This window comes from Bubalus kerabau, chromosome 1 (genome assembly GCF_029407905.1).
Source record: "Bubalus kerabau isolate K-KA32 ecotype Philippines breed swamp buffalo chromosome 1, PCC_UOA_SB_1v2, whole genome shotgun sequence".
In the NCBI taxonomy this organism is placed as follows: Eukaryota; Metazoa; Chordata; class Mammalia; order Artiodactyla; family Bovidae; genus Bubalus; species Bubalus kerabau.
In genome coordinates this window covers 211508507-211578788 of record NC_073624.1, presented here as the reverse complement: position 1 = coordinate 211578788, position 70282 = coordinate 211508507, and the positions used below count along the sequence as shown (strand labels likewise).

The 70282-nt window shown below is 45.2% G+C and overlaps 2 protein-coding genes, 1 long non-coding RNA gene, 2 other non-coding genes and 1 pseudogene across 16 annotated transcripts in view; 2 read left to right on the top strand and 4 right to left on the bottom strand.

Moving 5' to 3' along the window:
• Positions 1-16236: 16236 nt before the first annotated feature.
• LOC129642188 (nucleophosmin-like) lies at positions 16237-17382 on the top strand (annotated as a pseudogene).
• A 6494-nt stretch (positions 17383-23876) lies between these two features.
• TRNAE-CUC (transfer RNA glutamic acid (anticodon CUC)) lies at positions 23877-23948 on the bottom strand. Its single transcript has one exon. It is a non-coding gene; the product is annotated as a tRNA-Glu (tRNA).
• Positions 23949-24228: 280 nt separating this feature from the next.
• Positions 24229-24334, bottom strand: TRNAL-CAA (transfer RNA leucine (anticodon CAA)). The gene is made up of 2 exons: positions 24297-24334; positions 24229-24274 (listed from the first exon to the last, which is right to left on the bottom strand). It is a non-coding gene; the product is annotated as a tRNA-Leu (tRNA).
• A 21144-nt stretch (positions 24335-45478) lies between these two features.
• On the top strand, positions 45479-53834 carry ZNF692 (zinc finger protein 692). 8 transcript variants are annotated; one of them, XM_055552451.1, is made up of 12 exons: positions 45496-45632; positions 46343-46530; positions 46814-46845; positions 47125-47388; positions 47931-47979; positions 48080-48202; positions 48485-48706; positions 48794-48871; positions 48968-49046; positions 50462-50576; positions 53107-53206; positions 53349-53834. In XM_055552451.1, exons 2-12 carry the CDS (start codon positions 46355-46357, stop codon positions 53644-53646), a joined length of 1536 nt encoding a protein of 511 aa, XP_055408426.1. In that variant the 5' UTR covers positions 45496-45632; positions 46343-46354; the 3' UTR covers positions 53647-53834. The 8 variants fall into 8 exon arrangements, with proteins under 8 accessions (XP_055408388.1, XP_055408383.1, XP_055408426.1 ...); XM_055552440.1 differs by lacking the exon at positions 45496-45632 and adding an exon at positions 45705-45725 and having other exon boundaries at positions 48488-48706; XM_055552431.1 differs by lacking the exon at positions 45496-45632 and adding an exon at positions 45705-45725.
• Positions 53835-54329: 495 nt separating this feature from the next.
• Positions 54330-63087, bottom strand: ZNF672 (zinc finger protein 672). 5 transcript variants are annotated; one of them, XM_055552507.1, is made up of 4 exons: positions 62920-63087; positions 59196-59333; positions 58361-58467; positions 54330-56877 (listed from the first exon to the last, which is right to left on the bottom strand). In XM_055552507.1, the coding sequence occupies exon 4, from the start codon at positions 56648-56650 to the stop codon at positions 55253-55255; it is 1398 nt and encodes a 465-aa protein (XP_055408482.1). In that variant the 5' UTR covers positions 56651-56877; positions 58361-58467; positions 59196-59333; positions 62920-63087; the 3' UTR covers positions 54330-55252. The 5 variants fall into 5 exon arrangements, with proteins under 5 accessions (XP_055408482.1, XP_055408476.1, XP_055408470.1 ...); XM_055552501.1 differs by lacking the exon at positions 62920-63087 and adding an exon at positions 62383-62905 and having other exon boundaries at positions 59176-59333; XM_055552495.1 differs by lacking the exon at positions 62920-63087 and adding an exon at positions 62383-62905.
• Positions 63088-69660: 6573 nt separating this feature from the next.
• Positions 69661-70282, bottom strand: part of LOC129631416 (uncharacterized) — a 2417-nt gene continuing 1795 nt past the window's right edge. Inside the window, exon 2 of the long non-coding RNA XR_008704031.1 lies at positions 69661-70230. This is a non-coding gene — a long non-coding RNA (uncharacterized LOC129631416). The remainder of the gene's footprint in view (positions 70231-70282) is intronic.

Here is a 70282-nt window from a genome sequence, read left to right as displayed (position 1 = left end):
TTATCCTTCAATAAAAAATAAATTAACTAAATTACTTTGTCCAAGAGATAATAAGCTAACTGAAAAGTTGAATAATCACCTAGTAAACTAATTGTGGGAAAGGCTACCACTCTAGTATCCTGGCCTGGAGAATTCCATGGACTGTATAGTCCATGGGGTCAGAAAGAGTCAGACACGACTGAGCAACTTTCACTTTCACTTTTCACTTTTCATGCTAATTGTCCATATGTTTATATTTTACATTAGTTGTAAATAGAATACTCTCACATATTATGAGAGAAAGAGTTTGGGAAGAGAGAGAAAGACTCTCCTTTGCCTGGATTCCTCCATGGACTGGGCGATAAACTCCAAAGCTCTGGGTTCATACAGCAGAATTTAGTAGGCGCATCCCATCCGTGTGCACTCATCTGTGTATCCTATGACCTACATCCACTCAGAGATTAAAGGAAGGCACATGCTCCCAGGTATAATGATGAGACAACCACATACATCTCGGCATTAGTTTCATAAACACACCCACATACCATGAAACAGACGGGTGGCTGCATAAATCTGCCATCTCTCCATTCAACATAAAAAGCACAATAATTGCCTCTAGCAATAAAGACTCACATCCACAACCAAGCGCATGATGGTAATATAATGTTACTCCTGCTCACCCCAGAGAAATAATTACCTACCACTCCCTCTTCACCACCCACACCTAGCCAAACAGAGCTGCTAATCAAGAACCAGAGATACTCAAGTGCCTGGGCTCCAAGGACGGGGTCATGTGATGGGGAAGGGGAACACTGCAAGAAGAACACCCTGTGTTCTGGGAATGCCAAGTGGCAGCCTGGCCAGAGAAGGATGGGCCAAACTGGAGCAAATGTAATGCTATCTCCTTCTGCAGGGGAATCTCATGTGTGGAAGGTGACTGAGAAATGGGAAGGTCCCCACAACTCAGCCCCCTCTGTCTTGAAGGCTCTGGAAATAAAAGCTCCTCTGTGGTCTCAAATTGAATTAATATTTAGAGCTCCCCATTCAACAGGAATTTACTGAGCACTTACTAGGTGTCAAGAACTGGGATACAACAGTGACCAAAATGGCATTCCTTGACCTTGTGGAGTTTCCATTTTCTATATAGGGAGATGATAAATATACAGGCTATGAGAAGATGACAAGTACTTTAGAGAAAAAAAAGCAGGAGGCAGGTGAAGAGTGGAGCAGGTGTGTGGTCATAGAAAGTGTGACTGGGAAGATAGCATTTGAGCAAAGACTGCAGAAGGTAAGGACTGTTGGGAAACTAATGCAGGGAAGACCATTTCGGGCAGAGAGAACAGTTCATTCACAGGCTTAGGCTGGAGCCAGCCTGAGCTATTCAGTGACCTGCAGGAGGCCTGTGTGCTTGAGACTAAAGGCAAAAGAGGAGGAGAATATAGACCAAGTTGAAGAGTAACAGGGGCAGAGCTTTGTGGGCTTTGGAGGGCTCTAAGCCCTTAGCTTTTTCTCTGATCAAAATGAAGATGCATGGGGTTAGGGAGGCAAGCACAGTGGGCCCTTTTCTGACTTATATTTGAAAATATCCCTCTGGTAGCCCTGAGGTTTAAAATCAGTACTGACTCCATCAGGCTAGGTGTTCTGAAGCACAGGAAGGTAGACAAGCTTGGGGTGAGCCTGGGGAGAAAACTGACCACTGGAGCAACAGGCAGGAAGGTGGAGGAAGGTGGGAAAAATGGCCCTGGGCTCATCTCAGGCTTGGATGAATCAGCACTGAAGGTCACTGATTCAGGATGGGACCACCACCAGAGGCACCAGGAAGGATATTTGTTGCATGGGCACCTGAGTACCACAGACAACATCTCCACCACCACGCCTCTCCACTATGCACAGATCCACCACACATACCTCCACCATCCACACCTCCTCCACCATCCACCACCATGCACCTCCATCACTCCACATCTCTACTACATACACCTCCACCACACACTCCAGGTAGCCACCCAGCATGGCTACTTCACGTAAAATTGGAATCACCCCTCCTGTTCCCTCCTTGCTTTGTAAATTCCATAGGACCCCTGATATTTGCCTGCCTTATTCACCACCTTACTCACAGGGCCTGTCCTCCACAGGTAAGCAGGCATTCTTGAGAGTGACAAAACGAAGGAATGTGAATGGTGGTGCTATTGTTCAATACAGCTATCTACGGTATGCAAACAGGAGCTACTCAAAGGCAGGAGTTTTTTTCCTCGTTCTTTTCAGTGATTTAATAAACTCTGTTATGTGCCTGCCCTTTGAACCCATGTGTCCAAATTTGGAAAGTACCTGGCATCCATATTGCCATTTTCCCCCTCTTTCCCTCCCTTTGTCTCCCCTTCCTTCCTTTCTCATTTCCTCACTTCCTCCCTCCCTCTGTCCCCTTTCTCCTTCCCTCTCTCCTCTCTAATGCTCTTCCTTCCTCTCTCTAGCCCTCCCTCCCTATGCCCTTCTCCTTCACCTCCCAGTCCCTCTATCTCCCCCTCTGAGCCTTCACCTCTGTGCACAGAGAACCTCATAGGACACAGGCACAGCCTTGCTGCCTGAGCACCTAAGGGTCAGGAATGCCGCTCCACATGGGAGAGATGGTATTTTAGAATCAATGGAGCCAAGTAGAAAACCTGTGCCAAATATATAAGCTGGTTTGTAGACTATGATAGTTCACTGGCAGTTTTCAATAGAAGTTCAAAGTGTGTAGGGACATCGATCTTCTCGTGTCAAGGCAAAATGGGGTTCAGAAACAATAGACTGTACATGTGTGATGAGCAAGACACACAGCGAACCCAAACAGAGCCAAGCTCAGAGCCAAGCAAGACAATGGGCATGTGCTCCAGCCATCTCCTCCAACCCCTCCCTCCTCCGGCATTATGGGGAAGATGACACTAACCCCAGACGCACAGATGGGGTGAAAGTGCAAGAGAGATGGGTTTCCAGGAGGAAGAGAGCAGCATGAAGACTCACAGGCAAGGGCAGAATACAGCTTGGGCCACAGCTACCACTCAACTTCTGGACCTTCCACTGAGCCCCCTCATTCCCCCAAGGGGCTCCTAACAGCTGCTGGTCAAACTAGAACTTTTCCTCCGTGTTCAGTTCTTGGGAGAAGGAAAACCAGGCTTCAAGATGGAGAGATAAGCCATGCATGGGAGCCCAACCCACTCCCAGCAAGATTTGCTGGGAAATGAGCACAGAAGCTAGGTGGAGAGACTTGGTAGGAGGTAGAAACGAAGGGCTTGCCCCACCCACTCAGCCTTAGGTGGCCTGCTCTTGCTGGGTCACTGATTGGCACACTCCTGCAGATGCACCTATTGCATCAAAAGGATTTCTTCCCAGGTGTCTGCTGAGAGAAGGGAAACAAGCCTTAGCATTTAGTTTTGGCCAACAGCCCTTAAATCCCACCCTTTTCTCCCTTCACTCCAGTAGGGCCTGTCAGTGGAGACCTGAAAAAGCAGGGGGAAGTGAGACCAGGAAGCCCAGTGGCATGATAACACAATGGGTATATCCTTGTCCAAGACTCTGATTCCATCCATTCTCTCAGATGCTGACAGCTCGGCTCAGGCCCTGACCTTGTGCACATGCCCTACCTCAAGCAGACTCTCAGGTGGGTGGCCCCTCACCTTCTCTCATGGCACAGCCTTTTAGGATGAACTTGGCAGACCCTGTAAGTAACCCCTCCTCTAACCAGCCTGCCACCCCCAAAGAGGATGTGTTCACCTCCCCCTGACCTGAGGCCTGGTCCTCTTCTGTCTGGACCAACACGCCTTCCTGGCCATGTCTTTCCTGAGGCTGACACTCATGAGCTGGTACAAGGGCTGGGATGGGATGGGACTGATCCCTCATCTGTGACAAAAGGAGGGACCCCTCTCCCCGCAGCCCATCATTTCATCTCACAAGGCTGAGATGATCCTGGGGTGTCCTCAAGAACAGTCTGTCTACCTTTTTCCTGGGTGCTGATACAGACAGAGGAGGACATGTCTCAGAGGCATGCATGACCTGCGGTTATCCAGTCAGTCTGCACAAGGGTCCGAGGCAGGTGGATCTGGAGCTGTATAGAGTCAGGGTTTGTGCTTAGTGCCACGCTCTCCTCCTGACTCCATGTTCTTTCTCCTCTCCACCTCCCGTGCTTGTCCTACCCATTCAAAGGTCTCCGTGCAGTTTTTGAAAGTGAAAGTCACTCAGTTGTGTCAGACTCTGTGACCCCATGGACTATACAGTCCATGGAATTCTTCAGGCCAGAATACTGGAGTGGGTAGCCTTTCCCTTCTTCAGGGGATCTTCCCAACCCAGAGATTGAACCCAGGTCTCCCACATTGCAGGCAGATTTTGATGTTCAGTATTACGCTTGCAGAGGAGAGTGGGAAGGTAGGTGCAAGGCCCATATAGCCCAGCCACCATGTCTGTTTCACTCTGAACTCCACCAAGAGGGGGGCATAAAGGTATGGCTCCGTGATTGTCTACTACTGTGTGGGATGCAGAATGTGTGAGCTTTCCCATCGGGTGGTTCTCACACCCCAGGGCAAGGGGTGGAGGAGGGACTGAGCGGGTACAGAAAGAGGAAGGCAAAGTGCAGGGGGTGAAGGATAGGACTGCAGGCAGGACTCCCTTACCCAATGTCTCCCTGGCTCAATGTCTTGCTCCTTCTAGCTCCTGAATCCTCCCTGACCTGATCTCATAACCTCCCAGCCTCCACAAGCCCTGCTCATAGTGAGCAGGTTAAATCCTCAGGAGACTATGAACAGTTCATCTTCAGCCCACACTTTGAGGGGCCTTTTCCCTGAGCAGAAGATGGCAAGTAGGAAAGTATCCCCCCAGCACAGTCCCCTCAAGAACAGAGTCCCCCAGCACAGGTCCCCTAGTACAGGCTCCCCCAGGCTAGGGCCCCCAGGGTACTCTCTCAGCATAGACTCTTCTAGCACAGACGTCCCCCCAGAAGAAGCCCCTCTCCAGGACAGACTCCCAGCTCTGAGTAAACTGGAGAACAAGTCCAGGATGCTTGACAAGGTTAAGAGAATCCCTACAAGCAGACCTCACCCCCCAACAAAGGCTCAAGTGCCTAGGAAGCTGGCAGTCCTAGCCTTCATAGTCAGGCCCCAGCTCTGGGGAACATGGGTACCAAGACACACCTTACAAGCCTGATCCCCGCCTTTTTGAAGGGAAGTCCACCTCTCAGGCCTGGGGTTCTGTGGCAGCCCTGCCTTGGCGCTGATTACTCTCGAAAGCTAATTTGCTTGCTCGTCTCGCTTGGCTGGGTTCCTGCGTGTGGTGTCTGTGTGCACACCTGTTCAGTCAATGCAGTATGAGGGCTTGAGTCAAATGTTGGTCGCATTTCTTCCAGGCTATAGACCTGCAAGGATCTCCCCGAGGAAACACAGCTCAGTGGATACTCAGAAGCCAGGCAGTGCTGGAATCATCCTCAGCTTAGACACATGCAAGCCAACACAATCAGGCCTCAGTTAAGCCCCTGACTCCTTCCTGTGAGCCTTGGCTTCCTCACGGGGAAACAAAAGTAACAAGGACCTACCTCCAGGTGTGTGGGTGGCAAGTCAGTGAAAGAACCTCAAAGCTAGATTAGCAAGAGTGATGTTAAACCCACACCCTGGGCCCTGGCAACACGGAGGCACCCTGCCAAAGAGGATGAGGGTTCCCCAACAATCCAATAGTGGATATTATTTTTTTGTTGGTTTATAAGCAAGAATTGAATTTAATCAATTAATATATGTACATGTTTTTTTCAATTAATTAATTTATTTTTATTGGAGGATAATTACTCTACAATATTGTGATGGGTTTTGCCATACATCAACATGAATCGGCCACAGGTATACTTATGTCCCCCCCATCCTGAACCCCACTCCCATCTCCCTCTGTACCTATCCCTCTGGGTTGACTCAGAGCACTTTGGGTGCCCTACTTCATGCATCGAACTTGCACTGGTCATCTGTTTTACATATGATAATGTACATATTTCAATGCTATTCTCTCAAATATCCCATCCTTACCTTCTCTCACTGAGTCAAAAATTCTGTTCTTTACATCTGTGTCTCCTTTCCTGAGATTCCTTAAAACATGTGTATACCTATGGCAGATTCATGTTTATGTATGGCAAAACCAATACAATATTATAAATTAATTAACCTCCAATTAAAATAAATAAATTTATATTAAAAAAAACTGGGAATAGAACAGCTATCAGTTCACTTCAGTTCAGTCACTCAGTCGTGTCCAACTCTTTGCGACCCCATGAATCGCAGCACGCCAGGCCTCCCTGTCCATCACCAACTCCCGGAGTTCACTCAGGCTCTGGTCCATCGAGTCAGTGATGCCATCCAGCCATCTCATCCTCTGTCGTCCCCTTTTCCTCCTGTCACCAATCCCTCCCAGATCAGAGTCTTTTCCAATGAGTCAACTTTTCGCATGAGGTGGCCAAAGTACTGGAGTTTCAGCATCAGCATCATTCCCTCCAAAGAAATCCCAGGACTGATCTCCTTTAGAATGGACTGGTTGGATCTCCTTGCAGTCCAAGGGACTCTCAAGAGTCTTTTCCAACACCACAGTTCAAAAGCATCAGTTCTTCGCTGCTCAGCTTTCTTCACAGTCCAACTCTAACATCCATACATGACCACTGGAAAAACCATAGCCTTGACTAGATGGACCTTTGTTGGCAAAGTAATGTCTCTGCTTTTGAATATGCTATCTAGGTTGGTCATAACTTTTCTTCCAAGGAGTAAGCGTCTTTTAATTTCATGGTTGAAGTCACCATCTGCAGTGATTTTGGAGCCCCCCCAAATAAAGTCTGACACTGTTCCCACTGTTTCCCTGTCTATTTCCCATGAAGTGATGGGACCAGATGTCATGATCTTCGTTTTCTGAAGGTTGAGCTTCAAGCCAACTTTTTCACTCTCCACTTTCACTTTCATCAAGAGGCTTTTTAGTTCCTCTTCACTTTCTGCCATAAGGGTGGTATCATCTGCATATCTGAGGTTATTGATATTTCTCCTGGCAATCTTGATTCCAGCTTGTGCTTCTTCCAGCCCAGAATTTCTCATGATGTACTCTGCATATAAGTTAAATAAGCAGGGTGACAGTATACAGCCTTGACATACTCCTTTTCCTATTTGGAACCAATCTGTTGTTCCATGTCCAGTTCTAACTATTGCTTCCTGACCTGCATATAGGTTTCTCAAGAGGCAGGTCAGGTGGTCTGGTATTCCCATCTCTTTCAGAATTTTCCACAGTTTATTGTGATCCACACAGTCAAAGGCTTTGGCATAGTCAATAAAGCAGAAATAGATGTTTTTCTAGAACTCTCTTGCTTTTTCCATTATCCAGCTGATGTTGGCAATTTGATCTCTGGTTCCTCTGCCTTTTCTAAACCCAGCTTAAACATCAGGAAATTCACGGTTCACGTATTGCTGAAGCCTGGCTTGGAGAATGTTGAACATTACTTTACTAGCGTGTGAGATGAGTGCAATTGTGCAGTAGTTGGAGCATTCTTTGGCATTGTCTTTCTTTAGGATTGGAATGAAAACTGACCTTTTCCAGTCCTGTGGCCACTGCTGAGTTTTCCAAATTTGCTGGCATATTGAGTGCAGCACTTTCACAGCATCATCTTTCAGGATTTGAAATAGCTCAACTGGAATTCCATCACCTCCACCGGCAAAGAGTCGGACATGACTGAGCGACTTTCACTTCACTTCACTTCAGGGCTTCTAAGGCCTTCATCAGGTACAAGAAGTGACGCACGTGGACTGTGGGACAGGGAGGTTCTCAGTAGATGTCAGCCTGAATTCCCATCAGCCCCGCCCCTGACTTCTCCTTCACCCTTTCCCTCTGGGTTCTAGCCCCTTCCCAGATCTCCTCCTGCTCTGTACTCTCCTCTCTTTCTCCAGAATGCTTTTCATCACTTGACATACTACACAGTCGTTTTATTTTCCTCTCTCATCTTCTGTGGCCTCTCTCCTCCTTTTTTCTAGCTTAGGAAAAAAAAATTAATTTTAGCACATAGGTACTTCATGATTTAAAATTTGTTTACATTTTTACTAGTGTATAATTTATATATGTCACAGTGCAGATATCTTAGTTGATGAAGTTGTGTGTATTTATTTATACAGTTGAATGAAAACCATCCAGGTGATGATTTAATGCATTTCCTTCACCTCAGAAGGTTCTCCTGTGCTACTTTCTGTCAATACCCTCAAGAAGTAATCCCTACTGTTACTTTTATTCCCAGTGGTTAGTTCTGCATGTTTTTAAATATGTATGAAACTTTCACTTCACTTTCATAAATAGTGTTGCTGTTGTTGTTGCTGCTCAGTCATTATATCATGTCTGACTCTTTGTAACTCCGTGGACTGTAGCCCACCAGGCTCCTCTGTCCGTGGGATTTCCTAGGCAAGAATACTGGAGTGGGTTGCCATTTTCCTTTCTCCAGGAGCTCTTCCTGACCCAGGGACTGAACCCACCTCTTCTGCTTTGGCAGGAAGATTCTTTACCACTGAGCCACCAGGGAGGCCCACAGGAAATAATATAGCATATTTCTTTTGCTCAATTTTATGTCTGTGACATCTACCCATGTTGGTTGTGAAGTGTTATCAGTCATTTGTTTTGTTTTCTTTGTTTAATTGCTTTTTTCTCCTGTGTAGTATTGTATGAATATATACTATATATATATATATATATATATATAAAATCTGTGTGAGTTTGGGGCCATTATGAACATTTCTATGTCTTTAGTGGACATATGTACTCATTTATGGATATATATCAAGGAGTAAAATTTCCAGATCATAAGGTATATATATATGCAGCATTAGTAGATAATGACAAATGGTTTTCAAAAGTGTACCAAGTTACACATCTACCAATGCCATACGAGAATTCCAGTTGCTCCATATGCTTGCCAGCACTTTTTACTGTCAGGCTTTTAATTTCAACTATCTCTAATGGCTCGTGGATATGAAGAAGAATCTCACTGGGGCTTTAATCCATATTTCCCTGATGACTAATGATGGTGCCTGTTCATTTGCATATCCTCTTGTGAAACATATCCTATGTTTTTTCCTGAGGGATCCCAGGCACTTTAGTAGGGTATTCAGTAAAGATGTGCTGAATGAATGGGTAAAAAATGAGTCAACAAATGGGTAAAATCCACCAGAATAAGAGGCTTACCCTCACCACTGGCTGCCACTATGCCAGCACTTTGCAGATTTGTCTCCTTTGGTTGGGCTTCCCGTGTTGCACTAGTGGTAAAGAACATGCCTGTCGAAGCAGGAAATGTTTGATCCCTGGGTCAGGAAGATCCCCTGGAGGAGGGCATGGCAACACACTTCAGTATTCTTGCCTGGAGAACCCCAAGGACAGAGGATCCTGGCAGGCTACAGTCCATAGGGACACAAAGATTCAGACACAACTGAACTGACTTAGCAGCAGCAACAGATCCTTTGGTTACAGGCATGAGAGTTGTGGTGGAACTGGGGCACTTTGGGAAGCGATTAGAAAGGTCTGAAACAGGATGCCAGCTTCCCAGCTGAAAAGCTTGGCAAGCATATTGCTAAACATTGCCAAGCTTGAGGCACCCCTTCATGGCTCTGGGTTTCAGAGAACAGAGAGGGAGGTATGCCAGGAACAGGTACTGACAAATTTACACACTTCCCTACCATTCACCAATCTCTACTTTCTACGCAGTCAAATCCCACCCCTTCTCTCCAGTCCAGACTGCACCTGACCTTCGTCTTCCTACCATAACCTAGGCAATCTTGAATCCTCACCACTCAGCAAAGGGCAGGACAGAAGAGGGTGACAGTTCCCAGAGTGAGAGGACTATAGGAAGTATAGCAGGCCTGAGTCCCAGAAATGGGGAGGTGTGCATGAAAAACAAAAATACACTAGGAATCCAGAAGAGGAGGAAGTGCAAGTTTCACACCCAGAGTAAAACCCACGTGGGGAAATCTAACCTGAAAATCCTGAAGTACAGGAGTAGGGGGTGACAAGGGGGCCCTTATGGGAGGATCCAAGTCTAAGGAGAGGTGGAAAGGAGAGCAAGAACACTGCCTGAATTCAGAGAAGGGATGTGTAAAGATTCTCTGGCCTCACTGATGACCACAATGGGCACACAAATCCACGCCTCATTCCTGCATTCGCCGATGTAGCACTCTCTGAGCACTACTACATACCCACCCTCCACTAGGCATCCTAGATAAACAAGCAAGTTTCTGATATCATGTAGTGTACATGCTAGCCGAGTAGGTGAAGGCATAACCACGCATAACCAGTGGTCATGTATGGATTTGAGGGTCGGACCATAAAGAAAGCTGAGCACCGAAAAATTGATGCTTTTGAACTGTGGTTTTGAAGAAGACTCTTGAGAGTCCCTTGGACCACAAGGAGATCCAACCAGTCCATTCTAAAGGAGATCAGCCCTGGGTGTTCTTTGGAAGGACTGATGCTAAAGCTGAAATTCCAATATTTTGGCCACCTCATGTGAAGAGTTGACTCATTGGAAAAGACTCTGATGCTGGGAGGGATTGGGGGCAGGAGGAAAAGGGGACGACAGAAGATGAGATGGCTGGATGGCATCACCGACTAGATGGATGTGAGTTTGGGTGAACTCCGGGAGTTGGTGATGGACAGGGAGGCCTGGCATGCTTCGACTCATGGGGTTACAAAGAGTCAGACACGACTGAGCGACTGAACTGAAGTAATTGCAGTAGCTGGATGGAGCGGGGGGAGGGAATATTAATCAACCTGGGAACAAACCTAAAACCTTATATATCACCATATTGGGATTAGGTTTTGACATAAGAATTTTGGGGGCAACAAAAATGTTCAGTCCATAGCAGGGACTATATGTTTAAATAAGTGTGATAACTGACAGATGATGGTGTTCATAAGGCATAATGCCAGAAGTGGGCTTCTTCCTGACTGAGGGCTGATGTCACCCATTATGCAGAGAGCAAGTAATGTTTTTAAGTAATTATAGACTCGTAGGAAGTTGCAACGGAGAAGGCAATGGCACCCCACTCCAGTACTCCTGCCTGGAAAATCCCATGACGGAGGAGCCTGGTAGCTGCAGTCCATGGGGTCGCTAAGAGACGGATACGACTGAGCGCCTTCACTTTCACTTTTCACTTTCATGCATTGGAGAAGGAAATGGCAACCCACTCCAGTGTTCTTGCCTGGAGAATCCCAGGGACGGGGAAGCCTGCTGGGCTGCCGTCTATGGGGTCACACAGAGTCGGACACGACTGAAGTGACTTAGCAGCAGCAGTAGCAGGAAGTTGCAAAGACAGTACAGACAGGTCCTTGCGTACCTTTCATCCAATTTTCACCAATGGTTGCATTTAACATAATTGTAATATAATATGAATATCAGAACATGACATTAATACAATGTGTGTTTGTAGTTTTATTGCATGTGCATATTCTTTTTTTATTTGCTTTTTAATTGGAGGATAATTGCTTTAAAATGTTATATTGGTTTCTGCCATACATCAACATGAATCAGCCATAGGTATACCCGTGTCCCAGCCCCCTTGAACCTCTCTCCCCGCTCCCACCCCATCCCACCCCTTTAGGTTTTCACAGAGCACCAGGCTGAAATCCCTGCACTGTACAACAACTTCCCACTAGCTATCTATTTCACACATGGTAATGTATTTATTTCAATTGTACTCTCTCAATTTGTCCCACCCTCTCCTGCTCTCCCTGTGTCTACAAGTCTGTTCTGTATGTTGGAGTCTCTACTCCTGTTCTGCAAATAGTTTCATCAGTATCATTTTTCTAGAGTCCATACATATGTGCTAATATATGCTATTTGTTTTTCTTTTTCTGACTTACTTCACTCTGTATAACAGACTCTAGATCTATACACCTCTCTAGAACTGACTCAGATTTGTTCCTTTTTATGCCTGAGTTATATTTCCTTGTGTACATGCACCACAGTTCCTATATCCATTCATCTGTCAATGGACATCTCGGTGGCTTGTGTGTCCTAGCTATTGTAAATAGTGCTACAATGAACATTGGAGTACATGTGTTTTTTTCAATTATGTTTTTCTTAGGTTATATGCCCGGTAGTGGGATGGCTGGGTCATCTGGTAGTTTTATTTCTAATTTTTAAGGAAATACCCATACTCTTCTCCATAAGTGAAGTGAAGTCACTCAGTCATGTCCGACTTTTTGTGACCCCATGGACTGTAGCCTACCAGACTTCTCCGTCCATCAGATTTTCCAGGCAAGGGTACTGGAGTGGGTTGCCATTTCCTTCTCCAGGAGATCTTCCTGACCCAGGCATTGAACCCAGGTCTCCCGCATTGTAGGCAGACGCTTTACCATCTGAGCCACCAGGGAAGTCACTCTTCTCCATAATGGCTATTAAAAAAATCTGCAAAGAATAAATGCTGGAGAGGCTGTGGAGAGAAGGGAACCCTCTTGTACTGTTAGTGGGATATAAATTAATAGCCACTCTTCTCCATAATGGCTATTAATTTATATCCAAGCAATGGCACCCCACTCCAGTACTCTTGCCTGGAAAATCCCATGGACAGAGGAGCCTGGTAGGCTGCAGTCCATGTTGTCACTAAGAGTCAGGCACAACTGAGCGACTTCACTTTCACTTTTCACTTTCCTGCATTGGAGAAGGAAATGGCAATCCACTCCAGTGTTCTTGCCTGGAGAATCCCAGGGATGGGGGAGCCTGGTGGCTGTCGTCTATAGGGTCACACAGAGTTGGACATGACTGAAGTGACTTAGCAGCAGCAGCAACAGTACAAGAGGGTTCCCTTCTCTCCACAGCCTCTCCAGCATTTATTCTTTGCAGATTTTTTAAACTTTAATTTTTTTAATTATGAAAGTATGATAACACATTTACAAGAGACTTGGAAAATTCAGAACAAAGTTACATATAGCTCCATTATATATTAACATTATTTTTAAGTAGATAAATTAAGGTTTTTAATTGAAGTTTCAATATCACTCTTTCAAAAATTAATAGAATGGACAGAAAAAAAGTAGAAGGATATAGTGGACCTGAAAAGCATTATTAACCAATTCAATATAATTAAGATTTATACAATTTTCACACAACAGCAGGGTATGAATTTTATTCAAGTTCCCATAGGCTATAACCAGGAGACACTGGAACATATCCAGGGACATAAAACAAGATGCAAAAATGTCATGGTCTAAAGGTATTAAAATCATACAGAATCTGTTCTATCACTGTAGAACTATGTTAGAATACAATATCAAAAGATATTTGAAAATAACCCACATATTTTTTAACTGTAATCTGACAGTTACCAAGAGAAATCTTTGACTGAGCCATTGAAAGCCTCAAGAAGATTAAAAAACTGAAATAACACAGAGGTGATTGAAGAGAAGAAAGCATTTAAGTGAAAAACTAATGTCAAAATGAAAAATTAATATCAAAACTAATTTTAAAACTCCATGTATTTGGAAGTTCAATGTCCACTTTTAAATGATGGGTGTTTCTAAGAAGGCATAACAAGAAACATTAGAAACTATTTGTAAAAATAAAAATGAAAAGAGAATTTATCAGAATTTGTTGCATGCAGCTAAAGCTGCTCATTTCAACTAAATACAATGTGAAATCTTGAATACGATATGAAAACAAATCGTGGACACTAGCAAAATATTTTGTGAAATTTGAACAAAACCTATACTGTGCATGCTAAATTGCCTCAGTCGTGTCTGACTGTTTTTGACGCTATGGGTTTCCATTCCCTTGTTCAGGGCATCTTCCTGACCCAGGGATCAAACCCATGTCTCTTATGTCTTCTGCATTAGGCAAGCAGGTTCTTAACCATTAGTACCACCTGGGAAGTCAAAAACAGACTGGATAAAAATAAAAGATAATCATACAGTCCAGTTACTTTTAAACATGGCTGCTCATTAGAATCACATCTGGAGGTTTGGAGGAAAAAAAATACCAGGCCAATTTGTTTTTTTTTTTTTTTCAAAAATATCCAAGATAATTCTAATCTGCATCTGGATTTTAAAAACTGATTGCAAATTTTTCTATTAAATGGTAGTTTCAGTGATATAGAATTCTATTATTTTCTGTTGACCAGTCATGATACAATGGTATTAAAACAAAGATACATAATCACAACAGTAAGAGATGTTTATCAGCTATCACAATTAATAGCAGTCAAAAAATAAAAGATAATTATAATTGCAAGCCATAATGGAAATATGATTAACTTAACAGTGCTTTCCAGGTGGTGCTAGAGGTAAAGAACCTGTCTGCCAATGCAGGTGACTTAAAAGATGCAGATTTGATCCCTGGATTGGGAAGATTACCCTGGAGAAGGAAATGGCAACCCACTCCAGAATTCTTGCCTTGGAAATCCCAAGGACAGAGGAGCCTGGAGGGCTGTGGTCCATAGGGTCACAAAGAGTTATGTCACAAAGATTCAGGTCACAGAGAGTCAGACACGACTGAAGTGACTTAGCATGCATAAAATAATTACTTACAACTTGGGGGGTTAAATAGGGGATTGGAATGTAAAAGTAGGAAGTCAAGAGATACCTGGAGCAACAGGTAAAGTTGGCTTTAGGGTACAAAGTGAAGCAGGACAAAGGCTAAAAGAGTTTTGTCAAGAGAACACACTGGTCAAAACAAACACCCTCTTCCAACAACACAAGAGACAACTCTACACATGGACATCACCAGATGGCCAATACCGAAATCAGATTGATTGATTATATTCTTTGCAGTCGAAGATGGAGGAATTCTATAAAGTCAGTAAAAGCAAGACCTGGAGCTGACTGTGACTCAGATCATGAGCTCCCTACTGCAAAATTCAGACTTATATTGAAGAAAGTAGGGAAAATCACTAGGCCATTCAGGCATGATCTAAGTCAAATCCCTTATGATTATACAGTGAAAGTGACAGATATAAGAGATTAGATCTGATAGACAGTGTCTGAAGAACTATGAGCAGAGGTTCATAACACTGTTCAGGAGGTGGTGACCAAAACCATCCCAGAGGAAAAGAAATGCAAGAAAGCAAAATGGTTTTCTGAAGAGGACTTACAAATAACTGAGAAAAGAATAGTGAAAAGCAAAGGAGAAAGGGAAAGATATACACAACTAAATTCAGAGTTCCAGAGAATAGCAAGGAGAGATAAGAAAGCCTTTTTAAGTGAACAATGCAAAGAAATAGAGGAAAACAATAGAATGGGAAAGACTAGAGATCTCTTCAAGAAAATTAGAAATATGAGGGAATATTTCATGCAAAAATGGGCACAATAAAGGACAGAAATGATAAGGACCTACCAGAAGCAGAAGAGATTAAGAAGAGATGGCAAGAATACACAAAGGTACTATACAAAAAAGGTCTTAATGACTCAGATAACCACGATAGTGTGGTCACTCACATATAGCCAGACATCCTAGAATGTGAAGTCAAGTGGGCCTTAGGAAGCATCACTATGAGCAAAACTAGTGGAGGTGATGGAATTCCGGGTGAGCTATTTCAAATCCTAAAAGATGATGCTGTGAAAGTGCCGCACTCAATATGCCAGCGAATTTGGAAAACTCAGCAGTGCCCACAGGACTAGAAAAAGTCAATTTTCATCAAACCCCAAAGAAGGGCAATGTCAAAGAATGTTCAAACTACCATACAATTGAGCTCATCTCACATGCTAGCAAGGTAATGCTCAAAATCCTTCAAGTTAGGCTTCAACAGTACATGAACCATGAACTTCCAGATGTTCAACCTGGATTTAGAAAAGTCAGAGGAACCAGAGATCAAATTTCCAATATCCACTGGATCATAGAAAAAGCAAGAGTTCCAGAAAAACATCTACTTCTTCTTCATTGACTACGCTAAAGCTTTTGACTGTGTAGATCACAACAAACTGTGGAAAATACTTAAAGAGATGGAAATACCAGACTACTTTACCTGCTTCCTGAGAAATCTGTATGCAGGTCAAGAAGCAACAGTTAGAATTGGATATAGAACAATGGACTCATTCAAAATTAGGAAAGGAGTACGTCAAGGCTGTATATTGTCACCATGTTTATTTAACTTATATGCAGAGTACATCATGGAAAATGCCAGGCAGGATGAATCACAAGTTGAAATCAAGATTGCTGGGACCGGGTGTGATTCCATCCTGCATGACTGCTTGTTTGAACAGTAGTCATTTAATTCCATCCAGTTTCTCTCCCACTGAAGTGCGTGTCACCAACCCATGGAGGATTCAGGGGAGATGGACATGAACACCCCGAGGCCCCAGACTATCTTTTCAGTTGTGAACTAAAGGCTGACAGAGATTATCACTTTAAGGTGGATAATGATGAAAATGAGCACCAGTTATCTTTAAGAATGGTCAGTTTAGGGGCTGGAGCAAAGGATGAATTATGCATTGTTGAAGCAGAGGCAATGAATTATGAAGGCAGTCGAATTAAAGTAACACTGGCAACTTTGAAAATGTCTATACAGCCAATAGTTTCCCTTGGGGGCTTTGAAATTATACAACCTGTGGTCTTACAGTTGAAGTGTGGTTCAGAGCCTGTGCATATCAGTGAACAGCTGGTGCTGACCAGGACTGGCCAGGACTTAGTAGCTGTGGAGGAAAACGCACAGTCAGAAGACAAAGAGAAGGAGGATGTGAAACTCCTAAGTATATCTGGAAAGTGTTCTGTGGTAGCAAGATTCCCCAGAAAAAAGTAAAGCTTGCTGCTGATGAAGATGAAGAAGGTGATGATGATGACAATTTTGATGAGGAAGTTGAAGAAAAAGCTCCAGTAAAGAAATCTGTATGAGATACTCGAGCCAAAAATGCACAAAAGTTGAACCAGAATGGAAAAGACTCAAAACTGTCAACACCAAGATCAAAAGGTCAAGAATCCTTCAAAAAAACAGGAAAAAACACCTAAAACACTGAAAGGACATAGCTCTGCAGAAGACATTAAAGCAAAAATGCAAGCAAATATAGAAAGAGGTGGTTCCCTTCCCAAAGTGAAAGCCAAGTTTATCAATTACGTGAAGAATTGTTTCCAGATGACTGACCAGGAGGCTATTCAAGATCTCTGGCAGTGGAAGAAGTCTCTTTAAGAAAATAGTTTAAACAGTTTGTTAAAAATTTTCCATCTTATTTCATTTCTGTAACAGTTGATATCTGGCTGTCCTTTTTATAATGCAGAATGAGAACTTTCCCTATCATGTCTGATAAATGTTGTCCACATTTCATTGCCAAGAATGTATTGTCCAAAATGCCTGTTTAGTTTTTAAAGGTGGAATTCCACCCTTTGCTTGGTTTTAAGTATGTATGGAATGTTATGATAGGAATAGTAGTAGTGGTGGTCAGACAGATGAAATGGTGGGGAGACAAAAATATACATGGGAAATAAACTCAGTATTTTAATAAATAAATAAATCAATCTTTAAAGTTATTAGTCTCTAATAAATAAATCTTTTTAATAAAAACAAGATTGCTGGGAGAATATCAACAACCTCAGAAATGCAGATGGTACCACCTTAATGGCAGAAAGTGAAGAGGAACTAAAGAGCTTCTTGATGAAGGTGAAAAAGAGTGAAAAACCTGGCTTAAAACTCAGCATTCAAAAAACTACATCGTGGCTTCCGGTCCCATCACTTCATGACAAATAGGGAAAAAATGCAAACAGTGACAGACTTTATTTTTTTAGGGTTCAAAATCACTGTGGATGGTGACTGCAGCCAAGAAATTAAAAGATGCTTGCTCCTTGGAAGAAAAGCTTTAACAAACCTAGATAGCATATGAAAAAGCAGAGACATCACTTTGCTGACAAAGGTCCATATAATCAAAGCTATGGTTTCTCCAGTAGTAATGTACAAATGTGAGAGTTGTACCATAAAGAAGGCTGAACATCAAAGAACTGATACTTTTGAACTTTGGTGCTGGAGAAGACTCTTGAGAGTCCCTTGGGCTGCAAGAAGATCAAACCAGTCAATCCTAAAGGAAATCAACCCTGAATATTTGTTGGAAATATTGATACTGAAGTATTTTCTATTTCTCCAATATTTAGCTGACATGACTTAGCGATTAGACAACAACAATCTTATGGGAGGTTTCCTGTGGACTGCAGGGCTGGGTCAGATCAGATCAGATCAGTCGCTCAGTCTTTGTGACCCCATGAATCACAGCACGCCAGGCCTCCCTGTCCATCACCAACTCCCGGAGTTCACCCAGACTCACGTTCATCGAGTCAGTGATGCCATCCAGCCATCTCATCCTCTGTTGTCCCCTTCTCCTTTTGCCCCCAATCCCTCCCAGCATCAGAGTCTTTTCCAATGAGTCAACTCTTCACATGAGGTGGCCAAAGTACTGGAGTTTCAGCTTTAGCATCATTCCTTCCAAAGAAATCCCAGGGCTGATCTCCTTTAGAATGGACTGGTTGGATCTCCTTGCAGTCCAAGGGACTCTCAAGAGTCTTCTCCAACACCACAGTTCAAAAGCATCAATCAGTTCAAAAGCATCAATCAGTTCAAAAGCCCTGAGGTTACCAGGGCTAGGTAACCTCAGGCTAAACATCTGAGAGAGAGAGAGAGTGCAGCTCCACCTTCCAGTAGATAATCGGATTAAAGTTTTACTGAGCAGGACCCTGCCCATCAGAACAAGTTCCAGTTTTTCCCGGCACCAGGACTGATGCTGTAGCTGAAGCTCCAATACTTTGGCCACCTTATGCAAAGAGCTGACTCATTAGAAAAGACCCTGTCACTGGGAAAGATTGAAGGCAGGAGGAGAAGGGCATGACAGAGGATGAGATGGTTGGATGGCATCACTGACTCAATCGACATGAGTTTGAGCAAATTATGGGAGATGGTGCAGGACAGGGAAGCCTGGCCTGCTGCAGTCCATGGAGTCACAAAGAGTCAGACTCAACTGAGCGACTAAACAACAGTCCCTCTCATCAGCCTCATCCACCAGAGGGCAGACAGAAGAGGCAAGAAGAACTACAATCCTGCAGCCTCCAGAATGAAAACCACAACCACAGAAAGTTAATCGAAATGAAAGTTCAGAGGACTATCTCCCAGATGAAAGAACAGCATAAAATCCCAGAAAAATAACTAAATGAAGTGGAGATAGGCAATCTTTCAGAAAAAGAATTCAAAATAATGATAGGGCAGATGACCCAGGATCTTGGGGGGAAAAAAATGGAGAAGGTGCCATAAATGTTTATCAAAGACCTAGAAGAACGAAGGAATAAACAGAGATGAACAATACACTAGAAGGATTCAATAGCACAATAACTGAGGCAGAAGAGCAGATAAGTAACCTAGAAGGTCGTATGGTGGAAATCACTACTGCAAAACAAAATATAGAAAAAAGAATGAAGAAAAAAATTGTACTCTGGGACAACATTAAAGGCCCCAATATTCACATTTCAAAGGTCCCACAAGGAGAAGAGAGAAAGGACTTGAAAAAATATTTGAAGAGAAAATAGCTGAAGATTTCCCTACCATGGGAAAAGAAATAGTCAAGGAAGTCCAGGAAGTGTAGAGTCCCAGGCAGGATAAACCTACACATCGAGACACTCAGTAATCAAACTGACAAAAATTAAAGAAAAAGATAAAATGTTAAAAGCAACGAGGGAAACACAATAAATAACATACAAGGGAACTCCCATAAGATTATCTATTTGTAAATTTTTTGATGATAGCTATTCTGATCAGTGTGAGGCAGTACTTCATTGCAGTTTTGATGTTGATCATTTTTCCATGTGTTTATTAGCCACCTGGATGTCTTCTTTGGAGAAATATCTATTAAGGCCTTCTGCCCATTTTTTGTTTGGGTTGTTTGTTTTTCTCATGTTGAGCTGCATGAACTGCTTACATATTTTGGAGATTAATCCTTTGTCAGTTGCTCATTCACAATTATTTTCTCCCATTCTGAGGGTTCTTTTCATCTTGTTTATGATTTCCTTTGCTATCCGAAAACTTTTGAGTTTAGTTACTTACCGTTTATTTCCATTACTCTAGAAGGTGGGTCATAGAGGATCTTGCTGTGACTTATGTAAAATGTGTTCTGCCTATGTTTTCCTCTAAGAGTTTTACAGTATCCTTGTGTGCTCAGTCGCTTCAGTTGTGTCTAACTCTCTGTGACTTTATGGACTGCACCCCACCAGGCTCCTCTGTCTGTGAGATTCTCCAGGCAAGAATACTGGAGTGAGTTGCCATGCCCTTCTCCAGGGAATCTTCCCAACCCAGGGATCAAACCCACACCTCCTGCATCCTCTGAACTGCAGGCAGATTCTTTACTCACTGAGCCACCTGGGAAGCCATTTAGGTCTTTAATCAATTTTGAGTTTATCTTTGTATGGTGTTAGGGAGTATTCTCATTTCATTCTTTTTCATGTAGTTGTCCAGTTTTCCTAGCACCACTTCTTGAAGAGGCTGTCTTTTCTCAATTTTATATTCTTGCTTCCTTTGCTAAAGATAAGGTGTGTAGGTTTATCTCTGGGCTTTCTGTCTTGTTCCATTGGTTTATATTTCTTTTTTTTTTGTTAGTACCATACTGTCTTGATGACTGTAGTTTTGTGAAAGTGAAAGTCGCTCAGTCGTGTCTGACTCTTTGTGACCCCATGAACTGTAGTCCATGGAATTCTCCAGGCCAGAATACTGGAGTGGGAACCTAGGTCTCCGGCATTGCAGGCGGATTTTTTTACCAGCTGAGCCACAAGGAAAGTGTGGTAATTTTGTAGTACAGTCTGAAACAAGGAAGGTTGATTCCTCTAGCTTCATTCTTCTTTCTTAAGACTGCTTTGGCTATTCTGGGGTCTTTTATTTTACCATATGAATTGTGAATTTTTTTGTTCAAGTTCTGTGAAAAAATGCCATTGACAATTTGATAAGGATAGCCTTAAATCTGTAGATTGCTTTGAGTAATATTGTCATATCACAATATTGGTTCTTCCAATCCAAGAACATGATATATCTTCCATCTGTTAATGTTGTCTTTTATTTTTTTTTTCATCAGTGTCTTATAGTTTTCTGTATACACCTCTTTTGTCTCCTTCAGTTTTCAGTTCAGTTGCTCAGTCGTGTCCGACTCTTTGCGACCCCATGAACTGCAGCATGCCAGGCCTCCCTGTCTAAACTAAGTCCTGGAGTTCCCCCAACCCATGTCCATTGAGTCGCCTTAGGTAGGTTTATTCCTAGGTATTTTATTATTTCACATGTGCATATTCTTCTAACTACAACCACAACAAGATACAGAACTATTTCATCAACATAAAGATTTCCCTCTTGCTATGCTTCTTTAGTCACTTCTGCCCCACTCCCTACCTCCCAACATCTCCAAGCCCTATCAATCAGTAATCTGTTTTCTATCACTATAATTTTTCATTCACTATAATTTTTATGTGAATGAAATCATGAAGTATGTGACCTTTTGATATTGACTTTTTCACTCAGCATAACTCCCTGAGGTATATCCAAGTTATATCCTGCATCGGTAGTTCATTAATTTTTAGTGCTGAGCAGCATTCTATGGTATGGTGGTACTACCACCTGTTTAACCATTCACCTGTTGAAGGCCATTGCAGTTGTTCCGTTTTTTGGCTGTTATAAATAAGAATGCTTTAAACATTTGTGTACAGGTTTTTGTGTAAATATAAGTTTTCATTGCTCTGGATAAATGCCTAAGAATGTAATTGTTGGGTCATATAGTAACTGCATGTTTAGTTCTGTCAAAAAAATTGCTAGACTCTTTCTTAAATGGGTATACCATTTACATTTCTGCTAGCAATGAACAAGTGATCTAGTTTCTCGTCATCCTCACTAGCATTTGCTGTTACCACTGCTTTTTATTTTAGCTATTCTGAAAAGCTTGTGGTGATATCTCACTGTGATTTTAATTTGCACTCAACAACATTGAACATCAATGTCTTGTCATGCCATTGGCTCATTTTCTAATTGGATTGTTTGCTTTTTTATCACTGAGTTTTGAGAGTTCTCTATATGTCCTAGATATGAGCCCTTTGTCAGAGATGTGGTTTGCAAATATTTTTTTTCTGTTTGTAGCTTGTCTTAACAAGCTACATCATCTTAACAAGGCCTTTTGCAGAATAAGTTTTTAATTTTGATGAGGTTCAATTTAATATTTTCCTACATGTCATTTTTAAGAACTCATCACTAAGCACTAGGTCTTAAAGGTTTTCTATGTTTTCTTATAAAGTTTTATAGTTTTAAGTGTTACATTTAAATCTATGACTCATTTTAAATTGATTTTTGTGTAACGTGTGAGCAATTTTTCAAATAAATTGTATTATTCTTCTACTAATAAATTGTATATACTCATGGTAGAAAAATAAGCAAATGCCTGACATTAGGACAAAGAAAATTTAAAATTTTCATAATCCTACCACTTATAGAAAATCAGTTACATTTAGTATATGTCTTCCCAGCTTTTTTTTATTCTTTACACACACACACACATAACATACATACATATATATATATATATATGTACACTTAGGTTCCTTCCAATTCCTTTTGAAGATGAGGGAAAATTTCAAAATGAAACTTAAAGGTTAGATGAAATTTCATTCTCTTTCTTATTCATCCTTTGATTGGCCAGCTTTACAGATGAGAAAACTAAAGCTTAGACAGAATAGACAGCTTGCCTTCTGAAAAGTCCAGTCAGGACTTGCACTCAGCTCAACCTGACCACCAATCATCTCTTGCTATGCTATACTCCACACAAGGCTGAATTACCAAAAAAAAAAAAACAAAAAAACCAACAGCTAGGAAAGAGAAAAGTAGAGGCAAAATTACTTGTTCAAGGGTAGTTTGGTGAGTCAAGCTGTAACTAATATGGAGGTAGGCTATATCCTAACAGCCTGGCCTGGAGGTCTAGAAAAGATACCCAGGGAGAAATGAATACTTTCAAAAACAACAAATTAAGCATAGAGGGTCAGAATATTATACAAATACTAAGAAGATAGAACTTAAATGTGGCTGAAGAGTTTTTATGATTAAAATAGATTATTTTCCACAGGAGTCACAACAGAAAAATTAGCAGTGGAAATTTCTAGAATAAAAAAATTTAAAAAGCAGCTATAAAAGATATTTTGGGAACAATTAGGGGAAATTCAAATGTGGACTGGCATCTGATGACAAGTTAATGTTGATTTTCTCAGGTGTGACATGGAGTAGTGTAATAATGTATGCAACTTTCAAACGGGTGGGAGACTGAGGAAGCTCTGATTATGTCTGGAGAGAAAGAGAAAATGTGGCAAAATATTAACGTATGTCGTATGGAGGTAGAAAGAACACCGGTGTTCGTTGTGTCATTATTTTACTCATTTCAGTTTACTTTCAAAATAAAAGTTACGTGTTGGGGTGGGAAGAATTTTCTGACTCCTTTTTATAGTAAAACTTGCCTGAGTCATTGTGAGCAGTGAGCCCCCTCTAGGTGACATCGGTCATTCTAATCATTTTGAGTATTCGGGGAGATTTTTTTTTTTAACCCTGGGCATTGGAAGACCTGGCACTTGTGGCAGCACCAGTGTTTTCTTTTGGGATCATTTAATGCTGTCTGCCTTGTTCTTCCTTTCTTAATTAAGGTATCGTAAGGCAATGGCCACCCACTCCAGTGTTCTTGCCTGGAGAATCCCAGGGACGGGGGAGCCTGGTGGGCTGCCGTCTATGGGGTCGCACAGAGTCGGACACGACTGAAGAGACTTAGCAGCAGTAGCAGCAGCAGCAGGTATAGGTCAGTGATTCACAGACAGCCGGCACTCGTTAACCAGAATACTCCTCACCTCTGGTTCTCCTAAGCAGAAAGGTAGCCAATATTGTATTTTTGGCGTCAAGTTGAAAGAAAAACAAAACAAAATAAGTGCTTTCCCTGACCGGGAATCGAACCCGGGCCGCGGCGGTGAGAGCGCCGAATCCTAACCACTAGACCACCAGGGAACACATAAGAGAGCCCTCTACAGTAAGCTAGACAAACTGTAAAAGATGTGACGTAAACTGGGTTCCTGAATGCGGTTGCTTGAACCTCCGGTATTCAAACCGCCTCCCTCTTCCACCTGACCGGTCTCTCGGCCGCTGCAAAACCGAAGAAAACATAATGGAGAACCGAAGCAACTGTAAAGTCTAAATATGGCCGCCGTCTCAGAAACAGAAAACAAAACCACCAGCACTAACGGGAAATGTTCTTGGATACGTTCGCGAAAGGTTGCAAAAACGCGCCTGTCAGAAGTGGGATTCGAACCCACGCCTCCATTCGGAGACCAGAATGCCCTAGGGGAAGGTAGACACCTTGAGTCTGGCGCCTTAGACCACTCGGCCATCCTGACACGCTGAAAGGAGAATGTTCCTGAACGGCCTGCTTTCTGCGACAGCCTGATACGCTGTCTCGCTTCCTGGGCAGGCTGTCGGCGGATCCACCAGGTCAGGGCGGAGGAGAACCTTGCGCTGGGCGCCTGCGGCTGTCTGCGGAGGAGCTCTTGGAGAATGCCGGGTTTGCAGTTCCTGCCGACTACCTAGGCTCTCAGGTTGGCAGGAAAATCGAGTCAAGAAGTAAGGACAATCCCGCTAGAAAACCAGAGGGTTTAGTGACCATCCGACCCAGCAAAGGAAGGAAACTATAGTAGCAAAAGCAAAAAGAAAGTGCCAGGTGTCTGCCCACTGGGCGACCCGCCACTGCCAGATCCCGGGCTCCCGCCACACGTGCCTGGCCCTAGCTGGGGAAAACTGGCTAGTTGAGTGAATACAAGGAAATCATATGGAAGTAGCTTGCCACAGAGGAAGCAGCAGTGATTGCTGTTGTTGTTTCAAAATTATTAGGGCTTTCTGCCTTATTGTTTTTGGCATACCCATCCTTTTAAGACCCACACCTCTTCCTCTGCCAAGTCACCCAGTCCTGGCTAGAGACAATGGGGGGCTATCAGTGTTAAAGAAAAACATTGCTCATTCATGACACCCCTTAAACACTGTAAGGAAGACTTTATTAAATGGGTGGTGTGGGGCATGGGAATTAAGATATGTATGGTTTATTACTGCACCAGGGTCTTGAAGTGGGAGAGGTGAGATTGGATTTAACTCTGAGTACAAGTGAGACTGGAAATTTATAGCCAAAGAGAGAGGTAGGGTGCATTTAGTGGATGAAAAATTACTAAGGGCGCGGGCTGGGGGAGCGGGGAGGATTCTGTCCGAAAGGATATCTAACTGGGTTCTTGCTGAAGGTAGACCAGGATATTAGATATCGCCTGGTAAAGGACCAGGAACCCCATTATATATTCAGAGTGATAATGTATCAAGGATGGGGCATTCTGGTTAAACATACTTAGCAGGATTTTTGCTAAAATTGAACGTTATAGAGACAAGCATGAAAGTCCAAAGTCAGGCCTCGTTGAAAAAGATTTCGGGGTGGGGGTGGGGGGCAGTTTTAACAAAAGAGTGTAAAGATAGCAAGTGTGCTTTAGCATCAACCGGAAAGTCCTGCTTCTTGTGCTCCAGACCACATACATTCATTCATTCATTCATTCGTTTATTCACTGAGTCTTAATCCATACGTTTTTGTTGTTCAGTTGATGAGTCTTGTCCCACTCTTTGTAGCCCCGTGGACTGCAGCACGGCCAGGCTTCCTTCCCTGTCCTTCACTATCTCCTGCAGCTTGCTTGAACTCGTGTACATTGAGTTGGTAATGCCATCCAACCATCTTGTCCTCTGTCATCCCCCTTCTCCTCCTGCCTTCAATATTTCCTAGCATCTGGGTCTTTTCTAATAAGTCAGTTCTTTGCATCAGGTGGCCAAAGTATTGGAGCTTCAGCATCAGTCCTTCCAATGAATATTCAGGATTGACTTCCTTTAGGTTTGATCTCCTTGCAGTCAAGGGGCTCTCAAGAGTCTTCTCCAACATCACAGTTCAGAAGCATGAATTCTTCTGCACTTAGCTTTCCTTATGGTCCAACCCTCACATCCATACATGACTACTGGAAAAACCATAGCTTTGACTAGACGGTCCTTTGTTGGAAATTGATACAACAGTGAACAAGGAGGAGGTCCCTACCCTGGCAAACTGACTGCTAGTGAAGGGGATAGTCAGCCCAAAGGAAGGTACAGGCTGTGAGGACAAAACAAAAGCAGAGCAGTGACATGGTGGAGGTCTATTTTTAGACTGTGATTGGCAAGTAAGATCTCACTGCCTTTTTCTAAAAATAATTTTCAAAAAGTAAAACACATGATTCCCATGCAAATATATGTGATGCACGTATCAAGATTTTACTCAACTTATTAATGAGGGTCCCTGTACGATGTTATAACCAATTCAAAGGAGATTTTGAAGAGTTTTGTTTTTTTTTTTTTTTTAATAGACAAGGGGATTTGAAAAGAGATTGGTAACAGATGTGAGATGGGTTAATTTATCAAGGGAATGATACTTAAGGTATGGTTTCTACCTTGGGGTTGTTTTTCTTAATAGACAAGGGGATTTGAAAAGAGATTGCTAACAGATGTGAGATGGGTTAATTTATCAAGAGTATGATATTTAAGGTATGGTTTCTACCTTGGGGTTGTTTTTTTCTACCAGAAATAAATCAGATGCCTCTCTTCACCTGTATTGTGCACCTTGTATTGTGATACATAGGAATCTTTTGGCCTTGCTCCCACACAGAAGCCCTTTGCATCACTGTCGATTTTCTACAGGTTAATTTCTACCCATACAGAACTCTAAAATAGTCAAAAGAAGCCAGGCAAAGGTGCAAATGGAATCAGATAATCCCCAAAAGAAATGCTAGACAATGCCAAGCACTCCACTGTAAGGATACCTTGTGTCCAAGAGAATCAAACCGAACAGCAGTGAAAGCTGTAAGAACACATTTTATCCAAGAACTATTGTAGTAGGAGAAAAGAGACCTTATATAATAGCTGCTGCTAAGTCGATTCAGTCGTGTCCGACTCTGTGCGACCCCATAGACGGCAGCCCATGAGGCTCCGCCGTCCCTGGGATTCTCCAGGCAAGAACACTGGAGTGGGTTGCCATTTCCTTCTCCAATGCATGAAAGTGAAAAGTGAAAGTGAAGTCGCTCAGTCGTGTCCGACTCTTAGCGACCCCATGGACTACAGCCTACCAGGCTCCTCCGTCCCTGGGATTTTCCAGGCAAGAGTACTGGAGTGGGGTGCCATTGCCTTCTGCGAATAGAACTGGGCTCAATTCCAAATACAGCAAGGAATAGTGGGGATTTATAGCTAAGGAGCAGGGTGGGGTTGGTGGATGGAAAATGGCTATGAGGAGACATCAAGAGTAGAGAGATTCTTGCTGCTGCTGCTGCTGCTGCTAAGTCACTTCAGTCGTGTCTGACTCTGTGCGACCCCATACACGGCAGCCCACCAGGCTCCTCCGTCCCTGGGAGTCTCCAGGCAAGAACACTGGAGTGGGTTGTCATTTCCTTCTCCAATGCATGAAAGTGAAGTCGCTCAGTCGCGTCCGACTCTTAGCGACCCCATGGACTGCAGACCACCAGGCTCCTCCCTCCGTGGGATTTTCCAGGCAAGAGTACTGGAGTGGGGTGCCATTGCCTTCTCCGGAGATTCTTGCTAAACTGATTTAATAAAATTTCTGCTGAAGGCAGGCCAGGGTCATCCTATATTACCTGGAAGATGGGGAGGGGGATGAGGAATTTGTTTAGCTGTGGGGGGTGATCAGATATTAAAGGTAAGGGGATTCTCACTAGAACCCTAGCAGGATTCTTATGAAAATTAGACCGTACAAGGCAGAGCATGGAAGCCCAAGATCAAGGTTTAGTTGAAAAGAGGGCTCAGAGGAGCCTGACTAAATTTTGGTCAAAGTGGGAATTTTTGTCACTAATAATCTCTTTTCTATTTCCAAGTCTTAGATAATCTTTTCTTTCACATTGGAGCCTTCACTGAAGGGAGGACATAAGCACTGGGAGAAGGGGAGGGATGTTTTCCACCACCCTGACAATAATATTCTAATTTCTCTGGTGGTCTACTTGGCCTTTAGGAACTTCTGGCCAGTCTGACCTTACCGCAAGTCTCTCATGTACCCCAGTGAGCTAGCTGAATTTTCTTCAACATGCTTAATCAGCCTTCATTCCTTCTAGCTCACCCAGAAAGTCCTGAGAGCCTGGGTGGTAAGGACCGTGGATGTAGCAGAGAAGAACACAAAATACTTATCTGTGCTTCAGAAGCTCACGTTCCAGCAAAGAAAGATGGAAAGTAAACAAAATAATTCTATGTGGGGGAGTAATAAGTACTATGAAGAAAAATAGAGAAAGAAGGGTAGAGGGAGAGGTTGGTGGTTCAGAAGGTCTTTCAGGATGTGGCTTTTGAGTAGACTGCCAGTGAATGACCAGATAGAATATCTGTGGGGAGAGAGAAGAGCAGATACAAAGTCCAGCAAAGAATGCAAAACAGCGTGGCAGGGACTGCTTGGTTCCAGCCTGTATATTGACATTGAGTGAAGAGGAGAGCTGAGGTTGGTAAGATATGGCCTGCATGGAGAATAGATGGGAGAGCACAAGAATGAAGCAGAGAGAACAGTCGAGAGGCTACTGCAAGCTCCCTTGGACAGACCATGGGGCAGCAGGCCAGATGGAGATAGACAGTCAAATTCTGGATCTATTTTGAAGCTGGAGTCAATAAGATTTGTTGATGCACAAGAAAGAAAGAAGTGGCATGTAATAAGAGGTGTTTGCTGCTGCTGCTGCTACTGCTAAGTCACTTCAGTCATGTCCAGACTCTGTGCAACCCCATAGACAGCAGCCCACCAGGCTCATCCGTCCCTGTGATTCTTCAGGCAAGAATGCTGGAGTGGGTTGCCATTAATTGGCCAGTAGGGAAGCCAGGGAGGAGGCAGATTGTGGAGAGAGAGTATGGTTTTCGATCTTCAAGTTTAAGATGTCTATTAGAGGTGTCAAGTAGCAGATAAATACAAGCATCTGAAGTACTGTGGGAGATATAAAAGTGGAAACTCATTAGCCAATAAATTGTACTTATCTGTGTCCCTGCCATAAAACAGGGAATTCCCTGGCAGTCCAGTGGTTAGGACTATGTGATCCCACTTCAGGGAACATGGGTTGGATCCCTGGTCAGGGAACCAAGATACTGCATATGCAAAGGGCAAAAGAAAAAAAGAAAAAAAGCCATAAAATAGAGTGAGGTCACTTGGAAAGTGAGGCCAAGGACTGAGCCCTGGGACATTCCAGTAAGCTGAGAAAGAAGAGGAAGCTGCACAGAAGGCTGAGAAAGAATGCCACTGAGAAAGAAAGAAAAAGAGGAGACTGTGATTTGCAGAAGCTGCGTGGAGAAAGAAGGTAGAGGAGAAAAACAGTGATCGGAAGTCCAATGCTGCCAAGGGGAGTAAGTCAAGAACCCAGAGGGTCAGGCTTCTGGTGAGGTTGGAGGAGAGACTGGAGATGGTGACAGGACATACTGGTGCCCTGTGGGAGGTGTTCTGCCTTAACGGGGATCAGCAATATGGAATGCTGGCTGCAGGAGACCACAGAATCAAGGTTTCAATTTATTTGAAAACAGACATTACATGGTGTGTTGTATTGATGGCCATGATCCAGTGTTGTTTCTCTCCTCAGCATTTCTTTGGACCTCTCTGGCCATGTGGTGAGGTCTACTTCCCGTGGGTTTGGTTTTTTAAAAAAACTGAAAAGAAATAGAAATAACATAAAATTAACTATTCAAAGTAGCATTTAATACATTCACAATGTTGTGCAACCACTATCTCTGTTAAAGTTCCAAAATATTTTCATCATTCCAAAAGGACACCTTGTACCTGCTAAGCAGTTGCTCCCTGTTTTAGTCAGCTTGGGCTCCTGTAATAAAACACTGAAGACTGGGTGGCATAATAAAAATTTATGTTCTTATGCTTCTGAGGGCCCACTCTTATGGTCTTATCTAAATCTAATTAGCTCCCAAAGGCCCCATCTTAAAATATCATCACACTGGGGAGTAGGGGTTCAACATGTAAATTTGGGATTGTGCAATTCAGTCCTCAGCATTCCCTGTTCCTCCCTTCTTCTGGCCCTTGGCAATCACCAATCTGCTTTATATCTCTGTGAATTTACCTCTTCTATTTCATATAAATGGAATTTATATATGATCATATTATATATGATCTTTTATGCAGGGCTTCTTTCACTGAGCACACACACCAAGGAAGCATGCACCCATATTGTAGCATATATCAGTACTTCATTCCCTTTTTATGGCTGAATAATATTTCATTGTATGGAAATATCACAATTTGTGCATTGACAGACATTTGAGCAATGTTTGCCTTTGTGAATGTGCTCCCATAAACTTGTGTGTACATGTGTTTAAGTACTTATTTTCAACTCTTTGGCTAAATAACTAGGAATAGAATTGCTGAGTCATTGGTAATTCTGTTTGGATCATTGGAATCTATTTTCCACAGTTGTTGAACAATTTACATTCCCACTGGCCACGTATGAGGGTTCCAATTTCTCCTATTTCCTCCTTGCCTTTTTAAAAAAGTATGGCCACTCTTACTGGGTATGAAGTGGTTCTTCCTATGGTTTTGATTTGCATTTCCATAAAGCTTAATATAGGCTTCCCTGGTAACTCAGATGGTAAAGAATCTGCCTGTGATGCAGGAGGCCCTGATTTGATTCCTGGGTTGGGAAGATCTGCTGGAGAAGGGATAGGCTGCCCACTCCAATATTTTCAGGCTTCCCTGGTGGCTCAGCTGGTACAGAATCTACCTGCAGTGTGGAAGACCTGGGTTCAACCCCTGTGTTGGGAAGATCCCCTGGGAAAAAGAAAGGCTACCTACTCTAGCATTCTGGCCTGGAGAATTCCACAGACTGTAGTCAGGTTGCAAAGAGGCAGATACCACTGAGTGACTTTCAAAGAATAATATATTTTCATGTGCTTGTTTTTCACTAGTATGTCTTCTTTGGAGAAATGTGTATTCCTTTGTCCATTTAAAGAATTGAGTTGTTTGTCTTTTTATTATTCAGTTGTAAGAGTACTTTGTCTATTCTGGATACTAGACCTTTATTATCTATATGATTTGCAAGTTTTTTTTTTCCATTCTATAGGTTGTCTTTTCATTTTTAAAAAAAGATTTGTTTATTTTCTGCACATGGGCTTTCTCTAGTTGTGGTGAGCAAGAACTATTCTTCATTGTGGTTCGTGGACTTCTCATTGCCATGGCTTCTCTTGTCGCTGAGCACAGGCTCTAGGTACACAGGTTTCAATAGCTGCTGTGTGTGAGCTCAGAAGTTGCAGTTCACAGTCTCCAGAGTGTGGGCTCAGCAGTTGTGGCACATGGGCCTAGTTGCTACATGGCATAGGATCTTTCTAGACCAAGAATCAAACTAGTGTCCCCTGAATTACAAGGTGGATTCTTAACCACTGGACCACCAGGGAAGCTGTGTCTTTTCATTCTTCATAATGTCCCTGATGCACAAATTTTTTCATTTTGATTGTATGTAATTTTTCTGTTCTTTTGTTGCTCATGCTTTTGATACCCTGAGAATCCACTGCCAAATCTAAGCTTATAAAGATTTATCCCTAGTTTTTTCCTAATAGTTTCATTATTTTATCTCATATTTATGTTGTTGATCTATTTTAAGTTAGTTGTGGTGTGTATGTGGTAGGGGATCCAACTTCATTCTCTGTATGTGGATGTTTAGCTGTATTAATATCATTTGTTTAAGAGACTATTCTTTCCCCATGGCTCAAAATTCATTGACCCTAGGTAGATGGGCTTATTTCTGGTGTCTCAGTTCCCTTCCAGCAGTCTATATGTCTTCCTTTATTCTAGTACCACTCTGCTTTTGATGACCTTTATTATATTTTTGTAATAAGTTTTGAAATCAGGGAGTATGAGTCCTTCAATTTTGTTCTTTTTCTTCAAGAATGTTGAGGCTATTCGAGGGCCCTTGTAATTATAGATGCATTTGAGAACTGGCTTTTCTATTTCTGAAAAAAAAAATGAAATTTTGTTACAGATTACATCACTATGGGTGGTTTTGACTCTTAACAATATTGTGTTCCAGGCAATTAATATGGGGTATCATTCCATTTATTTAAGCCTTTAATTTATTTCAGCAATGTTTTATAGTTTTCAATGTAAAAAGTCTTTCACCTTTCTAGTTAAATTTATGTAGAGGTATTTTATTCTTTGGGGGTTATTGTAAATGGTATTGCTGGTATATAGAAATGCAACTGAATTTTGTGTGTTTTGATCTTGTATTCTACAATTTTGCTGAACTAAACTTTTTTATTAGCTCTAGTAGTGTCTTTGTGTGTGTGTGTGTGTGTGTGTGTATTTGGGATTTTTAACATACAGGATCATGTCATATGTAATGACATCAAGTTTTACCTTTTCCTTTCCAGTTTGGATGCCTTCTATTTCTCTGTCTTGCCTAAGAGCTTTGGCAAGAATTTTTAGTGCAATATTGAATAGTAATGGTGAGAATGGACATTTCATCTTGTTTCTGATTTAACTGGGAAGGTTTTCAGTCTTTCCGCATTGGCTATGTTCTTAGTTGTGGGATTTTCATATGTGCCTTTGATCATGTCAAGAAAGATCCCTCACATTGTTTTTAAATACATAAGACAAAATACATGGGCTCACAAAGGAAACTAATTATGTTGAAATTGTTATAAAAATACTAAAATTAATTTGTGCTATAGTAATATGTGTGCTTATTTATTAACACATTAAATAACAAGATACAGAGCATTTTGAGTTAGTGATAAATATAAATGACATTCTGAAATACCTGCAACTGTAATGTGGTATGAAAGTATCTATGATTTTTACTCATGACATAGGTCCTACTAATACTACTGTGGTTTGCTGTCTCCTTTATTGATGGAAGGAGAGGCTCGATTTTAGCCAGAGTTTTTGGAAGACAGATAAATAGATTGTTTCCCTTTAAAACTCATAGGTATCTGAATTCTCTCCACTGGAATCTCAGCTTTCAGTTCAGTTCAGTTCAATTCAGTCGCTCAGTCGTGTCTGACTCTTTGCGACCCCATGAATCACAGCACGCCAGGCCTCCCTGTCCATCACCAACTCCAGGAGTTCACTCAAACTCATGTCCATGGAGCTGGTGATGCTATCCAGCCATCTCATCCTCTGTAGTCCCTTTTCCTCCTGCCGCCAATCCCTCCCAGATCAGAGTCTTTTCCAATGAGTCAACTCTTCGCATGAGGTGGCCAAAGTATTGGAGTTTCAGCTTTAGCATCAGTCTTTCCAAAGAACACCCAGGACTGATCTCCTTTAGAATGGACTGGTTGGATCTTCTTGCAGTCCAAGGGACTCTCCAACACCACAGTTCAAAAGCATCAATTCTTCAGCGCTCAGCTTTCTTCACAATCCAACTCTCACATCCATACATGACTACAGGAAAAACCATAGCCTTGACTAGACGGACCTTTGTTGGCAAAGTAATGTCTCTGCTTTTGAATATGCTATCTAGCTTGGTCATAACTTTCCTTCCAAGGAGTAAGTGTCTTTTAATTTCATGGCTGCAGTCACCATCTGCAGTGATTTTGGAGCCCCCCAAAATAAAGTCTGACACTGTTTCCACTGTTTCCCCATCTATTTCCCAAGAAGTGGTGGGACCGGATGCCATGATCTTCGTTTTCTGAAGGTTGAGCTTTAAGCCAACTCTTTCACTTTCATCAAGAGGCTTTTTAGTTCCTCTTCACTTTCTGCCATAAGGGTGGTATCATCTGCATATCTGAGGTTATTGATATTTCTCCCAGCAATCTTGATCCCAGCTTGTGCTTCTGCCAGCCCAGCGTTTCTCATGATGTACTCTGCATAGAAGTTAAATAAGCAGGGTGACAATATACAGCCTTGATGTACTCCTTTTCCTATTTGGAACCCGCCTGTTGTTCCATGTCCAGTTCTAACTGTTGCTTCCTGGCCTGCATACAGGTTTCTCAAGAGGCAGGTCAGGTGGTCTGGTATTCCCATCTCTTTCAGAATTTTCCACAGTTTATTGTGATCCACACAGTCAAAGGCTTTGGCATAGTCAATAAAGCAGAAATAGATGTTTTTCTGGAACTCTCTTGCTTTTTCCATGATCAAGCAGATGTTGGCAATTCGATCTCCGGTTCCTCTGCTTTTTCTAAAACCAGCTTGAACATCTGGAAGTTCATGGTTCACGTATTGCTGAAGCCTGGCTTGGAGAATTTTGAGCATTACTTTACCAGCATGTGAGATGAGTACAATTGTGCGGTACCTTTAGCACTCTTTGGCATTGCCTTTCTTTGGGATTGAAGTGAAAACTGACCTTTTCCAGTCCTGTGGCCACTGCTGAGTTTTCCAAATTTGCTGACATATTGAGTGCAGCACTTTCACAGCTTCATCTTTGAGGATTTGAAATAGCTCAACTGGAATTCCCTTACCTCCACTAGCTTTGTTCATAGTGATGCTTTCTAAGGCCCACTTGACTTCACATTCCGGGATGTCTGGCTCTAGGTGAGTGATCACACCATCGTGATTATCTTGATCATGAAGATCTTTTTTGTACAGTTCTTCTGTGTATTCGTGCCACCTCTTCTTAATATCTTCTGCTTCTGTTAGATCTATAGCATGTCTGTCCTTTATCGAGCCCATCTTTGCATGAAATATTCCCTTGGTATCTCTAATTTTCTTGAAGAGATCCCTAGTCTTTCCCATTCTGTTGTTTTCCTCTATTTCTTTGCATTGATTGCTGAGGAAGGCTTTCTTATCTCTCCTTGCTATTCTTTGGAACTCTGCATTCAGATGCTTATATCTTTCCTTTTCTCCTTTGCTTTTTGCTTCTCTTTTCACAGCTATTTGTAAGGCCTCCTCAGAGAGTCATTTTGCTTTTTTGCATTTCTTTTCCATGGGTATGGTCTTGATCCCTGTCTCCTGTACAATGTCATGAACCTCCACCCATAGTTCATCAGGCACTCTATCAGATCTAGGCCCTTAAATTTATTTCTCACTTCTACTGTATAATCATAAGGGATTTGATTTAGGTCATACCTGAATGGTCTAGTTGTTTCCCCCCCTTTCTTCAATTTAAGTCTGAATTTGGCAATAAGGAGTTCATGATCTGAGCCACAGTCAACTCCCAGTCTTGTTTTTGCTGACTGTATAGAGCTTCTCCATCTTTGGCTGCAAAGAATATAATCAATCTGATTTCGGTGTTGACCATCTGGTGATGTCCATGTGTAGAGTCTTCTCTTGTGTTATTGGAAGAGGGTGTTTGCTATGACCAGTGCGTTCTCTTGGCAAAACTCTATTAGCCTTTGCCCTGCTTCGTTCCGTATTCCAAGGCCAAATTTGCCTGTACCCCAGGTGTTTCTTGACTTCTTATTTTGCATTCCAGTCCCCTATAATGAAAAGGACGTCTTTTTTGGGTATTAGTTCTAGACGGTCTTGTAGATCTTCATAGAACCATTCAACTTCAGCTTCTTCAGTGTTACTGGTTGGGGCATAGGCTTGGATTACTGTGATATTGAATGGTTTGCCTTGGAAATGAATAGAGATCATTCTGTCATTTTTGAGATTGCATCCAAGTACTGCATTTTGGACTCTTTTGTTGACCTTGATGGCTACTCCATTTTTTTCTAAGGGATTCCTGCCCACAGTAGTAGATATAATGGTCATCTGAGTTAAATTCACCCATTCCAGTCCATTTTAGTTCTCTGATTCCTAGAATGTCGACGTTCACTCTTGCCATCTCCCGTTTGACAACTTCCAATTTTCCTTGATTCATGGACCTAACATTCCAGGTTCCTATGCAATATTGCTCTTTACAGCATCGGACCTTGCTTCTATCACCAGCCACATCCACAACTGGGTATTCTTTTTGCTTTGGGTCCATCCCTTCATTCTTTCTGGAGTTATTTCTCCACTTATCTCCAGTAGAATATTTGGGCACCTACCGACCTGGGGAGTTCCTCTTTCATTGTCCTATCATTTTACCTTTTCATACTCTTCATGGAGTTCTTAAGGCAAGAATACTGAAGTGGTTTGCCATTCCCTTCTCCAGTGGACCACATTCTGTCAGACCTCTCCACCTTGACCCGCCTGTCTTGGGTGGCCCCACATGGTATGGCTTAGTTTCATTGAGTTAGACAAGGCTGTGGTCCATGTAATTAGATTGACTAGTTTTCTGTGATTATGGTTTCAGTGTGTCTGCTGTCTGATGCTCTCTCGAAACACCTACCATCTTATTTGGGTTTCTCTTACCTTGGACATAGGGTATCTCTTCACGGCTGCTCCAGCAAAGGGCAACCGCTGCTCCTTACCTTGGACTAGGGGTATCTCCTCACCGCCACCCCTCCTGACCTTGAACATGGAGTGGCTCCTCTTGGCCCTCCTGCACCCACACAGCCACCACTCCTTGGATGTGGGGTTGCTCCTCTCTTTAATCTCAGCTTAAGAATCCCTAAAGTTGTGAGAAAATTGGTGATAGAAAAGATGGACATGGCTGGGATGGAGGTGTAGGGAAGTGGCAAGCTGTTGTGCTCAGGAAAGGGTTGGTTTCACATTTCCATATAAATGGTACAAGGACAGTAGCAAAGGCTTCTTGCCAAATGATTAAGTCTGAAAGAAAGGGGACAGGGACATAAATAAGGGTGTGGGCCCAGGGAATGGCTACAATGGTAGAACCTGGACTGGAAGCTGGGCAAAGAGAAAAGGGAGGATAGAAGTGGAGTGGGTCAGTGACAAGGTGTTGGCTGGAGTTCCAGTAGGGTCAAGCATGGATCAGGAGTGAACTAGAAAGAGAGGTGGTGTTAGAGAAAGATACTTAAAATACCTAGAATACCTTCTGAGAGGAGCTGAAATGTTACCAGGTAGCAAGAAGACACATTTTTTAAGACTGTCTGGGCAGGACTAAGAAAAGCTTTAAAGTTATTTGGCTAAATTCTGCATTGGCAAGTGGGTTCATAACCACTAGCACCACCTGGGAAGCCCAATATGTTTATTAAAGGACAAATAAGAATGTGCTACTTGAAATCCTGGAGGCTCAGTGGTAAGGAATCTGCCTGCCAATACAGGAGACACAGGTCAGGAAGATCCCCTGGAGAAGGAAATGGCAACCCACTCCAGTATCCTTGCCTGGGAAATCCCACGGACAGAGGAGACTGGCAGGCTACAGTCCATGGGGGTCACAAAAGAGTCTGACATGACTGAGCAACTCAAAAGCTTGACGCATAAGGACCTTGAGATAGACAAACTGAACTGTAAATCTACAGTTATTTAGAATTTAGACTACTAGGAGACTTTACCTCGGAGAAGTGTTTTATCACTGACATTGTTTATGATTGACAGGGTATAATTGTAATTAAAAAGCACTGACTTATTTGGTTTTATTTTTGTATTTAAATTCTTTATGGCTCTGGTTCTAGCTTCACTTGGCTGCATTCTTGCTGTTTGACCTCCTAGAAGTAGATACACAAATACAAGATAACAATGCCATGGGACTTATGGGGTCTTCTTACCTTGTTTTAGGGAGCTGGGTTAAGAGGAACTGATTGGCAGAGCAAGAATTGGGGGCAGGCTAAGGAGGAGGTGGTGCCAGCATAGGTCAGGGTAGGATTTATGGGGTGGAGGATGGAACAATAATGAAGGGTCAGAGTCATCCGATTTAGAGGGAGTCTTTTCTTCCTGATCTTGGAACTTTGTCTCCTTAATGCCTTAGGGTCCTTCCCTCAAGCTTCCCCGTTGTTTCTCTGCTCTCCTTTGACATTTCTTTCCCATATCCTGCCCACCCCTTAGACAAGATTCTTCCCAGATAAACTGAGCTTTAATATATCAGCAAGGCCCAGACCTTCAGCTAGTAATTGCTTTGGAGATTCTGGAGGACTCCCCACTATCACATCTGCTATCTCCTAGGCCCCAGTATATGGTGTAGGCAGGGAGTAGGAGATTCAGTGGGCGTCCCTGGTGGTTCAGTGGTAAAGAATCCACCTGCTAATGCAGGAGATGAGGGAGACACATGTTTGATCTCTGAGTCGGAATGATCCCCTGGAGAAGGAAATAGCAACCCACTCCAGTATTCTTGCCTGGAAAACCCCATGGACAAAGAAGCCTGGCAGGCTACTGTCTATAGGGTCACAAAGTGTTGGACATGACTTAGCAATGGAAAAACAAAGGGGACTCTGTAGGTCTAGATGCTCAGGTTACTAAGAGAGTCTTATAATAACTTCTAAAAAGCCTCCCACAGTGCTCTGCCATCTCTCCTGCTCTCTCCATGTTGTACTACAGTGGGGTACATGGCAAGGACATGTTTGCTACAAGCCATTCCCCATGAGCAACAGCCCCCACCATGTCATTGTTCATTCTGTTGTCATGATCTTAGAGTGTACCAAGAAAATATAGACTTATTTTTAAGTCTCAGTGGAGATGTGAACCACCTCATTTGTTTCCAAAAATTTTCATGTATGCTCCTTGAACACCATTCACTTCTTGCTGCCAAGCAGCTTTGGGATCCTATCTGCTTTTTCCAGTGTTCACCAGGAGCTCAGTTTTGCCTTCCTGAAATTAATGTCTTCAGAATATCAAGACTTTAACTAATTATCTTGAAATAGTCATTTCAACAGATGTTGTAGCCTGACTTGGGTTTTCCTGGTGGAGAGGGCTGAGGATTAAGCATTTTGTTTTAGACATCATGCTGGGTGTCTGTACACCCCAGGGAAAGGGTTGGAATAAACAGAGACAGGCCTTACAACTAAATTTTCTCTCAGCACATATCCTCACCTACCAAACACACTTCTCACATTATTTTACTCCTGGGGTTATTAGCAGGTTACCTCTCTTCCTCATTTACCAGGCCTTTTAGATAAATAGGGCTTTACATTTTCGGCCCAAATGTAAAACTTTCTAGGTAGAGAGAAAATAGATGAAAAACAGACAAGGAAAAGGTGAAAAGACAAAGAAAAACGGGACAAGAATAAGCTGAGGGCCAGAAAGGAAGGAAAATGGGTAATTAGAAGTAAAACAGGAGTGACAGTGAGTGGAGAGAAAAAATAGGAATAAGAGGACAGAGATGGGAAAGAATAAACCCATGACGCGAAGTAGGATGAGAGAAAAGCAAAAGGTAATTCTAAATGCTGAGTCCTAGCTTGCCAGGAAACAGTAGAAACATGCAGGGGGCCTGTCTAGAGTTGGGGAAAGACTCTTCCTTACCCTCTAATTTTAGGCTCCTCTTCTGCTAGTAAGCTTGAGTTGGATGGCTAGTGTTTTATCAGTACCCTCTACTTGCCATTCTGGCTCTTCATCTCTCATCTACATTTGAATATACAAGTGCAACAGCTCATCCTGGTACAGAGGATGAAGATAACTAAGAGGGATGAAGATAACTAGAGGGAGCCCCTCTAGGGATGGAGAGGAGGAGACAGGACATTTCCTCTATTAGAGGAACCCTATCTTATCTGAGCTTTCCTCACCCATCACATCCACCCCACAAAGCAGCATATAAGACGCCAAGTTCAGATTTTCCCTTTATTTCCATCTTCATCGGGGGGTGAGGTATAAGGTTGGTCCAGATGCCTGGGTTCTAACCTCACGTTTGCTTGGAACTTTTCCCGAGTCCATGACATTTTTGCCTGATTTTCCAATGTTTCTTCCTTTCCTGGTATTTACTCTGGAAACACCTTCATTTCTTCAGCAACACACCAAAGCTACAGCCTGGATGATAAGCTAGCTATGTCTGTAAATCCACGATTTTCCGCAAGCATTTGGCAACGGGGCCTGTCCTAGGGGGACCCCAAGAGGAGCCCACTCCTTCGGACTAGCGCTGGCAGCGCGCGGGCCACCTGCCGGCCACGCGTCAGGAAGGAGGTGGTGTGGGCACGAAGCGTAACTCTCGAGGACAGGAGCGACCGGAGGGTGGAGCGGATCTCAGCAGTCCCGGTTGCCCGGCGCTCGCCTAGTAGGTCCGCACCCTCCTGACTTAGTCGGGTCACCTCGCGCGCGATCTGGTTGAAAAGATCCCGCTCCACCACTTGCAGTATCACCACGGCGTCCCTGGACAGGGTCTTCTTCAGTATCTGCAACACAATGTCTCCCCACGACCGGCGTTGTGTGTTCCGCCGCGCCCCCTGCCACAGCGGCGGAAAGCACCCGTGCTGCTGCAACATTCCGGAGGATAAGTCTCCCGGGTGCCAGCTTGCTTCCCGTACATGTCCTCAGCCCTCTTGGGCTGCGACCTAGGTTTCCAGACAACCGGTTGGTTTCTTATAAATCGTTCCGCCCCGCCCGCTTGCCGTCACAGAAGATAGTGGCGGGCCACTCTCTAGTGTGATTGGGCTCAGGACAAAGGCACCGCCCACTGATGATCAAGGAGAAGACAAACAGAGCTCCCAGAGAAGCTAATTGGCTGAAGAAAACAGAGGACAGACGCTGATTGGGTGAGAGACAAAGGGTGGGGTGTAAGACTCTTGCATAGACTTGGGGCCTGAATAGGGCCAATAGTGTCGGTGGGTCTCCCGGAATTTAGGGCATAAACTTCCTGTGGAGTGCTCCTTCTCCACTTTATTATTATTATTTTTTAAAGTTTATTTATTTATAACTCCGTTGGGTCTTCGTTGCGTGTGCAGGCTTCTCTCTGGTTGAAGGATGTGGGCTCAGTTTCTCTGAGACATGTTGGATCCTAGTTCCCTGACCAGGGATGGAACCCACATCCCCTACAATGGAAGGCGGATTCTTAACCACTGGACCACCAGGGAAGTCCCCCTTCTCCACTTTGAGTCAGGATTTCAGATCAAGGCTGTAGCAATTTGGCTGTCTTTGAACCAGGGGAGTGGAAGGTGATTTTTCTATTTAGAAAGAAGAAGATATTGAGAACTCAGAGGGTACAGTAATAATATCAGATAGAGCTTTTCCCAAAGCAGGAGATAAAAAGGAAGCTATGGTGCCATCTAGAATCCAGAAAAAATAAATGTCATGAGGATAAATGAAATGTCCCCCAACATGAACCCCTAAGCCTCCTCACAAGTTCTTCATGGGGAGACTTAGGAACTTAACATGAAAAAAGCAACTGGCAGTTTCAAGAGGCTGTTAAGTCTGTGTAACTCAACAGAGCTAAAGCAACAAAAAGCTCAAATTTAATCATAACTTTTGAAATGGGGTGATAAAATGGAATTCTTAGATTGGGCTAAATACTGAAGGCAGTTTGGGCTAAGAACTAAAGGTAGAGAAGAAATATAGAGAATCTCCTCTTCCCAAAGATCTGCTTCCCAAAGAGGAGATTTGGACAAAGAGATGGCAAAGAGTTGGACAAGACTGAGCGACTTCACTTTCACTTTTCCTCTTCCCATCCATGCCAAAGAAGTTAGTGCTTGTCTTCAGTACCTACAAAGGAGGGTGACTGTTGAGAGGCTTGGTTCATCCCTTACTTCAGTGATGTAAGAAATTGAAGAGAGATTGAGAGGGGAAAAAAAAAGGGATTTGTTTGGAGAGGGTTATTGGAGGATTAAGGGGTTTAGAGCTTTGTAATTTTGAACCATATCAGATTGAGAGAACCAAGAGTGTGCTTGAGTCTCAAATCAAGTAAGGGACTTTTTATTATTATCTAAGAGTAACCAAGAATTATTAAACTTGTTTGTTATTTCATCCATGGGAAAGAGAAAATAGGATTTTACAGATGTCTACTAAGGGACCATGAAGGGAAAGAAAATATTTTTTTTTCTGTTTGTCCCCTGTGGAGTCCTATTTTTTGGATTAATGAAGGATCTTTTTTAATTAGTAAAGTATCTGGAATATGTGAGTGATCTTTCCTCCAATCTTATATTAGGCAGACAAATACCATGTTGAGTCATTGGTATCATAATTCAAGAGTATGATATAGGCAGGACATACTGGATTCATCCTAAAGGGTAGTTTATGATTGGATACCATATCATTTTGACTGTCTAGGCTGCACAGGAGAAGCCTGAGATAGCCAACAATCATCATATACCAACAACAAACACACAAGCAAATAATTTCAGAGAACTAGAAGTGCTGTGAAGGAAATAGACACAGTGGGCAGAGAATGACAAAAAGGATCTGAGTGGGTGAACTTGGAGCTGAGATTTACATAATAAGAAGGAAAACAACCACATGAAGAGATGGAGAGTGGGTATTCCAGAGAGAAGGGACTCTCTCCAGCGTGTTTGGTACATTTGAAAAATAGTAAAAACAAACAAAAAAAGTGGGACTAGTAGGACAGGGTGGATAAAGTAAGGAAAGGTCGGGGAGGCCAGAGAAACAGCCAAAGGTCAGACCACACAGGCCTTCATGTCATAGTAAGGGTTTTGGATTGCACTGGTGACCATGAAATGTTTTAAGCAGGAGATTTCCTCCTTTCTGCCTTGTGTGGGTGAGAGCAGAAGGAAGCAGATCAATCTTGCAAACACTCTGTAGATGTGATTGTTTTAGGATATTGAGATGGAGAGATTATTTGGATTATCTTTGTTATTTTTGTTCAGTTGCTAAGTCGATTCCAGCTCTTTGCTGGACTGCAGCATGCCAGGCCTCCCTGTCCTTCACTATCTCCTGGAGTTTGCCCAAGTTCATGTCCATTGAATTGGTGATGCCATCCAACCATCTCATCCTTTGTGCCTTCTTCTCCTTCTGCCTTCAATCTTTCCCAGCATCAGGGTCTTTTCCAATGAGTTGGCTCTTCACATCAGGTGGCCAAAGTATTGGAGCTTTAGCATCAGTGCTTCCAATGGGTATTCAGGGTTGATTTCTTTTAGGATTGACTGGTTTGATTTCCTTGCAGTCCAAGGGACTCTCAAGAGTCTTCTCCAACACCACAGTTTGAAAGCATCAATTCATCTGCACATATCCTTCTTTATGGTCCTACTCTTACATCCTTACATGACTACTGGAAAGACCATAGCCTTGACTATACGAACTTTTGTCAGGAAAGTGATGTCTTGGCATTTTAATATGCTGTCTAGGTTTGTCATAGCTTTCCTTCCAAGAAGAAAGCATCTTCTGATTTCATGGCTGCAGTCACCATCTGCAGTGATTTTTGAGCCCAAGAAGAGGAAATCTGTCACTGCTTCCACTTTTCCCTATTCTACATGCCATGAAGTGATGGGCCCAGATGATCTTAGTTTTTTTAATATTGAGTTTTAAGATTTTATTTTTTGGGGATTTTCTAGGTGGGCCCAAACACCTTCACAAATGTCCCTATAAAAGAGAAGTACAGGGAGATTTGATGCAGACAAAAGGAAAGGTAGCAACATGACTAGAGAGAGATTGGAATGATGTGGCCACAGGCTTGGGATTGTCAGTTCATCACCAGAAGCTACAAGAGGCAAGGAAAGGGTTTTCCCCTAGAATCCTTGTAGCAGAAATATTGCTCTGATGACAGCCTCATACTAAAGAGGCCTTCATAACTATGAGTAAAAAAAGTTTGTTGTTTTTAACCACCAAGTTTGTGGAGATGTTACAGCAACTACAGAAAACTAATACAGTTGACCTGGAGTAAGGTTTTAGCAGTGAAAAAATCTGGAAATGATCGGATTCACAACAAATTTTTGCAGATAGTATCAGCAGGACTAGATGATGTAGTCAAGGATGATTCTGAGGTTTTTGTTCTGAACAAGTGGGTGGATGATGGTAACATTTACTGGGAACCTGGGTCTCTTGCATTGCAGGTGGACTTTTTTTTTTTTTTTTTTTTTACCATTTGAGCCACCAGGGAAGCCCTTTAAAGCCAAGGGGCCAAATAAATAAAATAAGAATAAAAAAGTCCAGAAGAGAGAGGACGTGGTCCACGGAAAGACCCCAAGCTGATTCTCTGAAGAGGATCCAACAAAGGAAAGGAAGAGCCAATGAGGAGGGAGGAAAACCAGGTGTGTGTGAAGTCACAGAAGCCAAACTTCTGTGAGGGGACAGGGGTCATGGAGGGAAATACCTACATTGTCAGATATTGCTTTAAGGGTAGAGAAGCAGAGATGCAGAAGGAAATGGCAACCCACTCCAGTATTCTTGCATGGAGAATCCCAGGCACAGAGGAGCCTGGTGGGCTGCCGTCTGTGCGGTCGCACAGATTGGACAGGACTGAAGCAACTTAGCAGCAGCAGCAGCAGCAGCAGCAGCAGCAGCAGCAGAGAAGCAGAGAACAGACCACTGACTTTAACAAAGTGACTGCCCAGGGTGACGTTGACATAAGCTGTTCAGTGGCTTGGTAGACAGAAAAGCTCCACTGGAGTTAACTGAAGAGAGAACAGAAGTGCGGAATCAGTTCAGTTCAGTCACTCAGTCGTGTCCGACTCTTTGTGACCCCATGAATCGCAGCACGCCAGGCCTCCCTGTCCATCACCAACTCCCGGAGTTCACTCAGACTCACGTCCATCGAGTCAGTGATGCCATCCAGCCATCTCATCCTCTGTTGTCCCCTTCTCCTCCTGCCCCCAATCCCTCCCAGCATCGGAGTCTTTTCCAATGAGTCAACTCTTCGCATGAGGTGGCCAAAGTACTGGAGTTTCAGCTTTAGCATCATTCCTTCCAAAGAAATCCCAGGGCTGATCTCCTTCAGAATGGACTGGTTGGATCTCCTTGCAGTCCAAGGGACTCTCAAGAGTCTTCTCCAACACCACAGTTCAAAAGCATCAATTCTTCGGCGCTCAGCCTTCTTCACAGTCCAACTCTCACATCCATACATGACCACAGGAAAAACCATAGCCTTGACTAGACGGACCTTTATTGGCAAAGTAATGTCTCTGTTTTTGAATATGCTATCTAGGTTGGTCATAACTTTCCTTCCAAGGAGTAAGCGTCTTTTAATTTCATGGCTGAAGTCACTATCTGCAGTGATTTTGGAGCCCCCCAAAATAAAGTCTGACACTGTTTCCACTGTTTCTCCATCTATTTCCCATGAAGTGATGAGACCGGATGCCATGATCTTCGTTTTCTGAATGTTGCGCTTTAAGCCAACTTTTTCACTCTCCGCTTTCACTTTCATCAAGAGGCTTTTTAGTTCCTCTTCACTTTCTGCCATAAGGGTGGTATCATCTGCATATCTGAGGTTATTGATATTTCTCCTGGCAGTCTTGATTCCAGTCCACAGCAAATCTGGGCAACTTTTCAGATGACTTCTGTAGTGCGTGCGTGCTCAGTCACTTCAGTCATGTCTGACTCTGTGCGACCCCATGGATTGCAGGCTGCCAGGCTCCTCTGTCCATGGGATTCTCCAGGCAAGAATAGTGGAGTGGGTTGCAATTCCCTTCTCCAGGTCACTTCTGTCGGGGAACAGGGAATTGGGAGGGAGAATAAAAGATGAACTACAAAGTAGAAACAGTTGCAGAAGCCACATCCCTGGGCTGTTTGAAGGGGCTGGGGTCGGCGCACGGGAGGAGGGCCTATGAACTCCATTTCCCTAAGCCTTTGGCCACCAAACACAGGCGAGCTCCTGCTCGCCGGGGCAGCGACCCTTCTACAGCCTTTGCACTGTTCAGCCAGGAGCCTGAGCAGTTTGTATGGGAACCACGGCTCCCAGCAGGCGTTGCGCTGAGTGGCCAATGCGCAGGCGCGCGCAGGCAGCCTTCGACTCTCCCCTTCCCCCAAACCCCGGCGCCAGTTCCAGGCTGGAGTCACCGACGCGAAGGGGGACGGGTTCCTCTTAAAAGAGAAACACCGGCGGCGCGCGCGAGGTGGGCCCCTGTCCTCCCGCCGCTCTCCGGGCCTGCGCGCGACACGGGGGAGGCGCAGGCGCAGTCGGGATGAGGGCGGGTGGGGGCGCTCAGGTAAGGCCGGGGTGGGGGTGGGTCGCGGCGGGAGCTCTGGGCGGCCGGGGAGCTGCTTTAGGAATTGGTCCATCCGACGCAGTGTGAGTGTTCAGTGGGGCGGCCTAGAACGGAGTGGGGGGTGGCCTCCAGACCCCCGCCCCTCCCCCGCCCCCCGCCCCGGCTCTACCCAAGTCGTCCCAACTGTGAGGAGCTCTTCCAGTGCAAACGACCTCTTCCCTCATTTACCAGTAAAGACTCAGGCCTTTTTCAATACAAAACTGTTACCTTACCCTTTACCCCGCCCTAGTTGAAATTTTCTTACCCCATAGCTCCAGTTCTGCACTTCAGTGTGCCGGGGATCAGGCCATTCTGACTTTGATGCTGTCCCCTTACCTCCCACCCCCACGATACCCACCCTCTAGCACTAGTTTACACGCCCTGACAGGTAAGCAGATGTGGTTTGGACCCGGTGGCGGCGAATGCTGTTGCAGTGGTTTGGTTCTGCCCCAATTCACCGATGAGGAAACTGAGGCCCCGGCAAAGGGTGGAGTCGGGGCCTCTGGACCCGTATCCGATCAGCATCTCCTCCGGGGCCTCTGGACCCGTATCCGATCAGCATCTCCTCCACCCCGCAGGCCCTGGTACTCATGGCGGCCTCCCCTGCGGACGCGTCCCGCAGGCGGCGGGAGAAGCGGCGGCAGCTGGATGCGCGCCGCAGCAAGTGCCGCATCCGCCTGGGTGGCCATATGGAACAGTGGTGCCTCCTCAAGGAGCAGCTGGGCTTCTCCTTGCACTCGCAGCTGGCCAAGTTCCTGTTGGACCGGTTAGGGCCCGGGTCAGGGGTTCTGAGGGAGGAGACCCAGGCTACAACACCCAGCACCTTACCCGTCCCCTGTCCCCGACACCAAGTGTAGTCCTGCTGCTCCTTCCCACTGGCAGATTTCTCATTTCAGAAGCAAGGCCAGTGTGGTTTGTGACCTCCCACGGTCTTCCCCCACCTCTTGGTCCCCAGAGGATAGAGGACCCCTTAAGTGTGTGAGTGGCTAGAGCTGAGGGCAGTTGGTCACATGGGCCCTCACTTGACCTGCCTCTTGTCCCCCTGGCAGGTACACTTCTTCAGGCTGTGTGCTTTGTGCAGGTGGGTAGGGAATGGCTTGGGGTAGAGAATTAGGAGCCAGAGAGGGACGAGGGGGCAACAGGGAGTGGTGTGACCTAGAAATACCCTCCCTATGGGGACTGGATCAGAGGGAGCCTTGAGTGAGTTTGGGAAGAGATGGGGGGAGTTGGACAGCTGAGAGGGGCCACCTGTGGAGAAGGGAGTAGGGGGTTGGGGTACAGGGCTGTCTGAATGTGGCTCTCCAGGATGAGACCAGAGGGTCTCCCAGCTCACCCTTGACTGTTGCCTTTACTGCTCTAGGTCCTGAGCCTGTGGCCCCCAAGGGACTGCAGTATCTGGTGCTTCTATCTCACGCTCACAGCCGGGAGTGCAGCCTGGTGCCTGGGCTGCGGGGACCTGGGGGCCAAGATGGGGGGCTTGTGTGGGAGTGTTCAGCTGGCCACACCTTCTCCTGGGGCCCCTCTTCAGGCCCCAAATCTCCAGAGGAGCCAAATCTGACCCCTCTTCCAAGTACTGACGAGAGGAGCTGGTGCCCAGAGGCCAAGAGTGGGCAGGAGCCTGCAGGTAGGCTGGGGGAAAGAAGAGTTATGGAGAAAAAAAGAGGGGAACTCAGAACCCTATTCTGTAACTCAGAGCCCCATTCTTCAAAAATTATCCTTTCTCAGTGGAAAAACTCTATGCTGATAAGGAAATATATCCTCAATATATTTTTAAGTATGAAAAGCAGAATACAGAATTGGATGTATCGTATGTTACCATTGGTGGATAAATAAGAGAAAAAAGGAATTTATTTGTATGTACTTATGAATGTATAAAAATTTCTAAAAGGGCATATAGGAAAACAGGTTACCTATAGGAAGACTGAGGTGGCTGGGGTACGGATTGGAAAGGAGACTTCACAGTGTACCTTTTTATACTTGTTTCTTTTTTTGGGCCATGTGAAATGTACCATGTCTAAAATCAAACAATCCCTCCCACTCCAGTAGCCTGTTGCCCCTCTTCCTTCTTCCTAAGAGTCTTCCAACCACTTCAGGCCTTAGAACTTCACCTGTCCTCATCCCTCCAGTACAGAATTCCTTCCCTTTTGACCTTACCCATGCCAACAGGTTTGGAATCTAACTGTGATGAGAGGGCTCAAGAGGCCAGGATGCCCAGGTGAGTCTGGGGTTGGGGAACAGCGGGGGACAAGATAGACCTGGGTGGACAATGGAAGTGAGGGAGCAGGACTTCACACTTGCCTTCCTTGGACCTGCAGGGGGGCGGGACCTCCACCGGAGACCTTCCCATCCCTCGGAGAAGATGGGGAAGAAGAAGAGGAGGATGAAGAGGAAATGCTCAGTGATGCTAGTCCCTGGACCTACAGCTCCTCCCCAGATGAGCAAGTTGGGGCTGAGGGAGGATTCTGAACAGAGTGGGCTAGTTGCGGGGCGGGGTGGGGGTGGCCGGGGCGGGGGCTCTTGGAGCTTTGCTTTGCAGACTTCAGGGAGTGGCTTGTTGGTGGAGAGGGCAGGGTAGGCTTTGGGGAAGGCAGAAGGAACTAGAGATTTTGAACTGGGTGGAAAGTGAGTTTGGGATCTTTGCAATTTAGGGATTGGGGTTGGGCTGGGGCTGGCTGAGGATCCATGAGATAATGCCCTCCTCCTCTTCATTCTCCTTTCAGCAGTGAGCCAGATGTCCCTAAACCACCCCCTTCCCCTGTCACCCATGCACTTAAGGATGGGGAGATAGCCCCGGCCCCTGCAGCTGTCCCAGCTCCTCTTGCTTCGTCATCCTCATCAGCATCCTCATTGGGTTCTGGAGCTCCTAGGCCTGTAGAAGTCAGGATACAGCCAGAGCTCAGGGGGACCCCTGAAGCAGACAAGCAGACTGAGCCCCTGGCCAGGTAACCTGATGGCTGAGACAGAGGGCAGGGGCATCCTGGGACATGGCCCTCCCTCGAGGCCCTCTGCTCCCTCTTTGCTGCCCATAGCCCTGGGAGTCAGGCTCAGTCTGCTCTGGCCTCGGCATGGGATGAGGACACTGCTCAGATTGGCCCCAAGAGAATTAGGTAGGACTGGGGAAAGGGGCCCTGGTAGGGAAGGGTGAGGAGGGAGGTGGAGGAGAGCCTGCACAAGTCCTCCCGCTTCCTGTTCTCCTTCCTCAGGAAAGCTGCCAAAAGAGAGCTGCTGCCCTGTGACTTCCCTGGCTGTGGAAGGATCTTCTCGAACCGGCAGTATTTGAATGTGAGGATGTGAGGGGTACAGGTTGGATTCTGTGTAGCCTCGTGGGTGGAGGAGGGCTGAAGGACAAACTGAGGTAAAGAAACCTGGGGTGTGGGGGGAATTCAGAGCCAGGGAGAGAAGGGTTGGGATGGATGTGCAGAGCTTGCCTACAGTTATAATCACTAATCCAGATGACTGGTAGATAAGGCAGGACACCAAGCCTCAGGTGCACAGCTGCTGCCACTACTGCTTGTTGCACAGGCCCTCTGGTGACCACGTGGAGATAATGGTGGCATTCTTCAGGCTTTTGAGGTGCTAGTCACTGCTCTAAGTACTTGATATGTGTTGAGTCTTTTGATCTTCTCAACATTCTTGTGGAGTGGGTGCTGATACTATTCTTGCTTTTCTGATGAGGAAAACAAGGAACACAGAAAGATTAAGCATTGCCCAAGGCTTCTCATTAGTGTGTCCTGGTGCTAGGGTTCCTCAGTCCATTGGACTGCCTTGCTCTGCTGGCTTATGTGGGTGGTCCTGCACTAGAAGGTTTAGGAGACAGTCTTGTCCTCAGCCTTACTACAGGAGAGGTTTGAGGCACAGAGAGGGAAGAGTCCAAGCCCCACACTCAGCGAGAGCTCTCACAGGGTTCTGAGGTTGGGGGACCCTAGACCAGAGGGATAGTGAGGCCTGGGTGGATGGGATTTGGGAGAAGGGGAAGGTCCCCATGTGGTTGCAAAGCTCTAGGCTTTTGATAAGAACAGCAGGGCTGGTCAGACATATTTGATTCTGTTAATGAAGGAGACTGAAGTAGCTCCCAGCAGTAGTTTAAATATGGGGAAATGGGATTATGGAGAAAGGGAAAGAGCTCATGTAGCTTAGTGAGCCAGAATGTGAAAATTAGACCAGATAAAAAGAGAAATATTTCCTAGAAATACTTGGGGAGTTAAGGTTGAAGAACACACTACCCTTAAAAGTGTTCCAAGTTGAGAGAGTGTGTGTTTCCAAAGCACATTTAGGAGAAAATTATATAACCCCATGGTGAGCTATTAGTAAAATGTAGGCCATCTGAGAGACACTGTTGGGCATTGATATTGATATCAAGGAGAATAATCATAACCACCTAAAATGTGTTCCCATCCCTGGCAGATGGCAAGTATATAGTTAGGGAACCAGGAATGTCAGCAGAACTGCATTTTGTTCAGGGAACTGGGCATTGCAGGGTGAGGTGACAAGGAGGTGAGATAATGGCACTTGAGGGCAGGGCAGAGTAAGGACAGGGTGGGATCAGGAAGGGATGGGATTGGGGTGCTCACTTATAGGTGAGGACTGGACTATAGGTGAGGCAGTGACAAGAATTGTTAAGGAAGAAGGCAGAAGAGCCTGCTTGCTGGGTCAGCTCTGGTGGTCTCCCTGAGAAAGCCATGTGCTTCCTTCCCTAGCACCACAAGAAATACCAGCACATCCACCAAAAGTCCTTCTCCTGCCCAGAGCCAGCCTGTGGGAAGTCCTTCAACTTTAAGAAACACCTGAAGGAGCATGTGAAGCTGCACAGTGGTGAGTGGTAGAAATGCCTTCTCATCTCCCCACTGTGGGTCCTGTCACCTCCCCCTGTGGGTACCTTCACCTTCCCCACAAGGCCCATCACCTCTTATCTGCAGGTTTTGTCACATTGCTCTGGGATAACTCTTCATTCACACACTCATCCTGCCCTCTCTTTTTGTTGAGATCTTGCCTGCTTTAAACTGTTCTAAGTGCTGGGATTTGGCAGTGAATAAAGCAGGCAGTACTCACCTTGTAAGATGTCCACTCTACTGGCACTGGGCCACAAGAGCTGTGAAAAGTGCTTTGAGCAAAGACCTAAGTGAAGAGAGAATGGAGGCTTAGCCACACCCACAAGCAGCTCATGAGAGGACCCTAAACTGGCATCTCCAAGCATGATCCAGGAATGGAGAGGAAGACAGGAGGTTAGAAAGGAAGAGAGGTCAAATAGGTGGTAGAGGCCTCCAAGACCATTTTCATGATGGCTTGGCTCCTGGCCACATGTGATGGGCACCAGTATGTTGGAGGGAGGGACACAACTGATTTTAAAAGGAGCACTGTGACAGCCATGTGAAGAATAGAGGGACCGCAGAAATGTGCAGCACAGTAATGATGACCTGGACAGTCGAGTCGGTGAGAAGTGGCTGGAGACTGACGAGTGAAGATGGAGCCAGGGCTACTATGGGTAGAACAGATTGTCCATGGGTAGGACTGTAGAGTCAGGGAAGACTTGGAAAAAGATTCGAACCTGAGCAACTGGGTAGAAGGTGATGTGATTCCCTGAAAATGACAGAAAAGCAGGTTTCAGGAAAGGGACATGACATTTTATTTGGGACATGTTAATCAGGTGTCCCAGAAAACATGAATCTGAAGTTCAGAGATGTTGGGTAAAAAAGAAGAACTTGTTCATCATGAGCACTTGGGTGGTGTTTAGAGCTGTGGGTGGAGTGTTTCTACAGGGAGAGAGTGAACATAGGTAGAGAAGAGGTCTGAGCAGGGCAGGTGGGAAGGTCAGCTACAGAGGGGCCAGGGAGGCAGCTGAAGAGCAGTATCCGAGGAGCCAAGTGGAGAAAGCGCTCTAGGGAGGAGGGAGGGGTGACCTATGCCAGTGCTGCCGAGCTGTGTGAGATGAGGATGTGGACAGGCCACCAGACAGGGTAGTGGAAAGCTATCCTTGACCAGATGAGAAAATGGCATGTGACAAGGGAGATAACAGCCAGCAGGGGGTGGGTCTGGAGCAGAGAGGAGCTGAGGAAGTGAAGATAGCAAGTACGGACAACTCTTTGGAGTTTTGCTGTGAAGGCAAGCAGAGGAGTAGGTGTAAGCTGGAGGGCAGGATCATACAGAGATGATCCCACAGAGAGGAAAGGCTTGCTGATGCTAGGGTTGGGCAACCTCAAGTCAGTGAGGAGGGGGTGTGTCTGGGCACAGTTGGAAGGCAGCCACAGGGAAGCAGGGACTACTCACATATATGGGCACAGAAAGCAAGTTGCCTGGTGGATTAGGTGAGGGGAGGATGTGGGCCTTCTTTCCTGGCTCTTTTCTTCTGGGTGACTTATAAAATGAGGTCATTGCTGCGTGAGGTTGGTAGAAAGAGGAGGTCATGTGGAAAATGCCCTTCTAGACTCTAGAAAGTGGGAGTAAACTGACCAAGAAGATGCAGAGGTACGGTGGCAGGGCAGTGGGGAGGCTCGAGGCTTGCAGTTGTGTATGAAAGTAGAGCCCAAGGTTGGGTAGCGGGGAGTTGTAGGTTGTCTGCCCTGCTCAACACACATGTATGTGCAGGCCTGGAGCAACCAAGTGTTGTATTTATCCTGAGTTGGGTTTTAACCAGGAAAATATAGCTGAGGAAGAGAGAGACAGGTAAAGTGAAGGAAGGCCATGAAGATGCCTTGGAAATGGACTGGTCAGAGAAGGCAGGGAGACAGTGGGCCACTGAACTGGCAGCCTGGAGTTGTAGGATTACTGTAACAGGACAAAGGATGACTGGAACTAGGATGCTTGAAATTGTGATTTCTACATGGTGCAGTGATGGTGCATAACCTGGGAGTGGTGGCTGAGGTAGGGGGGCCAGGTTAGTGAGGGTCTGGGAACCAGGAGAGTGGAGGGCTGGACATGTAGAAAACAGATTGACACCAGTTGTAGTGACTGAGGAGAGAGCCTGGAGCGGGAGTTGTGTGGAGTGCAAGTTAGTGTTGGGGCTGAAGGCTGTAGGTACATGTGTGTGTGGTCTGATGGCAGGGTATACAGAGCAGTGGTTGGGCAGAAGACTACAGGATGCATTGAAAAGGATGGCTATCTCCGCTGCTGCAGGAGGTGTAGGAGAAATGTACCAGGCTGGCGGTCAGGTTCAGGGAGAAAGGAGAGGGGATTGGCTCTTGATACCCACAGGGTGTCTGTCAAGTCACAGGGCACTGTTGTGGGGCTGGGAGGAGTGACATGCAGACTAAATAGGGACAGTACTCCTTTGGAGGACTGGAAGGGGTGGGCCAAGGAGGGCCTCAGTTTGGGGATGGATGCTTGGCTATCCCCTATGTGCCCACAGACACCCGAGACTACATTTGTGAGTTTTGCGCCCGGTCTTTCCGCACCAGCAGCAACTTGGTCATCCACCGGCGCATCCACACTGGAGAGAAACCCCTACAGTGAGTGTGGGGAAGGGAGCCTGGTGTGGGGTGAAGTGGGGAGGTGCTGGAAGGACACCTGGGAAGCTGGGACCAGGAGGAGCCCCTAGGGAGGTCAAGATGGGCTGAGGCACCTTCCCTCACTCTTCTCCCCCTGGTTTAGGTGTGAGATCTGCGGGTTTACCTGCCGCCAGAAGGCATCCCTGAATTGGCACCGGCGCAAGCATGCAGAGACAGTGGCTGCCTTGCGATTCCCCTGTGAGTTCTGTGGCAAGCGCTTTGAGAAGCCCGACAGTGTTGCAGCTCATCGCAGCAAAAGCCACCCGGCCTTGCTCCTGGCCCCACAAGAACTATCTGGTCCAGTGGAGTCCTGTTCCAGCATCTTGGCCTCTGCATCCCTGGGGGCCAGTGAAGGATCCAGGTCCACTCTGGCTCCTCAGGCTCCCATGCTGCTCCCTTAGCAGTGAGCATTCCTCAGAATTTGGGGATCCAGGTCCCAGGGACTGGAAAGGAGCAAGAAGGGCAAGATGCCTGGTGTCCAGGAACTAGGGTGATGGGGAATGCAGGGCAGGGGCAAGACCAGATTTTAGGGGAGCCAGGCTACTTGAGTCTTCCTAAAGGACAGAATAAACCCAGTATTTTACATAGACCTGTGTGGGCAGAGTGAGTATTTTGGCACCTGAGGTACAGAAATCTTGATTCTTTTAGAAACAGGCTCTGCTGGAATGTGCCTGAGTGTACCCTAAGTGCAGTCCCCCACCTGCCCCCACTGTGAGGACCCAGCTTTCTTTCCCAATTCACTTTGGCTTCCCTTTTTTCTGTGGAGAGTCACACACACTCTTGCCTTCAAGCAAGGCAGGATGTGATCACTAGGTCATTCCAGAGGGATGGGCTGGAGAAGGATTAGAGGTATGTGACTCTGGGCCACATTTCTATTCTTTGTTAACCAAGACAACTAGATGTATAGGGGCCCCTGAAGAGTCTTGCCTTCCAGTGCAAAAATGAGGGGGCTATACATCTACGGTTGCTGATGTAGCCTGGGAAGGGACCAGAGACCTTGATTTTTGAAAGGGCCTGTTTCTTGGGTGACTTGGTGTCTATGAATACAGCAGCCTCAGGTTTAACAAAGGGAGCTCTTGGCATCTAGAACTCAAACAATTGTTTATTTCACCACCTGCAAGAAAAAAAAAAGGCCAATTCCAGGGAATTTTCAGCCCTGCACTGTGGCCTCTGTGGAGCTGTTTTCCTATGGTTCCAAGTGTGATTTGTACATAACATTCTCACTCCACTTGGCAGTGCCCAGCTTTGTGGACCCATGTGGTCTTGACTCAGGTCCCAGGCTAGTGTCCCCTACCTGGAGAACACTATCCTGAGAAGCACCCTGATCTGTACACCAACAGGTCTGTCCCATGAGACAGGTGGGCAGCCATGCTGAGGGCTCATGCCCACCTTTACATGCTGTGAAGCACTTCTCTGAGTGCTTCTGATGTGGAGATATCTTTCTGAAAAGTGAGCTGTCCCACTATTTCTCTGCAAATTTCCCATCTCTCAGAAGCTGAGGGAAAAAGCAGCAAGAGACTAACAGCCAAGTGAAAGGAAGAGGCAAGAAGACCACCGGTGGGATGTGACTCTAGCCACATCTATAGTCATTACCTGAAGAGATAGGATACCAAAAGTACCCAGAAAGAAAAGGTAGAGGGGACTCAGGCTGCAAAAAGGAGATGGAATAAGAGAAGACAGAACAATGATGGGAAGACAGGCAAGACCCCGAGAGCACAGCAGCAGGGATGTGACACATTAATACTTGGATGCTGTTCTACGCGTGGGGTCTGAGAGGTTTTCCCTGTACCTACACCTCAGAGGGGAAGAAGGAAGGGCTGAGGACAGGCAAGGAGCTGACAAGCTACATAGACGTAGGGGTGCGGCGAGAAGCCAGGTGAAGTTCTATCGAGACAGATGGAGAAAGGTGATAGGCCATGCTGTCTTTCCACAGACCTCTGTCTGCAAGTTGTCCCACCGTCCCTGTGGCATTGTATGAGTGCTTGTCTAGCCCACCCCAGAGAAGTCTCAACAAGTCTCTCTCAACTGAGACAAAAAAAGCCCTGGCTTTTCCTGTCCTGCTTGCCCGGCAACGATGAGTGCAGTGCCTGCCTTGGGCTGAGTGGCAGCGGCAGCAGGAGCAGTGGAGGCACGAGCACGCCTGTGAGCTCGCTGGTGCTGTGACAGGGAGCGGCTGTGGCTAAAACATTTGCCACACTCCGCACATTCCGCTGGCCGCTCGCCCAGGTGCGTCTTGCGGTGCAGTGCCAGCTTGGAACCCACACTGAAGGCCTTGCCACACTCAGGGCACTTGTGGGGCTTGTGGCCAGCATGGTTGCGCCGGTGCACATTGAGGTTGGAGACGCATGTGAAGCACTTGCCGCACAACTCACAGCGGTAGGGTTTCTCACCTGTGTGTGTGCGCCTGTGCTTCGTGAGGTCTGAGCGGTCACTGAAGCAGCGGCCGCACTCAGTACACGGGAAGGGCCTCTCACCTGTGTGGATGCGCTGGTGCACCACCAGGTCAGAGCGCTGCCCAAAGCCCTTGCCACATGTGGCACAGGCATGTGGCCGCTCTCCCTGATGGCTGCGCCGATGGCGCAGCAGCGTGGAGCTCTCACTGAAGCGTCTGCCGCAGTCGCCGCAGGCGTAAGGCTTCTCGCCCGTGTGTGTGCGCTGATGGCGCACCAGTGTAGCGCTCTCCAAGAAGCCCTTGCCGCACTCCGGGCATTTGAAAGGTTTCTCACCTGAGTGCGTCTGCAGGTGTCGCGTTAGCGTGGAACTCTTGCCAAAGCTCTTGCCACACACACCACACTGGTGTGTGTCCGGAGCACCTGGCTGCCCAAGTGTGGAGTCACTGGGGCTCCTGGCTGCATGAACACGCAAATGGCTCCGAAGTCCAGCGACGCTACGGAAGGCCCGCGAGCACTGTGTGCAGCGGTGGAGTGTGTCAGCAGGCACGGTAGGTGTTCCCCATGGGTGCGCCCGTGCCAGGTGGAAGCGCAGCGCGCTCTGGCGGAAGGCTCGAGGGCACAGCGGACAGCGGTGGGGCCTCTCAGGAGGGTGCCAGCGGCGCCGGTGCAGTAACAGAGCCGGGAGGTGTGGAAAGCATCCGCCACAAGCTCGGCAGCGGCAGGAGCGGATGCGCCGCCTGTGTACGCTCTGGTGCAGGTCAAGGCGGCCGCTGTGGCGGAAGCTCTGGCCACACTCACTGCAGATGTAGAGCGTCTGGCCCGCGTGAGCGCGTCTATGTGCACGGAGGTCAGAGGCCTCTGCGCATCGCTCGCCACACTCTAGGCAGCGGAAGCTGCTGTCACGACTGTGGACGCGCTCATGCCGCAGCAGCACTGAACTGTAGCGGAAGCTCTTGCCACACTCACTGCACCCATAAGGTCTGCCCGCTGCCACCTCTGAGGCAGCGAACATGGTGAGGGCCAGGTCGGGAGCCCTCAGCGTGCAGAGTGCCACTCACACTCTGGAGTCCACCTTCTCCATCTGAGTTATTTTTAAGGCATAGAAAGGGAGCAGTAGCAAAGGGAAGGGAGAGAGACCTGGAAAATTGGTTTGTAGATTCCAGGGTTCTTTCTCTCATGGCAGGTGCTGTGGCTGTTTCAGAGGTGGGCTGCAGCCAGGTTTACCATGTATCATGAGCCCTGCAGAGAGAAGGTCACTGTGAGCTCCAGCAACATCTATGACAGCTACACCTTGGGAAATGGAGGGTCAAGCACAGGTTCCCTGTTTTCTGTAGCTCCTCAGTTAGGTCATCCCTGAATTCCATTCTCCAAGACAGGAGGCAAAACCATGGGAGTCTGAGAAATATAGGCCAGGGAGGGGTCTGTCCTTGTGCCACTAGGAAGGGCAGGAGGGACTCAGAGGGAAGTTTGCCTCCAGTACAGTGCTCAGAAGAGGAAGAGTGTCCAGCTTGTTTTATAGCTTTGGACCAGGGATCCTGGCCTGGTGATACACTAGGAAATGACCAAGGAGGGATGGACAATGAGAAGTCCCCTAGGCCTAAACCAATCAAAGCCTTCTTCCAAACACTCAGGGTTTCCTGAGTAACCAATGTGAACTGAGCCAGGCCTAGACTGGAAGTGGTGAAGCATAAACCCCTCAAGCAGCAGCAGCTAGGGTAACAGGCTCAGGAATGGCTGGGACCTGAGCAAGGGAAGGTATTTGAGAAAACTGAAGTCTTGCTCCTTGGCTTTGGATAGCACCTGATAAGCAGTCACTCCACGCCAGGGCACAGTCTCAAGTTCCCTGGCCTAAATTTGAGAAAGTGAAGCAACTCAGGACCCAGGGAAGGGGTAAAAGAATATTATCAAAAGTTGATGGTATTATTAAAGAAAGTGAAGTGAAAGCCGCTCAGTCATGTATGACTCTTTGCGACTCCATGGACTGTAGTCCATGGAATTCTCCAGGCCAGAATACTGGAGTGTGTAGCCTTTCCCTTCTCCAGGGGATCTTCCCAACCCAGGGATTGAACCCAGGTCTCTCACATTGCAGGCAGATTCTTTACCAGCTGAGCCACAAGGGCAGCCCATTATTGAAGTGCCTTTCAAATTTCTAGGGAGGGCGAGGAAGGAAGAAGGAAAATCCTTTCTAATTCTCAGGGCATCCAAGTTGTTTGCAAACATTCTGGAGACTTTCCTCATTACCCCAGCTCCAAGGATCTGAGAACCTGAAGTAGCAAAGAAGCCCCTGTATGGGGATGAAATCTGCTCTGCTATTCTCTTTATCTCAAATGGTATCCCTGAATCCTTCCGACAAGTTGGCCCAGATGGCTGTCCATGAGCAGGATCAGCATTTGTGCACAGAACTTCCTGTGCCCTCTATCTAAAGCACAAATGGGGCTGCTCTCCTAATCTGGCTGGCCTCACCACTGACTGCCTCAAGACCCACAGCTCTGTCCCCTGTTCAGTTCAGTGGGACATGGGAGACAGGTATAGTCACTATCAACTACAGCCATGTCACCCAACAGATCAGAGATAGGAAGTAAACAATAGTCATCAGTCATTTTCTTATTAACAGATGGCAACTCTAAATTTCCAGAGGTGTGGTTAAAACACCCCACAGATGGGGTTCTAATCTTCTGGATGCAAATGGACTCAATTTAAAGAAGGCTTTAAAGCTACAGACCTGCAGGAGTGGGCTCTGAAGCTTCTGCTCCCCTCCGTACTATTGGGCAGGAGTGGCTGATGTAGGATGTTTTCTCTCTGTGCCTCTGGAGCAGGGTGTGCTGTGCCCTGTAGGAGGGATAAAATAAGAGGAACAATGTGGTTTTAAACTGAGCAGAGAGGACAGATGCAGGAAGAAAGAAAAAGGGAACATTTCCTGGAAGAGAAGTATTTTTTAAACAGGTATTTTCAAGTATAAAAAACTTAACAAGAAGAGTATCACAGATCACTTACTCACCTTCAACATTTATTTACATTCTAAATTATGTTTCATCTACGACATCCCCCCAGCTTGCTCCAGCCCATACTTGTTTTTGGAGATGGGGTCGGGGAGGGGTGCACTGGAATATTTTAAATCCTGGTCATCTTATTCAAAGAGTTTTAAACAAAATCTTTAATTAGGAGCAAGAGACCTCTGCAGACCTGACAGCAAACTTTAGAAGGAGTCTCTTGGTTCTTCCAGAAGGAGTTTTCAGCCCAGATACTTGCTTGGGTTGCTGATTCTAACTGGTCAAAATCAAAGGAATGTTTGCTCTCGTGTGAATAAAACCTCTCAAGGGTCAGTGGTTGATCCCAAATGCCAAGGAAAGCAGGGCTTATGTCCTAGTGAGTGTTCCCCTTCACCTGAGTGTCTCTGGAGACCCTGGCACCTCTCAGGCCAAATTTCTGGGATCAAACCCTCTACCAGGCTACCACTTTCAAGGGTACATGTCCAAGGAAGGTAAGACAAATGCACAAACATAAACAAACAGACATAAATGACATAAACAAAGATACCATTTTGCCCCATTACAGACATGGAATAAGAGACCCTGGTCTAGGGTGCAGGTTTGGTGCTTGAGTGTCAGGGTGTATCCTTCAAGTTTCACTTCTGTTCACCTTACCCCATACTGGAGCTTGCCCTTGAAGGAAAGGGTCTATGCCTGGAAGAAAATCTGGAAAAAAAAAAAAAAAGTACTATCCTGCCAACAGAACAATTTCCAGACTGTCCTAACCATCATTTTCCTGACTGAATTTTGAAGTGTTATACCACCAAATTTCTTTGACTATCAGGAAAAAATAAGTATGAGGGAGGCTTTAAAGAGGGAAGGGGATAATTATGTGTGAATTTACAAAAAATCATAGTTGTTCAATTTTTGTAGCTTTTAAGCATTTAATACTTACAGATTTATTATATGTAACTAATAAAAGACAAGTACTAAGAAGATAAGCTAATGGCAAAACTTAACATCACAATACATTTCTGAGTTTCGTTTACCACAAAATGTATTTGTTTCTTAATAGATATTGCCAGCATTTCATGTCATATCTAATGGTTCACATGAGTGTTGGACTAAATCAGGATTTAGTACATTTACTAACAATCTTCTGTGAGAGAAGAATAGTTCTTTTTCTTCTGAGTTGTACTGTTCAGTCAGAATAAAGATTTTCCTCCCTGGTTATCTTTTCTGCCAGGCCAACATTTCTGGGGCATTGTGAAGACTCTTTAAGCCAGAGTTGGATGCAGATGTGGGTTTGAGGGCTGCCTCAGCTGTGCCACAAGCGACATGAGGCAACTGAAACTTGAAATATGGTTGGTTCCAAATGAGATGTGCTATAGTGTCAAGTACACTCCTAACTTCAAAGACTTAGTATGAAAAAGAATGCAAAATATCTCATGAATAATGTTTAATACTGTATGTTGAAATAAAATTTTAGATGTATTGGGTTAAATGAAATAATGAAATATATTTTATAATTTATTTCACCTGTTTTTAAGACAAGTGATGATTACAAATGTGGCCAAATGGCTTGGAACACATACAAAGGGAGGCTACCCCACCTCACAATCCCTGGAGGGGATTGCATGGAAAGGTCACTAACTTCCCGGACTCTTAGAACCAGAGAAGATGGCCACTCTTCTCATGTCCTAAGATGTAGGGCTCTGGCCACACGCTCCAGAGGGTCCATCTGCTCTTTGGGAAAGTGAATATCTATAGTGCCATGTAGATCTGTTTGGGACTTGGGGTTGTGACTCATGCAAAGCTACTCTCCTAGTTGTTACTGCTACTTTCCTAGTTGTTACTAGCATCAATATGGAATGGCTCTTGTATGTTCCTGTGTATGTACCACTTTCCTCCTCCTACCAGTCCTTTGAGGTGGGTACTACTGGGCACCCCTGTGTGACCTAAGGTTCCCCTGCAGTGCGAGCTTTTCTAGACCCACTCGGGTGGCAAGTGGGTCCAGGGACAGGGAAGGGATGGCAGGCCAGGAGGCTTGTCTGATTCTCCCTGATAGTCTCCAACCCTTCTGGCCCCGGCCAGTTGATGGTAGCAGATCAGGAAGTCCCAGGTGACCTCACAGGCTGCCATGGGACTGGGGCTCACTTGTGCTTTGCATTCGATTCTTTGCAATCCTGGTAATGAGAAAGGAAACCGTTGGCCTTAGAAGAGGTTTGGAGAGTGGTAGCTGCATTTGGGAGAGAAGATTCTTCTGCTGGCCTCTCATACTTAAACTCCACCCTAGTCCCAGCCCTAAAGTCTGTTCTGTTGCCCCAGGCTTAATGACAGTGTAGTCTCAAGGACTCTGAGATACCCCTAGAGGCAGATTAAATTTTACATCCATTAAGAGGCAAATGATACACTTTTCATGGCTGCGAGGAGGAGGGGGGAGGAATTGGATGGATGGAAAAGTTTCCCTTGCCCTCTGGAGCCTAATATGGGTCTTTTCCAGTTGTAGGTCTTTCTACCTGAAAGCCCTTTCCCTTCTTCATTCAGTACTCAGCCCCAGTAATCCCTCCGCAGAAATCCTACTGAACACCTCCACTCCTCCAGCCCCCTCCTTGGCTTTACTCTGAATAATCAGTAAAAGTAACATGAAAGACTGATTCCCAGTCCACTCGGAAAGGTTTCAGTCTCTTTTCTAAGTGAGGATGAGGTATGAAATCCAGAGCAGCAGAGTGGCCACTCACTTCCCTCTTTCCCTTAACAGAAACAAGGTCCAGTATTTTAAAAGACCTTGTCTCTTCCAGCTTCAGATCCAGACATATTTAAAGAATTGGTGGAAACAGATACGACAGTTCACCCTTCCCCTCAACTGCCCAAGCCTGATCATGATCCAAGCATATTCATTTGCAACTTTTTTCCACAAAGATTTTTTCTGTGAAATCTGGTAAGTGTGGAGAAGGTATGTATGTTGACAGGGAGAGAACACAGTTTATTCTCTATATTCCTTTGACACACGGGCAAGACTACAGCTCGGAAGAGCCAGAGGAGCCCAGAAGCGGGATGAGGGGAAGGACTGTAAGGTGGTTCGCATTCTTCCTGGGCCTAGCAAGAAGTTGGGCACACATAAGGCACCTAATGCTTTTTAAAAATGATGTATTAATCTGGAATGCTATTCTTTCAAGCATTAGGTTCCTGGAGGAGAGTGCCTCTCTCTAGTCATCTTATCTTCCATAGCCCTATCCACTGCATACACTGCAAATACTCTGCCTTGGTTTACTAAGTGGGAACTTCAACCTCTGTAGGGGAACTAGAGAGGCAAGTATCCAAGTTCTGAGTCTTCCATGGCTGGCTGTGTGACCTTGGACAGGGAAGTCGTGTGCCTAACACTCCTGCCTGAGAAAACTCAGTAGAGGAAACTATTATAACGTCTCCTATGAAAAGAGGTAGGTGTAAAGTCTGAGAACGGCAGTTGCTGAGTTTTTAGGATTTACTCTTCCCAGGACAGTTTTGAGGAACTCTGAAAAAGGGGTCTGACTCCTACCTGGTAAGCATCCCAAACGTTCTGCAAAACCTTTAAGTCCTTCCCCTCCCCGACTGCTCCCCAACCCCGCAAAGAATCCTACTTAATGGGATTAGAGAAGCGTGGCGCTTTCGCAGACCCTCGACAAACACCGTGGGCTTAGAGTAAGTAGTGACTTTGATTACTCATTTTAAGGCTTGGTGTCTAGTACTTAACGGGAGCTGAGAACAACTACTCGAGGAATGAGGAACGCCGCACCTGAGCAGGTCGCCTTCCCCGGCCCCTCTCCGGAGCGCAGCCAATCCCGGGCGCCTCAGTTAGTTTTCGTCACGAGTTGCTGGTCAGATTCTCCTTGGACGAAATTTCCCATCCCTGGGCCCACCTCAACTCTTTGCCCTAGGAGCCAGCCCACGCGAAGGGCAAGACAGGGCACCAAAAACGTAGTGTAGAGTAGGGGGCGTTTAATATGGTCGGGACCCGGAGGCTGCCGCTGCCCTTTTATTCGGACTCAGCCTGGCGATATTTGCGTCGTGTGGCCGCCAGCAACTAAGGTCACAGCGGTTAGACTGGCGAGGACAGACGGAGGGTAAGGCCTGGGAGGAGCAGGCCGCGCGGCAGCAGGGGACGCGGGCCGGCCAATCCCTTGCTCCGCTGGGCCTCTGCGTCACTAGTTGCTACGGAGGCGTTCTTCACGGCGGCAGACGCTGGCCGCCCGAAGCTAAGGGAAAAAGCCGGGCGACAATTGGGGATCGCTGCCCCGCGCTAACCCTCCCTCCCGCCCCTCGGTCCCCTCACCGGTCTCCGACTGGCTCCTCGGACACCGCGCGGCTCCCACTCAGCTGGGTCGCTGACCCCCGCCTCCCGGACAGCGGGACTGGGGCGGGGAAGGGAGGGAAGGAGCGCGGGGCGGCCTAGTGGGGGGAACTGGGAGGTGCCTCGGGATTGAGGATCACGCTCCAGCCCCGCTCTCCCGGGTTGGCCAGTGGCCTGCCTCACGCCGGTGCGTCACCGGTTGCTGGGAAAACTCCGAGACGTAAGACAGCTCCACTAACGGTTCGGCCTTAGCAGCACGGGGCAGAATTCCAGTAAGGGGGCGGGACCAATAGACGGAGCCCCAGGAGACTCCCGGCCCGCCTCCCTCCTTGTCAAGGCCCCACCGTCTTCCTGGGCTCAACCAATCCCTGCCTTCTTCTTTGCCTACGTCCCACCCCGGGTCTCTTCCCGCCCAATCAAGAGGAAAGGGCTCTGAACCCCGTGCACAGCCTCAGGGCCTAGTGGCGGAGTCCGGGTGTATGCTTTTGTGTTTCTGCGGTTCACAGGGGCAGGGGTGGACGCAGAAAGATATCCCCGCAGGTGCCGCAGCCTGGCTAGGGGTGCCCCGGGGTGGAGTGACCTTGGGGGCCACCGCCCGAAAGTCCCGGCAGTTAGCTAGTGACTTCTTACAAAGAGGCCACACTTGATACCTGTTACCTTAATCCTTGCCACAGCCCTGCCAAGGAATTGATGACCAGTCCAAGATTGCACTACCAATATTGGGGGGTACTCCTAGACGGCTTTCCAGTTGTCTCTACAAAAGCATACTGGCTGAGCTCTCTGTTCAATGTCTTGTTCCACTGAGATGTGCTGTTATTGTTTTCCAGAAAAGCATTTGGGAATGTGACCGTCTGCCCTCAGGGCTGCCTATCAGGCTCCGGATGATGCCACTCAGGATCATTCTTTACCAGTTCTAATCTTCCTTTCATGGTCACTTAGTGCCACATATCTTGTCACCCATCCAGAGCTTCTGCCCCTCTCCTCTGCTCAGTTCAGTCGCTTAGTCGTGTCCAACACTTTGCGACCTCATGGACTGTAGCACGCCAGGCTTCCCTGTCCATCACCAACTCCTGGAGCTTGCTCAAACTCACGTCCATCACGTCAGTGATGCTATCCAACCATCTCATCTTCTGTTGTCTGTTTCTCCTCCTGCCTTCAATCTTTCCCAGCATCAGGGTCTTTTCCAACGAGTCAGTTCTTAGCATCAGGTGGCCAAAGTATTGAAGCTTTAGCATCAGTCCCTCCAATGAATATTCAGGACTGATTTCCTTGAGGATTGACTAGTTTGATCTCCCTGCAGTCCAAAGGACTCTCAAGAGTCTTCTCCAACACCAGTTCAAAAGCATCAATTCTTTGGTGCTCAGCTTTCTTTATAGTCCAACTCTCACATCCATACACAACTACTGGAAAAACCACAGCTTTGACTAGATGGACCTTTGTCGGCAAAGTAACATCTCTACTTTTTAATATGCTGTCTAGGTTTGTCACTTTTCTTCCAAGGAGCAAGCGTCTTTTAATTTCATGGCTGCAGTCACCATCTGCAGTGATTCTGGAGCCCAAGAAAATAAAGTCTGTCACCATTTCCACTGTTTCCCCATCTATTTGCCATGAAGTGATGGGACCGGATGCCATGATCTTAGTTTTTTGAATGTTGAATTTTAAGCCAACTTTTTCACTCTCCTCTTTCAGTTTCATCAAGAGGTTCTTTAGTTCTTCGCTTTCTGCCATAAGGGTGGTGTCATCTGCATATCTGTGGTTATTGATCCTGGCGATCTTGATTCCAGCTTGTGCTTCATCCAGCCCGGCATTTCACATGATGTACTCTGCATGTAAGTTAAAAAGACAGGGAGACAATATACAGGCTTGACGTATTCCTTTCCCAATTTGAAACCAGTCCATTGTTCCATATCTGGTTCTAACTGTTGCTTCTTGACCTGCACACAGATTTCTCAGGAGGCAGGTAAGGTGGTCTGGTATTCCCATCTCTTGAAGAATTTTGCAGTTTGTTAATGATCCACACAGTCAAAGGCTTTGGTGTAGTCAATAAAGCAGATGTTTTTCTGTAATGTCCTTTTTTTCTCTATAATCCAGTGAATGTTGCAATTTGATCTCTGGTTCCTCTGCCTTTTCTAAATCCAGCTTGAACATCTGGAATTTCTTGGGTCACATACTGTTGAAGCCTGGCTTGGAGAATTTTGAGCATTACTTTGCTAGTGTGTGAGAAAGTGCAACTGTGTGGTCGTTTGTGTACACTTAGATCCTTCAAGCCCTTCCCATTGCTTGTTAACAACTGAATAAACCCATGCAACCAGCATTTGTATTAAGAAATGGAATATTTCAAAATAAAAAGAAAAGAAATGGAATATTTCCAGAATCCCCCAAAACCCTTTGGCTCATTTTTTGTCTCTCCTCCCATGTAAAGAGTAACCATAATTCTGAGAACATAAATTAGTTTTGGCTAATTTATAGTTTGGACTTCCCTGGTGGCTCAGACAGTAAAAATCTGCCTGCAATGCAGGAGACCCAGGTGGGGTTTTCCCTGGGTGGGAAAGATCCCCTGGAGAAGGGAATCTTCCAGTATTCTTTCCTGGAGAATTCCATGGACAGAGAAGTCTGGTGGCTTACAGTCCATAGGGTCACAAAGAGTCCTGCACAACTGAGCAGCTAACACTTTTAATTTTCATCGATGCATAGAATCATATTATAGGTGCTCTTTTGGAATCTGATTCATTTTGCTTAACTTTACATGTAAGGTTTATTCATATTGTTAAGTGTGGTTGTAGTTAGTTCACTTTTGTTGCTGTATAGTATTCCATTGTGTAAGTATACCATATTTATTTACCTGTTCCACTAAATAAATAAAGTTGATTAACATTTAGGTTATTTCTAGTTTGGGGCTTGTATTAGTTTTCTAGGGTAGTTCTAACAAAGTACCACAGACCAAGTGGATTAAGCAACAGAAATTTATTTTCTCACAGTTCTGGAGTCTAGAAGTCTGAGATCAAGTGTCAGCAAGGTTGGTTCTTTTGGAAGGATGTGAAGAAGAATCTATTCCATGCATCTCCCCCTAGGTTCTGGTGGTTTTGGAATGCTATTCAACTCTGCTTTGAATTCCACCCATTTTTAAAAGTTTAGTCAAATGCCATCTCCATATACCTGGAGATGCCTATGCTGGAATGCCCTTCTTCCCCATCGTTAAGAGAAAGGCTTTGCCCTGAAAACGATGCCCTGAAGCATGAGCACAGGGCCTGCTCATCACAAATACTCAATGAATGTCTGCTGATACATGTAGAGCAGCATGGATTAGGGAGTACATGTCTGGCAGCAGGATGCAAGGAAGTGGAAAACAGACATGGGCCTAGGGTGATGACAACCTGAACCAGAAGGAACAGAGGCGACAGATGCAGAAATGAAAAATGTGCCTGACGTAAGGTACCATACATTTTAAGGTAGCACTGTGTTGAGGATGACTGTGTGCTATGCTAAGTCACTTCATTTGTGTCTGACTCTGTGTGAGTCCACGTGCTGTGGTGTCCCAGGTTCCTCTGTCCATGGGATTCTCCATGCAAGAAACTGGAGTGGGTTGCTATGTTCTCCCTCAGGGGATCTTCCCCACCCAGGGATTGAACCCAGGTCTCCTGCAAGGCAGACAGATTCTTTACCATCTGAGGATAATTCCAAAGCTTTTCAAGACAAGGAAATGGACTAATTAGGATATTTCTGGACTCATTGGTCAGTATTGATGTCATGTGTTTAAGTGACACTGGTCAGTTCCAGAGGGGTAACTAAGATGGTGACAGATACAATACATGATTGAATGGGCTGAGACTATTTAACCTGGAAAAGAGAAACCTGTACATGGTGACTGTGCACAGGTTTGACACACTGTCATGTGAAAGAGAGTTGGATTACATAACTTTCTTTTGTGTAGCTATGGACGGAAGAACTCAAACAATGAAGGGAAATACAAGAAGCTATATTTTTGTTTCTTATGGGAGTCATTATAGATGGAAATGATAATTGGAACCATAATAATGAATGTAGTGAGAGAAAGTTAGAAGGTCAAGAATGAAATTATGGGCATTATTTGTCAGTTTGAAAATATTGAATCCAAATGTTTGTCTTTCCCTACAAATTTATATCAATAAATGGGACAACTCCCAACATGGTTCCATAAATATTCAAGATATTTATGGAGGGCCTACCATATGCCACGTGGTGTTCTAAGCACTGGGGAATACAGCTGTGAACGGCCAGGTGAATTTCCCTAAAATAATCTCTGGCTGTGTCATACTCCTAATAAAAAACTGTCAAAGGTTTGTATTAACCATTACATAAAATTTACTTTCCTGATATGACATTAATGCCCTTTCCTATCTGTTCCAACCTGGCTTTCCAATCTGTTCTCTCCAACTCTCTGCTAAACTCGATCAAGTTTTTAACCTCTAGTCCCTCAATTGTAAAAATGGAGGTACAATATACCTCAGTTGGTTGTCATGAGGATCAAATGAATGGATATAAACTGCTCAGAACTTGGTGCCTGGTACAAGATAAACATTGCATAAGTGTTTGATGTTTTTTTTGTCAAGTGATATGAGCAAGTCAGGGAAAATAACTTACTTCTGGAAGACCCAGTAGATTTAACAAGGGTAGAAATAATTCTGGGATTTGAGTAAAGGCTCTCCCTTTTATCTATCTGTATTAGTGGATGCTACACTATGTATTTCTAAGAGCAGCAAGTATTCAGCCAGATTAAAAAAAAAAAAAACAGCTTTATAATTGACATACAAAATTTCAGATATTGAAATGTATGGTTTGAAAATTTCTGACACACAAATTATATCCTCACAACAATCAAGACAGAGAACACATCCACTACCCACAGGTTTCTGTGTGCCACTTTGTAATCCACCACTCCCCTAGGCAACTACTGATCTGCTTTCTATCACTACACATCAGTCAACTAAAACATTCAATTAGCAACTGATGGTGTTATTTATTAAGTATTTGACTTATAGTAAGAAAAAAATCAACATAGAAGGTAGTTTCTATTGGTGAAAAAAACAAACTAAAAAAGGGTAGTTTTTAAACATGAAGGTAGCAGTATTTGAAGAAATTAAAAGTAATTTATGAGAAAACTTTACTTCATTGAGAAAGAGATGACTTGTGATGACTTCATTGAGAAAGAGATGACTACCTAGTAATTGGTGGTGTTATTAACATCTTTATATGACTTTCATATTTTTATATTTCATTCATTAGACAACAGGGGTTAGTTATTTGTCTCAGGGACTGGAAGGGGGTACACTTGTAATGGGGAGAACATTGAAATTGTGCTGTCCAATGTATTAGTCACTAATCATATATGGCTATCGAAATTTAAATTAAAATTTCAGTTTCTCAGTTGCACTGGCCACATTTTAAGTTCTCAAGCCCCCTCACCTGGCTAGTGGCTACTATACTGAACAGTGTGGATACAGAAATTAGTTATCATTGCTCCAAGCTCTACTCTATAGAGCTAATTTAGAAGATTCTTGAGTATATTATCTATATGGGAGGTGAGGAGGTTCTAAGCTGAAGCAATGGCAATGAAATGGAGAGAAGGTGTCTCTTCTCCAGATACTGAGATACTTAATGTGATGCTGAGTGAAGACAGTGGGATTCATTTAAGATGTAATCTAGGTTTGGAGTAAATAGGTTGATGATTAAAATTATTCACCAACCAACTAAATATAGGAGAAGTAGCAGGATTTGGGAAAAGGGGATGGCATCAGACTTGTGTGCAATGAGTGAGAGGCAGCCATGGGCTGGCCATTGGTCTGAGAAGCTGCTGGATCTCAGAATCTGATCTGTGGGGATTCTAGGTAGAGACAGAGTTGCAAGGAAGGAGCAGTAGTCATGGGTAGGAGAGCCATGTACTTGGGTGAGGGCTTTCAGAGAAATTAGGCTACATAAGAAGGTCAGAGGCTAGTATCAGGGCCTGGGAAGAACTGACATTTAGGGCAGGATTTCCAAACTGTGAGTGGCTCATGAAATTAACCGAATAGGTCTTCACCAGCATTTAAAAAGAAAACAGTAAAACAAATATTAATATGCTTTGCATATTAAGTAAAGACCTTTTCCTGGGCTTTCCTGGGTGGTCCAGTGGTTCGAAGTCCATCTGCAAATGCAGGGCACATGGATTTGAATCCCCTGGTGGCTCAGAGGTTAAAGCGTCTGCCTGCAATGCGGGAGACCTGGGTTCAATCCCTGGGTCGGGAAGATCCCCTGGAGAAGTAAATGGCAACCCACTCCAGTATTCTTGCCTGGAGAATCCCATGGATGGGGGAGCCTGGTGGGTTACAGTCCACGGGGTTGCAAAGAGTCGGACACGACTGAGTGACTTCACTTCACCTCTAGCAAGATTACACACGCCATGGGGCAACTGGGCCCCTGTGCCACAACTACTGAACCTGCATGATGCAACTACTGAAGCCCATGCACCCAGAGCCTATGCGCTGCAACAAGAGAAGCCACTGAAATGAGAAGCCTGCATACTTCAAGGAAGAGTAGCCCCCTCTTGCTGAAACTAGAGAAAGCCTATGCACAGCAACAAAGACCTATTGCAGCCACAAACAAAAATCTTCTTTTGAAAATTGAAATTCTTTTGAAACTTTTGTTATGAATATATTTACATACATATATGTATACCAAGTTGCAAGGTAAAACATATTTCTGAGTTGATTAGGTTGAATATCACCAATTTATTAAATGACACCACAGACTATAAGCTACATACAAACAAACTCCTGGCGTAGCAGACACTCAGTAAACATACTATACAAAGGAATTAACCAATAGGTCAGAGAAAAAGAGGAAACTCAGGACAAGGTGACTCAGAAGCTCAAGAAGGATGAAAGAGAAGTAACAACCCATTGTCAGACATCAGTCACTTGGTTATACTCAGAGCTTATCCCTGATATTTCTGTGGCAGGAGCAGAAGTCAGACTACAGAAGTAAACAAGAGATGAGGAAATAGAGATGAGACAAATGAGAGTGGAGACTGAGAGACATTTGTTTTGTTATAGACAGAGGTTCACTACCTGTCTGGAAAAGATTACATAGGGAAGGCATGCTCTAAAACTGTGCTGTCCAATAATGGAATCAATAGCTACACATAGCTATCTAAATTAAACTTAAAAATGCGCTTACTTAATAATACTAGGTCCATTTCAAATGCTCAGTGGCTTACATATGGCACAGAGCTGATATAAACATTTCCATCACTGCAGGTAGGTCTATTGGATAGTGCTGCTGTAAAAAAAAAAAAAAAAAATTAACTCATAATGTTTATACCAGCCTCAAT

What these genes read in the sequence shown, in the direction of transcription:
- ZNF692 (XM_055552451.1), top strand. Translation starts at nt 46,355, where the DNA reads ATGGCGGCCTCCCCTGCGGACGCGTCCCGCAGGCGGCGGGAGAAGCGG. An exon ending in CAGACTGAGCCCCTGGCCAG is followed by an intron (nt 48,707 to 48,793) that starts GTAACCTGATGG and finishes TGCTGCCCATAG; the next exon opens with CCCTGGGAGTCAGGCTCAGT. An exon ending in ACTGGAGAGAAACCCCTACA is followed by an intron (nt 53,207 to 53,348) that starts GTGAGTGTGGGG and finishes CCCCTGGTTTAG; the next exon opens with GTGTGAGATCTGCGGGTTTA.
- ZNF672 (XM_055552507.1), bottom strand. Translation starts at nt 56,650, where the DNA reads ATGTTCGCTGCCTCAGAGGTGGCAGCGGGCAGACCTTATGGGTGCAGT.